General features: G+C 33.3%; 3 protein-coding genes across 9 annotated transcripts; 1 reads left to right on the top strand and 2 right to left on the bottom strand.

Annotated features, from left to right (window-relative positions):
- Positions 1-1,900: 1,900 nt before the first annotated feature.
- On the bottom strand, positions 1,901-6,240 carry LOC103502599 (TORTIFOLIA1-like protein 4). The gene is made up of 5 exons (XM_008466575.3): positions 5,289-6,240; positions 5,031-5,112; positions 4,139-4,725; positions 2,923-3,434; positions 1,901-2,655 (listed from the first exon to the last, which is right to left on the bottom strand). The coding sequence occupies exons 1-4, from the start codon at positions 6,120-6,122 to the stop codon at positions 2,961-2,963; spliced, it is 1,977 nt and encodes a 658-aa protein (XP_008464797.1). The 5' UTR covers positions 6,123-6,240; the 3' UTR covers positions 1,901-2,655; positions 2,923-2,960.
- Positions 6,241-20,135: 13,895 nt separating this feature from the next.
- LOC103502600 (uncharacterized) lies at positions 20,136-36,470 on the bottom strand. Of its 2 annotated transcripts, none has more exons than XM_008466577.3 (15): positions 35,692-36,470; positions 35,513-35,598; positions 34,653-34,801; positions 33,594-33,658; positions 33,268-33,453; positions 33,024-33,075; positions 30,206-30,442; positions 29,971-30,086; positions 26,159-26,363; positions 25,898-25,957; positions 25,555-25,809; positions 24,775-25,033; positions 24,194-24,399; positions 21,632-21,682; positions 20,136-21,006 (listed from the first exon to the last, which is right to left on the bottom strand). In XM_008466577.3, the coding sequence occupies exons 1-15, from the start codon at positions 35,865-35,867 to the stop codon at positions 20,716-20,718; spliced, it is 2,394 nt and encodes a 797-aa protein (XP_008464799.2). In that variant the 5' UTR covers positions 35,868-36,470; the 3' UTR covers positions 20,136-20,715. The 2 variants fall into 2 exon arrangements, with proteins under 2 accessions (XP_008464799.2, XP_008464798.2); XM_008466576.3 differs by having other exon boundaries at positions 34,653-34,807.
- A 5,311-nt stretch (positions 36,471-41,781) lies between these two features.
- On the top strand, positions 41,782-60,189 carry LOC103502649 (histone-lysine N-methyltransferase ATXR7). 6 transcript variants are annotated; one of them, XM_051082039.1, is made up of 19 exons: positions 41,782-41,931; positions 42,682-42,905; positions 48,885-49,494; positions 49,616-49,732; positions 51,095-51,418; positions 51,507-51,848; positions 52,610-52,924; positions 53,330-53,824; positions 53,980-54,394; positions 54,480-54,608; positions 54,757-55,175; positions 55,243-55,365; positions 55,474-55,554; positions 55,889-55,942; positions 56,015-56,166; positions 56,331-56,373; positions 57,294-57,446; positions 58,095-58,984; positions 59,453-60,189. In XM_051082039.1, exons 2-16 carry the CDS (start codon positions 42,733-42,735, stop codon positions 56,350-56,352), a joined length of 3,771 nt encoding a protein of 1,256 aa, XP_050937996.1. In that variant the 5' UTR covers positions 41,782-41,931; positions 42,682-42,732; the 3' UTR covers positions 56,353-56,373; positions 57,294-57,446; positions 58,095-58,984; positions 59,453-60,189. The 6 variants fall into 6 exon arrangements, with proteins under 6 accessions (XP_050937996.1, XP_050937995.1, XP_050937999.1 ...); XM_051082038.1 differs by having other exon boundaries at positions 58,095-60,189; XM_051082041.1 differs by lacking the exon at positions 42,682-42,905 and adding an exon at positions 42,019-42,120 and having other exon boundaries at positions 41,822-41,931; positions 58,095-60,189.
- The last annotated feature ends 4,894 nt before the right edge of the window (positions 60,190-65,083 follow it).

The raw sequence follows: 65,083 nt of genomic DNA on the forward strand, positions 1-65,083 counted from the left end.
GTAGGTTCAAGGTGCCTAGAAGAAAGCTCAAGAGAAGCACTTGTAGAGAGTGTTTAAATAGCCTAGTGAAAAACATGAGATAAGCTCAACAGGAATAAACTCATAGAAGCCTAACAGAGAGCTCAAAACCTTAGGAAGAGAACTCAATAAGAGTTTATAGGTACCAGAGGTAGTGGGACCCGTAAAGTATGTTCAAGAAGCTTAGAGAAACCGAGCTCAAAAGGAACACCCATGAGGGAGAACTTAAGGAGCTCAATAGGAACCAGAAGTAGGGCCACATCAAGCAACTTGATTTGTAATATGTAAATATCATTACATTCTTAATACAAAAAGTTGTAAGTAAACGCATAGTTAAATTTTAAACTGGTTAGACTAGTCGAATTGGCCGGTTCGCCAACTTGAACTAAAAAAAACGCTCTTCAAATTTGTATTTGGACCGAGAGCAATCAGGGCTCCAAAATAAATAAATAAATAAAATATTTATATTAAAGTTGTGTTATATTTTCAAAATTTTCTAAAAATGGTTTATCATAATATAGTAAAAATTCAATATATTGCAATATATTATTAGAATAGAAGAGAAAATTATACTTTATTATATTTGATACACTGAAAATTAAAAGGAATGCACTTTATTAAAATTTGAATGAAAATCAAATAGGTTGTTGACTATATGTGTTTGTAAAATTGAAACTAACACTTCAAATCTTGGTGGTGCATTAATAAGAGTGATAGATAATTAAATGCAATAAGTTTCATAATTGAAGATTTTGCTCATAGAGATTTGTGTAGCAACAATTAGAAACTAATGAATTAACAATCAATCTAATCTAATAAGACTATTCTATTCAGCCTATGCTTCAAGTAATTGTTTAAAAAGTCCAAAAATGTAACTCTCAAATGTCTTTTTCAAGCATCGCTCTTAAAAGCCCCATAACCATTTCTTCCGAAATTTCCTCAGCTTATAATTGCCATGAAAATTAAATTCTTAAATCATAAACATTAAACTTTATTTGTATAAATGTTGAAAGTTTGAGAGTGTGTTATAACTAACATATGTTCTGATGATCGTTTTTATAATTTGTCCTCATATCAATATGCACATAACACAAGTGTGATCGATAGATGAATTTTTTGATGATGCCACCATATTAAGTAACCATTTCGATGCAGTTGGAGAATATTAATGCACTAAACTTATTACTAAATTTTTTTAAAAGAAAATTTCATATGATATAATTATAAAACTATATTCAAATAAAGAAATTTTCAAAAATAGAATAGAAAAAGAAAAAAAAAGCATTGAAATACATCACATAGTAGATGGTAGATATGTATTACGTTTGATCAATGATGGTATCAATTATAGATATTTATCAGTTTTCGTTATAGAAATTTATCAGCTTCCATCATTGATAAACTTTTATCAATTTCCATCACACTATCAACAATCTCAATCGACATGTATTAATTTTAGTGATAGAAAATGTTGACCCGCTTTTCTATATTTTTTAAAAACTCTATTTTAGTTGTAATTATTTAAGTTCAAATTCATTTTTCAATAACTTATGTTATCCTCCAACAACTCTTGAAACATAAAATTTTAAGACATTGAGATGTAATTTTTCAAAGAAACCCACACATTCTAGCCTAAATATTTCATAGTTAGGTTGGATTGAGTTTATTGTTTGATATAAATTATTTGGATTGAAAAGGTTGGACATAGATTAAGTTCTAAATCTATCTCAATCCAACCTAACAAAACCCATAGACACTCCTAACTGATATCATGCAAGTCTTAATTTTAATCCAACAGTCTAATAAATTTCTAATCCAATTGTAATTTTCAAAGGCCAATAATAACATCACCACTTACCAAAGAAAAGAAAAAAAAAAGAGAGAATTGAAACCACCGTACCATACCACACATGAAATCCATTGATATTCTCTTGGTTCATATATTTGACCATTCTCATATATACACAAAAAATTCATGCATCCTTTATTGTATAGCTGATAAATGTGAACTATGGAGTATGGATTCATAGAAGATACTTTCTCTTAACCACCAAAATATACATCAAAACTGAGGCATCCTTCATCACTTGATAATATGAAAAGGGATCTATAATATCAAACTTTCCAGTTTCCAATAAAGCTGCTTGGCTATTAATTGTGTAGGTTGTAGATGGTCTGCCCTACTTTTAGTTCTACATTGTCCAAAAAGTGACTAACTTTTTTCCTCTTTTAGTATTGTAGACTCAAATTCAATACCTTGGGCTGAGTAATTCAACAAGTGACTTTAATTTATTCACTGGCCAATACATACATACAACAAAACCATTAGCTCTTTTTTCTACCTTGAAGGACAGAGAAGAGAAAAAAAGATGGAGTAGACTGGAAGAAGGAATTTACTCTGTGTCAGTTTTCACGTGGCAAGGAAGACAGGCTCTGGCATTATCATTATAATGGAAAAAGACCTTTGTGAAAGCATGCATGTATGACACAAATAACCCCAAAACTGACCTTACTTCAATCTTGAGGTTAAATGCCAAGTCTGAGAAGTCATATTTCCCAATATCCGTCCATAATAACTTGGTCATTCATCGCTTTCGCCATTTTCAGGACCACCATGCTCGCCCGCTCGCTCTCAGCCTTCAAAAACGGGTAATTCTGTTTAGACTTTGCAGTGAAGATCACAAATGAATGGCTATTAATCAAAATAACATAAGAAATTCGAGTTGACTTGAGGTGCTTCAGTTAGAAATGATAAAGATGGGTTTAAATAAACACCATTCGAAGTGCATTAGCTTCTGTAGACAATGGCGTTATGCATAGCAAATGGGCACAAAACAGATTATATATGGATATCAAGAATTGAAGATTAAGCAATCGCAAAGAATCTTCTAGATATTCAATTACCTGTGGTTTATGGCTATTTCTGAAGGAATTCAGAGAATTTAATCAGTACCACTTGCATTGTAAATATGCACATTGTCATTTTCTTGGATCATAGTCTTGAGTAATCTTTTTGGATACAGCCCCAAGTTTTCTCTAAATTCGCCATCAATATCGGCCAACGGATTCATTACTAATCCTCCCCTTCTCTCTGTTCGGAATATTTGGTTGTTCTGCTTCAATGGTTCTGTAACGGAATCTCTATCGAGCGTGTGATGCGGATCATTAGGTGATGAGACTTGTGTTGTAGAACAGAATTTTGAACTAGAATAACGCCCTTCTGCTCTCCTCCAGAACTTGGAACTTAAAAACTCTGCTCCTGGCAGCTTGCAACATGAGTTTTCAGCAAAACTGCTATTTGGTACCCTTCCACTTGACAATCCTAAGTCGTAAGATATTTCATCTAATGCCATCTCTAATCCATGTACTCGTTTCTCCAATGAATTCATCCCACTCTGAGAACTCCCAATAAAGTTCTAGATTCATTTGAAAGAAGGAAATTTCAATCAGAATATTTGTTTATGATAACTTCCAGTAGGTAAAAACTACAGTTCTAATCAATCAAAGAGGTAGAAATTACAAATGGATGTACGATTTCTGAAATACGTGGAAATGGTTGGAATGCATTATTTTCCTTGCAAATGGAGTCACTTCTCTAAAGACCAAAATACAATTGACACAATTCCCGATATTGTTGTGTGAAACGACCATTGATGCATCTTTACATTTAGGGAAATTCAAAGTCAAAGTATTTTCATAAAAGTTAAATCCAGACAATAAACAAAATAATTTCCCCCAACCACCACCAGCACCGCCAAACATGACCTGGACTCGCCAAATGTGACCGACACTCAATTTAGACGAAGACAATTAGTTGAGAACTCCAAGACCAACTTACAATGATTAAATGCCAGGCTCTCAGTCTTATTTGGGAGAATAAGTTTTATAATTCACAATAATTCGATAGAACTAGAAGTTTTTTAAAAAAGAGAAGTGTCTAGTTAGGCATTTGTGGCCACGAAAATGATAATTATGTTTAACTCTTATATGGAAAAGTCCGTTACGCCATTGTGCATGTGGGAACTTCATAGATAAAAGGTTAAGCAACGGGGGCCAAAAAGGGAATTACGTGCAACAGAATATATGGTATGTATTACATAGTCAGAAAAGACATGCATACCTGTAGAAGGTTTAGGAGGCTAGATTGTTGGTTCTCAATCTGACGAAGTTGGTCACGAATCAGAGAGATATCTTCAAATTCCTTGTGGCTCCCAAAAGTTTCTTCACTTGAGCTGCCAACAGTAACATCCGAGTCTCTACTCTCATCCTCCTGAATGTTATCATGCTCCTCAAATGGAACTACGCGAGACCCAGATCTCAAATTGCTGGACTTGTTAACTTTCTCTTCACGCACATTATTATAAAGAACTCTTTTTGCATTGAGACGAGAATTTTCATTCTCTTGGAAATCTATGTTTTCGGAACCACCTCCAGGAGCATTGTTCTCGGAAGCAAATTTTGAAGATGGAGAATTTGATACTGCTATTTCAACTCTCCAATTGGAAGATTTCTGGCGTTCTAGCTTAGAAATGGGTGTGCTTGAATTCTTACCTGTGTTCTTCGGACTGATCTTTCTACTATTAGTCACACGTGATACATCCAAAGGAGAGGACCTGCTGGTAGGGACTGTTTTCTTCAACGGCGTTCTTAAATTTTGTTCAGGTGAGCATGTGGAAGGGGGAGGAAAGCATCCACCATTGCCATTATCTGACCCATGGAGAACCGAAAAAACATTAATGAAAGACGAATTGGGACCATTAACCATTGAATTGGACAGCCACCATATTGACAACTAATTCACTTTTAAGCTTACAAAACTGAATCCAATGATTTTTTTAACCAGAGGGGCTAGTTCTTCCTTTCACGTCATAATTAAAGATCTAAAGTATCCAATAATTCTCAACTTTCTTAAAAAGATGAAAAAGTATGAACAATGACCAATTCAAAATTGAGGTTCAATCGCCATTAATCAGATTCATAATCAAAAGAAAAGCAATGGTAGAAGAAATTACCAGTTGAGATGTCTCCGGAAGCCTCAGGAATCTCTTTCCACAACTCCAAAGTTTGGTTCATTGTCTCCCGAACGACCTTGATCTGTAATATTTTACCCAGTCAACTCAAAATTGTTCAAGCAGCAAAAGTTATAGACAAAATTTAAGCATAACGGACCAATTGATTTTCAATTATAACATTTAAATCTGCGGCCCCAAGTTTTACGTTTCCGTTTGGGTCTCCCATTCTCATCCGTCTAAAAAGAAATGGCATATTACCTTATCAAATCTCCGACTATCCAAAGAAATGATACAGGATGCTTTATAGTCGGCCGCCAAATCCCTTTCAGCGACGGCCACTCTCCCGAGAGTTTCTGCTGCCGCCTTCCTCACTGCCCAATCGTCATTGCTCAAGAATTCAACAATGCACGGCACCAGCCAGTCCATTACGCTTCGACTCGTCGCACCACCAACAGCAATGATACTCCCAATCAGCACAAGCAACGCAGCCTTCGCCTTGAATCCCTCGTTCTTTGCCAATTTCCCCAACTTAGTCAAATTCTTCCGCAGCTGCGACACATCCGGGTCAGGAGCAGCCTCAACCGCAGCTGCAAGACACAGAGCTGAACCAATCTGCGAATTGAGATCCTGCTCAAGTGTAAGTGTCTCAATCAACGGCTTCAAAAAAACCGAGAATGGCGGCTTAGTAATTTGCGACGACATTAAAGCCGTAGCGTCAACGCAAGCAGATCGGATTGTAGAGTCGGAATCACGGAGGCGACGAACAACAGTGGAAATCATCTTCGACACAAAAGGAGACAAAGCATCTCCATGAGACTGAGAAAGAAGACCAATAAGATACACACACTGCTTCCTCACCGGCGACTTCGCCGATGCATCAGTATTATGAATGCAAGAGAGAAACGACGAGAACGATTCATAAGTAAGAGCCTTAGCAATGGATTCCAACTCATTCGCAGCCATAGCAAGAGTATCACGGTCTTCAAGCTTGTTGAGACAGGCAATAACTCGTTGCTTGAGATCGTGATTCGCCGCCACGGCCGGCTGAGGCGGACTGAGAGACGAACGCTTAGACAAAGACGACATTGCCATTAACAGCAAAAATAAGAAGAAGGAGAAGAAGAAGTAAGCCAACTCAGAATCATAAGCAACGGCAGCCGGAAAGCTTAAAGTTCCGGCGAGAGGGAAAATTTAGCGGCAGAAGAAGGGCGGCGTGTGTCGGCAAAGAAGGCGAGCTGTAAGGCTTTTAAATGTTTAGAAGGTAGGGGCAAAAAGGTAAATTTAGTTTAATGATGGTCAAGAAATTTAATTAAATTTTAATTATATAATAATAATAATAATATTGGGATATTATATTATTAATTGAAGTGAAGAAAAGACAAAAGGATTGGGAATTTTTATTCGTACATTTCACTGCTGAGAAAAGAATTTTGTTATTAACCAAACGATACACATTTTTCTTTTACTCACTTTTCTCATCCAGGTCTTATGTATATTAATATCATCTTTTCCAACAATACTTTCTTTGGTATTCATGAAAATGTGGATATCTTATAAGCTGCATTCTTAATCATTTACTTTCTAAAAATTATGATTCTTTCCTTTCAACTCTTTTCTAATTAATGCTTAAAATTTTAGCTATTTCTAAAAACAAAATTTTACTTTTGATATTGCATCCCCTCGTTTTATAAATTTTTTTATCTTTTGGTTTTTTATTTTTTAAAGTTAAAATCATAAACACCACACCTACTTATTTCTTGAATTTCTTTGTTTTGTTATCTAATTTTAATAGTGTTTAAAAGAAACAAATCGAAATTGAGAATTAAAATAGTTTCTTGTTTTCCAAATTTAGTTAAAAATTCAAATGTTTAAATTTTTTTTTATAACTATTTGGTTTTTTGTTTTGTGTTTTTTTGAAATTTGATCCTATAGATACCACTTATATGATATTGGTTTCTCTATGTTTTATTGTTTATATTTATAAGTATTTTAAAAAGCAAAAGAAATTGTAGAAAACTACAAAAAAAAAAAATGAAAATAGCTTTTAGAAAATTCAAATAATGTAAATATGAAAAATATGGGTAAAGTTGAAACGGTGAAAAAAAAAAAATATAGTTTTCAAAAATTACTTTTGAGGATTATTTTTTATCATATTCGAACAACCCACTCTCCATGTTCTTTATCATATTTAATCGAAATTCGAGATGACCTAAATTTAGTTTAGATTGTGTACCCAAGCTTTCGATTTTAGATATTATGATGGAAAAAGGTGCACAGAGAAAAAAGTATTTTTTAATAGAGAATAAGAGATCTAATCTCCTGTTGAGATTAATGGTACAAGTTTTGTCAATTAAATTATATTCGTATTAAGAAAATAATATTATTAATTATAATAGTAGAATAATCTATATACAAATAATGAAGATTAAAAAATCCAACCTAAAACTTGTTTAAGTCAAAGGTCACATGTATTTAAAATTAATGTTAAGTGAAACTATTGAATAATGCTGTCAAAGGCAGGTGTATAGTGATGAAGTGTTATCAAAAAAATCTTCCTTTTTTTTTTTTAATTTCAAAAATCATTTTAAGAGTGCAGTTTGAAAGTGATTATCGAGAAAAAGAATTTAGATATGATTGATTTTGTAAAACTAATTTTTAAACCATCAAATTTATGTTTGGTATACCAAAAAAGTGATTTTTATATAATGTTTGGCTTTGAGAGTTATAAATTATTCAAATTTGTAAATTTTATTTAAGAAATAATTGTGGTAAATGTCTATTTTTATTTATTTTATCATTAAATTCTTATATGCATAGGGTCGTTGATATCTTGAGTCCTTAAAATAGATATGGAAAGAAAATTCAAGACATATATAATTGTTTGTTTTATTGATAATCCAACGAAAAACAATATCAAATATCAATATCTTTTGTTCTAATATTTAGAATTAAAAAAATAAATTTACAAATATTTAATATAACAACCGAGTTAGGTAATAATTTTGAGATTAACTCTCGATCAATCACTCACTCAACAGAAGTCATCAATTAACTAATCCTTCCAAAATCAATTTGAAATTATTGTAAAATTTTCTAAAATCCAATTTTAGTACATGTCAAACAACATCATTTCGAAAAAAAATTGACAAGAGAAAAAAAAAATCACTCTCAAACACCCTAAAACATATTTTATAAAAATTGTATTGAATGAGAATCACACCCCTATACTATAAAACATAAAATATTGAGAAAGTATTTTTAAAAGATAAAAAAAATGGGTGAAAATTTTATAAATATAACAAAATATATGGATCTATCTACGGTTGACAATGATAAACTACTACTTGTATGTATGAGTATTGTGATAGAAATAGATAATAGTTTAGTTGGATTGAAATGTGTAGGAATACAATATAGTTTTATTTGATTTACTATTGAATATGGTATGCATATTTTTGAGATTTTAATTAAATATATTAGAGATGAAGTTTGATAAAGTGGGGGGAATAATAATAATATGTATTTAAAAGAGAGGGAAATTTAAGGAAATGAGTTTTGGGGAAATGTATTAGATTTGGGTGCTTCGTGTTAATCATATATATATATATATCGGTTGTTGCATGTGCATGTGAAGAAAGGATGATAAAACTTAACCAAACATTGTTTACACTTAAAACCCTGCCACTCACGCGACCACTCATTTCTTACACATTTATATATATTATTATATTATTCAATCAACTTTACCCTCCCAACTCCCCACTCCCCACTCCCCACTCCCCCGGCCTCTACATTCTTATTTCTTTTTTATTTTCCATAACTATTCAATTATTTAATTAATTAATTAATTATTAGCCATGTTACCTTCTATTGACATATATTTTCAAACTGTTTTATTTAATAAATAATTAAATAAATAAATATGTGTTTGAAATACATATTCAATTATTTAATTAATTAAAAGAATTAAAGTGTATAACAATCCTTCAAAATCATATTATAAACAAGAGTTTAAATAACAATGAGTTATTTTTTAAAAAAAAAAAAACCTTAAAAATCCATCCAAATAGACTACAAATCATTTTGTAAAAATTGAGAGTATTTGAAAACTACTTGAAATAATTTTGTAATGTGCTTTAAAAAATTATATAAGAAAGAGATCTTTTGGAAAACAATTTTTTTAAGTCAAACCAAAGAGCTATTAAACTTTTGGGATAGTTGCAAATATAGCAATTATATTCAAAATAATTAAGTATATAACAACATTTTAAAAAAATTGCAAATATAGCAAAATATGTGCAAATCTATTAACGATAGGAGTGTATCACTGACAGACCATATAGCAAATATTGGTCTATTATTGATAAACCATAAGAGTCTATCAACGATAGAGATCTAAATCTATCATGGATAGACTTTGCTATATTAGCAATTTTTTAAAAATATTGTTACATACTTGATAATTATTTTAAAAATTGTTATCCATTATAATTACCCTAAACCTCATAGAATAATTAACTGTTTACAATCTTTAATATCCTTTTTTTATTCCAATTTGATCATCAATATTGATATGACAGAACTCATCAATTTATAACAGAGGTTGTCAAATATAGTAAAAAACATAGAATGCATTCCAAACACTCTTTTACACCGGCAAATATATATATATATATATATATATATATATATATATATATATATATATATATTTGTTGGGTATATGGAAACTATTGTAATCACATGAAGAATAATTCTCTCTCAATTTTGTTTAGAAAAGAACGATTTCTCGAAGCCTTTGTGCTAAATTTACACCCTTTAATTCCATTATCAAACTAGAAATACAAAATGGGAATTTAAAATATTTTGAACTCAAACAATTTGAAACCAAAGGTATATAGTTTCTTATCATATATAGTATTTGGAGTCGATGACTTTTTTGAAATTGTTTAATATAAAACAACTGCACACATAACATTTTATCAAAACTCAACATTCATCTATCATCAAGTATGCATAATCCGCTTCTTTCAACCCATTGGTTTACAACATGTTTTCCTTTCTTTGTCTCTAATCACTCTATTGAGTAAGTTTTTAGAATGTGATTTTTTTTTTTCATGGTATCGGGTTTAGCTGGTAATCTAATGTAATATATTATAAACATTATAATTGGACTACAATAGCATGATGAAGTGGCAAATAATAATGAAAAGATAGAAAGATACCTAAATTTAATTTTATTTTCCATGCTCATCCTTAATAATTTCTTTAATATACATTATCAGGGATGAACATGATAGATCGAAAAACTAACCAAACCAAAGTCCATCAGTCGATCGGTGTTGGTTCAGAAAAGTTCCAAATCGAAAAATTTCAAAAATTATTTCTTAGTGTCAAATCTACCAACCGACCAGATTTACTCATAATAGTCAAAGTTGATTTGAACATTTACTAAACCAACCATAATCAGTTTGGTCGAAAATCGACTTTGACCGACCGATGATCACCTCAATTATGATCAATAATATGGAAATAAAATTTCAATTACGACGACTCAACTCTCCTCGTACAAGGAAGTATATGAAGAAAGATGATGATGATTAAAATTAAAGTAGGAGCACACCCAAAATCAATTATGGGTGGAGGATGGATTATGGGTTGTAGGTTAAGCAGCAGCCTCAAAGCTGTATTTGGTTTATGCGATTCTCAAGTGGCTAACCATAAACGTAAACAAATGAATGATTGGGTTACATTATTCTTATTATTATTATTATTATTAATGTCCACAAAATCTCAGCCGTCTGATGCTCAATTCCATCAAACACATAATAATGTTGATTGATTGAGATGGCAATAATCAAATGATTTCATTGTGATATATGATTGGTGCCACATGGAAAGAGAGAATCTTGTGGGCCCTTCTCTTATCCATATCAAACTCGATCCAAACAACAAACCCCATATGTATATTATTTTTCATTTCCATTATTCACTCCCCAACAGAATTCCTTTTTTCTATTTTTTCTTTCAATTTAATTACACAATCCTTTAGCTTTCCAAGTTTTTAGTTAACATTCCACGATTTTTTTTTTTATTTTAATTGATTACACAATGTTTTGTTTTGATGATGTGTTTATGTTTAGATTGGTGGCACTCGTAACAACATCAAAACTAAGATAATTATTAGTTGGCATATACGTACTCAAATGTAAGATTTAAACTTTTTCCTTTATATTTTATATTTATTGGATCTTGAAAATTATTGTTGTAGCATTTTATTTAATTAAGTGTTAAACGGAAAGACAAATAGACAAAGATATAATTGATAGTGAACATCTTTAAATATATATACAAAATGTAGCAAAATTTCATATCTATCACTAATAGATATTAATAAACTTCTATCAGTATCACTGGTAGACAATAATAAATTAAAACTGTTTATCAATGATAGATCTAAAATTAATTTTTTGTCATTAATTACAATAGTATATTCTTCGTTGTAATCAAAATCTATAATTGACAAACTAATAGAACTAATTAATGTTAGTTGTTGTGTATGTAGGACATGAAAGTATAAGCATAAAAGAGAGTGGGTGGATCAAAACAGATCGATAGAAAACACAAGATATAGAATTTGATAGAGCGAACAAACAAATTATATTCCAAAGCGATCGATATTATACTTAGTTGCAATTTATTCTCTTATGTTACCTTTGGTAATAACGTCCTATCAAGTTCAATCAAATATTCACGTTCACCGTCTACCTTAGAGTTAAAAATTCGAGATTAGGGTAATATTTAAATAAAATATTTTGGTGGAATGAAAACTTTAAAAAAATTGTTAGACATAATAATGATTATGATATTACTTTTTGTAATTAAATTAAAATGGAATAGATGAGGAGGGCAAATGGGGTAATAAAGGCATAATTAAAAAAAAGGGGAAAAGAATAAGAAAGAAGAGAAAACAAAAGGGATGTGTGGTTTTGGATATTTTAATGGGAAAAGGTTTTGGCAGTTTATGAAGATGTGAAGTTGCTATCAGATTCCCTTTACCACTTTACAGTTTTATATTATTATGCTCTCACTCAACTCTATTATGTCTTCCTTTCTTCACCCAATCCAAATCCAATCCTATAATATTTACTTTCCCTATCTTATTTTCTTTTCTTTCTAGACATAAAATAAATATAATTAATTAACATTTTCAACATAATTAATATATGTTCAATTACTTCTTAATATGAGTCTCCTTATTACCAAATATTACTGCTTCAACTATTAAATTTGTTATCCAATTGTATTGCCACAAAATCTACCCATTCCCCTTCTACTTAATTAATCTATCATATTTGATAAACTATTTACAAGATATAACGAATTTACGAACTTTCATATTCTATCAATATTATTGATAATAGAAGTTTATTAGTTTATTAGAATATAAAATTCGTAAATATTTTAATTTATTTTATTACATCTCAATATATATATATATATACATATACAACAATAAAGGTTTTTAAATGAGAGATTCGTGTATAAATTTATATTCCCAAAATTTGTATAAACTAAGAACAATAATTGGTTGATGATAAGATTTGATAAATAAATAAGGGTAATTAAAAAGAATTATGGGTCAGAAATTTGTCAGGTTTTCTTTTTACCACTTAAAACAGAGTGGAGAATAAAGGAATGTGGGATAATTAAGTAAATTAATTAAGTCATCTCTTGGGTATTAGTGAAACAACCCATGTGACTTTGAGTTTAGGGTTTACATAAATTCACATGACAATAATTACAATTTAATTAATTATGGCTATACTATTTCATATAAATCACTTATCATTATATTATATATTATCTAATTAAACAATTAATAAATTAGATTTTAATTAGCCCTTTACATTATTCAATACTCTATTCTATTCTATATATTCCTATATGTTCATAATTTTACTTCTTCTTAAACTTGCAATCCAGTTACTTACAACTTACCTCATTATGCATGCTTTATTGTATATATGTGTGCCATTGTCGAATTATTGGTTGACCACAGTTTGGTGCTAAGTTTGAGACCAATGAGTCCATTGTTCGATTTCTTTTGTGTTTTCTTTTTCTCAACCAAAAAATATATACATATATATTCTTCTTCTTCTTCTTCTTCTTCTTCCCTTTTTTGTATACTTAATAAAAAGTTTATTAATTCACAAGTCGAGCAAGAAGCTAATAAAAAGTAAATTAAAATTTATAACTAAAAAGGTTAGATAAAGAATGCTCTATAATTTAATTAGTAAACAATAACTCAAAATTCAAGAACTAAAATACTAAAATCCAAAGCAAAAACATTATATATATTGGATGCTTTTCAAAAATTATAATTTATGTTGCTGAGCTTTTCAAAAATTATAATTTATGTTGCTGACTCTAAATCATTGGATACATTATTGAGAGAAATGATAGTTTAAACAATCTTTTATAACGAATAAACTATTGTATTGTTCCAAGTTTAATACATACATACGTATACATATAAAAGAAAAGAATTAGAAGAAAAAACTATCGTAAAATTTTCAGTGTCAATCCAAAATGCTTGGGAAGAATGCATGAAGTTAAACAAATGCTTTTTGTACGTTAAAACTTTCAGTTTGGTAGTAATTTATATAATTCTTACCCTTTCAAATTGGGCAGCAATTTAATATTGAAACTTTAATTATTTATTTTTTCGACAATTCCTAATCGTTAAAATTTAATTCAGAATATGATTACTAAAATTGAGAGAGTGAATCGTTATCAATTTAGAAATACATAAATAAATGAAATTTGAAACTTAATTTAAGTGAAATTTCAAAAATAAAAAGTTGTTTTCTTATTGAAAAGGAAAAAGATTGTAAAAATTAGGAGTAATAGATTGGTGATAGGTAGAAGTTGGTCAAATAATTGAATGGGGTGGCTCCATTATTATATGTTGGTTGTGGTTTGAGGAAGAAATAAAGCAAAGAGTGAGAGAGAGAGAGAGAGTTTGGGGGTTAGGGATAAGTCACATGGGAGAAGAGCCGAAATTGGAGACCATATTTAAATTAAAACCCTAAAACTCTAACACAAACACACACACACACACACAATCGAAAATCTCTCCAATTGCCTTTCAATTGTCCCTTTCTTCCCCCCATGTGTTTCTTCTCCTCTCCCCACGACACCTTCACATGTTTACTCTTCTCTCCACCCCCCCATACACCAAATAATATAATTCCAAATTCCTCTCTCTATACCTACAAAAACCATCCCATTCCCCCATTCATTTTTCCATTTCTCTCTCTCTCTCTCTCTCTCTCTCTTCTTATCCCAAACATTATTGTTCCATACCTTTCGCCAACCCTACTCCCTCATCTCTTTGTTCTCTTCTATATATATATAGATACACAAACACATATACGTAGTCCAATGGTACCCCCTCCCTCTCTCTTTTCTCTTCTCCTGAATCTTTGTTCCTTGGTTAAGGGGTCGTCGTCCTCCTCCTTTAGTTTTTAATACAGATTTGACAAGTAAATGATTGTACAATGATCTTGAATAAAAAAATCATTAGTGGTACCCTTAAAGTCATTCGGTTATCACCTGTGGATAATAATATTTATAATTAGATATTGAAAAAAGATTAATTTCAATCATTTTGATTAGAAATATCTATATACAAATTAATGCATGGTTACAATTAAAATATAATAATGGTTTGAATTGAAATGTTTAAGATATATTAAGATAAAAATTAAAATAAAATGAACTAAGAATTTGAAAAATCGAAATCGATAATATTTTTTAAAATTAATAATTAAATATACGGCGACATTTTTAATAACAAGGGTAGATACAGTAAGTTAATGTTTTAAAATTGTACATCATCTAAGTGTATGCATGAATTTTGAGTCCAACTTTTACTGAAATAATAATGATGATAATGTCAGGGGAGCAACAATAAAGAAGTATGGAATTTAGTAAAACACATAAAAGGAAAATGCATAGGGATTGGGGAGAATGAATAAAATAAATAATGTCCACTTGAGCCATGTGCTACCTTCAATGGAAACAATAAATGTATATATATATATATATATATATATATATATAACATCTATCTATAGCATACATAGAGTTTAGAGTTTAGTGTTGAGAGAAGGGTTGTAGCTAGCTAAGCCATTAACTTACTTATAAAGATATATATGTGATGATTGATGTGAAACATACCATATGCTTTTAGGCCCATCCATAGAATGATAATTAGAATATATGTTTGATGGAAAGAGATCCATTATTAATAATACAAGTGTATGTATGTATATATATATATATATATATATATATATATGCAAAAATTAAACATGGTTCATTGAATATTGTCACACACACACACACAAAACCCCATATCCCACACAACATTTCTTTTTGTCATTATTGATAGCCACCAAAACATGCATAAAACATAGTTCATACAAAGACACATAAGTACCATATTGACTTATACATTTTGTAGCAACATTCAATTTCTTAGTAATGGGTTTTGGTATGTCCGAGAGAATTAATCCGCTTTTATGTCTAAAAAGTATCTCTTTTTCTTAAAAGTATTATTTTTTAGAACGACGTAAAGAGTGCTAAAATGAATTTAATGCTGAAAGCCCTTAAATTACATCCTTTTTAGGAAATTACTCGTAGTTATTCTTTATCTAAGTAATTAGTTAAGGAATAATTTTAAGAGTGTAAAACCGAACATTTTTTTTAGGGTAAATCTATATGCTTGTAAAAAAAATACAACTTTTTTTCTTTAATTAAAAACATTTGAGTAGAAAAAATTGCTTATATTGTAAGAACTTGATGAAAAGCCCTAAATGATGTAATACTTTTTGGCTCTAATATTATTTCATTGAAAGTATCATAGGTGTGGATAGAAGCACTTTTTTTAATGTAACATATAGTTATGTAACTTAACTTTTAGAATTGATCATAAACCAATAACATCAAAATTAATCTAAAAGTTTACTGAAACTAAACAATTGTTAGATAACAGTCGCTTAACATTCACGTATCATTCATGATAATAAATTCAACACCATAAACCATCATAAAGATCATATTGGATTTAGGTACAAATTATGTACATCAACAAATTTTACGCGTATTTAATTAATTAATTAATATTTTTTACTCGTTTATAATTTCCTCGATCATCGAATTAGAGGTTAAATCCACGGTATTTGAGGTTGTTGTTCAAATGTTTTTTTTTTCCTATGAAAGACAATTACTATAGACAACTCTCTTGTACATTAAAAGAATTATATAGACAACTATATATAATAAAAAATTAGAATTAATACAAAAAGTAATAATAAATAATTGTTATTAAAGTTAAAGATGGAGAGATTGTGATGTAATGTACACATAAATTCTAACATTATTGGTGTAGAACAATTATGGGACTCATACATAGCCATTTTCACATGGAAGTTGCAGCACAATCATATGGCCTCCATTTTTTCTCCCTTCATTTATTTGTCTTTATCTATACCTCATTGTAGCCTTAGGCTAATTCAGATTCTATTTCTATGTTCAATAAATTATTAATTAATGATCAAATAGTTTTCATCTCTAAGGAAAATAAATAAAGAAATAAACAGCTTTCATTCTGATCTGTCACAAATATAAGTAAAGAAAATTAAAATTCCTTGAACAATATGTATGGAGGTTGCAATTATTATATATTGTAATTTGTAGAGAGATTAGATTACATAATAATTATTGCATTTAAGAGACATAATATAATTCAGCTGAAGAACACACACATGTCTTGTTGTGAAACATCATACTCTGTCCCAAACTTTTGAGAGAGATCACAGAGATGCTTTCCAACAACTTTTGATGAAGAGAAGAAAAATCTCCAATGATTTAGCAAGCTGTTTCATTAATCATAATTATACTTTCTTTTATTCTAATTTTATTCCTTTTAAGAATTTGAAAATTCAAATTCGACTTTTTTAGGGTTTTTTTTTTTCTTTTCTTCAGTCAAGCTATGATTGAGAATAACCAATTAGATTGGGTGACCCTCTCACATGCAATTGATTCTTACCCAAGAAATAATGATAATAATAACAACATTTTGAAAGAGCGAGAGGAAAAAAAAACTTAAGTCACGACTTATTATTATAGAGTTGTTTGGAAGACTTGTTATTATGGTCGGCGTCGGAGTCGGAGTGTATGTCAAACCGAAGATGGAACGAAAATGAGATCGTAGAACATCAAAAAGTGGATAAAAAGATTGAATTGAAAATTATAAGAATGAAATGAGTAATCCAAATACCAATTTTGATTGCATTATGGATATCCAAACACTTAGCACGTTCTATTTTCAAAATATAAGTCATTAATTGTTGATTTGTGCTCAAATGTGTGATGAAATTAAGTAATCAGATAGAGAATTAATTTGTTTTTCTTTTACAAAATGTCTTCAGTGAATGGTAATTGGGCAATGTAATTTGTTTCTTCTTACAAAAGTTATAGCAACTCTATTGACAAATAAATAGGCACTTCCAAAATGGACGTTGCCGTCCACCGTTGGCAACGTAACCGCTGTGACTGACCACCAGCAACCGTCACCGACCACCGAATTTTGTATTAGTTGGATAGCACTGCCACCTACCGTCGGACAACAAATCACTGCAGAGCTTCACCATCAGTTCCGACGACCATCCACAAATCTTTAAGTTGTCGATCTGTAATATTGAAATGTACATATCAAAGCACTTTGCGTGTAGTGTAGACCAAACCGAACAGACTTCCGTATTGAAACTCTTCACCATATTTACCCAATGTCATATGTAAGTGATTTAGTTCTCAACAGTTATATTTTCAAAAAATTACATCTCTTGGAAGCATATTTTCATTTTCTAATATATTAAAATGAACCAAAATATTTATAAAATATAACATAATTTTGAGATTTTATTAATAATAGACTTCTATAAGTAACTATTAACACATTGATGCAATTGATATAAGTCTATCAATGTTTATTATTGTCGAAAGAATATGAAATTTTGTTACATTTTAGGGATATTTTTATCAATTTTATCTTTTAGAATGGTTTTTCTTTTTAAAACACTTTTTCTTCACAAGCACTTCATAAGTTAATCGTGCCTATTGCAGGTGCAGCAACTACCATAAGGAGGACATCTTGTATCGCAGGGACTCACTATAATTGAATAAGACCCATGAATGATTGTAATAACTACTTTTGAAGTATGATTGTAGTCGTAATTAATTACATTCTCAAACTTCTAATAATAAAAACTGAGTTCTCAAACTTATACCATGATTCAAACTACTCCCTAAGCTTACAATAATTCTAGAAATTGAAAGCCCAAATGATAAAAACTAAAATATCATCTTATACAATTGTTACAATTTCTAGAATTATATAAGTTTGATAGTTCAATTTAATTATTGAAATAAGATTGAAAGATTGAATTAATCTTACCAATTACTCAACTATCGAGACTGTAAAGACTCAACCATTAATAACGTTTTAAAAAAACTAGTATGGAAAGCTACTTCACTCTACTGGATGAGTCGGATCCCATTTGATAAGATAGATAACGAGGTTACTATGAATAATTCATATAAAAGACGTGAAATCATTCATATAAAAGACGTTGTGAAATGACTTAGGAAATTAATAGTTCAAATATTTAGGGATCATTTGGGACGACAATTATGCAAGACTATAATAATCACCTCTAACTAATATAAATACTATTTTAAAATTTTAAAATTCTCAATTAGCTACTTTAAATACTATTTCAAAACTTCTGACTTACTATCATGCTTACTATTTACTACCGTTTTTATTATTTGACATTCATCATTTTTCTTATTCTTTATTACGGTGTTTTCTATTTCCTTCTCAAAGTAAAAGAATCTTACACCAAAAACACAAACTATTATAACTCAACAATAATAGCCTAATTATAATAAGTTACTTATTACCCAACACACCATTAGATTTCAAATCCAATCCCCAAACAAAACTTGGATAAATCGATGTCCTATCCTTTAGCATAATGTAATAGGAGCCTCGTGCTCAAGTGTCACTCACTCAACCCAATCACCACCACTTCGAGTATTCGGTAGATGATAACCACATATAGCATATCTTTGATGCAACCTAAACGATCAAATATGGGCTATTTGGCTATAATAGAGAGTAAGGACAAGTTTGGCGAAAGGAACGATAAATGAAGAGAACAAAGCCTGTTGTCTAGAGTTACAATACCATCAAGATTATGATGAGTGTTATAAGTGTCAAAAAGTGAGTAATCGAAGATAGAATGAAAATTGAAAATGAGATTGTAAAACTAGTCTGAATCCAAACAAAATAAATTTTGTATTACAAAACCAGACCCAAAATACTCAATCTAAGCATGAATTTTTAGATTACATTATATTGCAAACCATACCATCATGGAGGTCATCCCTAAAAAGTCTACTAAGATACATCCTGCTCACGTATCTATAGATTGTACTAAGTAGAAGCATGATCATAGCATTACATAATTGGATGCCTACAAATGCTTCAAACATCCTTAATTTTCACTACATGAGCTAAATGTTAAACCATCATATGTGATGATAGTCATATGACATCTCCTGACCAATTAGTTTAACCATGAATTCACCTAGAACATAGAACTTACAATACTATTGATATTAACACCAAACACAAAGCTCGAACCAACCATCCCCTTAACATGGGTGTATAAAATAAGAAATTTTGCACTCAAAATTCAAGCAGTAAATTACTAAAAACTAAACTGACTGCCTACCATTCAAGAGATAACGTTCAAACTATAAGTTCATAATTAAAAGTTCATCAACTCCAAGCTAGAATCACAGTCCTATTGCAACCTAAAATAAATACCCATCACCTACTTTTATAATATTTATAAAAAAAAAGTACATGTATTGAATTGAAGTTTACATCGTCAAAATACTTGCAAACTTCAATTCCAAGGTGGAAAAGGAGTAATAAATAGACTAGTCGAATAGTTAAGCCAGAAGTACCGAAAATTGTTAGGCGAGTCTCCTCCACATTCCATTATCAATCAAGATCAATCTGGAAGCTGCATCAAAGACAATAACGGCCAAATTGATAGATTAAAGACATACATACGTACCAAGTCAACTAAACGCAAGGCTAGATGCAAGCAGCATCTAACCGCATCAGCCTGCATTCCATGTCTAGATAGGAATGGGGAACAAAAGCATACAATGACAATAGCAGTATTAGCTCCTCACTTCCCCACTAGTCTATATACCAAAGCAGAGCAATAACTTGATTTTTGATTATGAACAAGGATTTTTATCCTACTCTCATTTGGCCTAACAAGGACGATATAACTCCTCGTTGCTGAATAATTATTTTGCAGTACTTCAGATGATGCTTCCAGCTCCATGAATCTCCCTATCCCATGTGTAAAATGATAGAACCCAATAAGCCAAAAAACTTTCATTTCCATTGTTGATCCTGGTGCTGCTTTGGAGATAAGGGTGAGGAAGCCGTGGATAGTATATATTAAATGACCCTGGAAAAGACAAGATCAGGGGGACATATCGTAGGTAGCCCTATTCTTTGTGACAATCATCTAAATAACTCTGGGAAAGACCACATTATGAATCTAGCAAAAAAGTCAGATTCCAAGAACTCAATGTGAGCTGCCCGTCCAATAATTGTGTTCAAATTCTTGCCATAAGCAGAGGTGTCAAAGTTCACATCACAACGCATGAACACTCTCTGTTCAGAGGAAGGGGCACGTATTTGGTCCAGACAATCGTTCAGCATATCAAGGAATAACTTTCCTTTTCTTGAGTTGTCTATTGAAGCTGCCTGACACAATTCAATCCGGGCAGAGTGATACGGAACATAGCCATCCTGAGATATATGCAATGAATCAATACACAACCAAAAGAGCCAAATACAGAACCGTACTAGTTCGAATTCAACCCATTAACAGGAAAATCTAGAACAATAATAAATTTGGAACGATGTTTTAAAGGGAAACCTCTTTTGATCACGCAGAGGGGAAGAGATTACATATAGACAAATAAAACAAAATTTAAATCTTTCATTTGTTCACAGTACTATCCAACTTTTATCCATTTTAGTCGGGAGCTCCTTTTGGAAAGAAGCAAGTGGCTCTACTCACATACACGGATGAAAATCAGTTTTAAAAAATAAATTAAATCAATAATAGAGCAAACTGATTTGCATTTAAAATACAATTAACCACTATTATATCAATTCCCCTTCCAGTTTTTAAATAACCGAGAATCTAAAGTGTCAGCCAGTATTTTAACGCGCCAGTTTAATTTTTAAATAACACATTCATGTTCAGAAGACACGAATATAGACATCTACAAATTGATATGCCCATGTCATCCTACTTGGCACAGAACTCTTAGCAACAAATAACCAGCTTGCATACAGTAGAGGGAAATTAACTCATAGCACATCAACATAAAAAATATGTAACAAGGATTTCTGCACTAGAAGATACCTGTGGAGATGAGAACAGGATTATGTGCTTGAAATTGTTCAACGTCTTTTGCTGAAAAAAAAAAGAGAAAACAGAGAAGTTATCGTAAACAGTATCAACAGATGCCTGGAACTTCTAACCAGGAAAGACCATAATTGCAGAAGCAATTTTATTTAACAAATATCACCATCTATGTATGTTATTCATTGGCAGGCCAGTTCATTATAACGTTTTCTTATGTTATATTTCTTAAATCACCAATTCAACCAAAAGCTTAAGTTGGTAGGTGAAGGAAAATTTAATATGATATTTGGCACTCTCCCTCACTTGTGGGCTTGAAATATCAAGAAAGACTCAACAAGTGAAAATCAATATTAAATGGGGGAGGAAATAACAATGTAGGGGCTTAAACACGTGACCTTCCTAGACCACTTGCTCTGATACCAACTTAAATCACTCATTCAACCCAAAAGCTCAAGCTAATAGGGGAAGGAAAATTTAATATAATATCTAACAATATCTAACCAGAAGTTCAAAGTTCAACACTGTTCCACTTACAACTTAAAAGATTAGAAACTCTGATCAATGCTAAATATCCATCCTCCTCAGCAAAAGTTCAAAACACAGAAGTCGAAGTTTCAAAGGTTGTACATATAGGAAGAATAAAAAATGAAAAAAGGAAGTTTTCCAAAAAAATACATTTTGTTTTTCAAAAACATAAAACAAAATCAATTACAAAACATATATGATTTTTGTTTTTAATAAACAAAAATTTAAAAATAGAATTTAGAAAACAGAAAAAACAAAAACATAAAAGTTGAAATACTTGCCAAAAGGCACCTAAACAATCTCACGATCTGAGACTGAAGTTGGAAATCACATGTAACCTTTAAAAACTAAACTATGAGTTTCATGACTTAAGACTAGAGTTGGAAATCCCATGTAATCTAACTACCGCTTTAGTAAATACTTGTTTTTTTTTTATAGAGAAGCAACAAATTTCATTGAGAAAGAGTGAAGAAATACAAAGGCATACAAAAATACAAGCCCACAAAAACAAGTCCCCTACAAAAAGTTGGCCCAACGTAAGGAAACAGGCATATTTGTTCAATCAGCCCACCACGAAGGTGTCTTTCCTCCCTGATTATGAGGTCACTTGAAACACATGGATATTCTCCTAGGGTAATTTCAAAATTCAAATAGGAAGGGATTGGGGTAATCCCTCGGGAAACAGAGGTTGTATATGTTTCATTAATGCACCTCATGTTTACCCACAAATTTCTGGTTTCTTATTCCTTCCCAACAAATATCAGCAAACAGTCCTTTGAAAATTTGTGATTCTTATGTGGCTTCCAATAAATCTACTGCAGTATTCTCTCAGTAGTGGCTGACCCTTACAGAGATTTTGAGGTACCAACAAACTTTCTCTGATCCTTCGTTTGTATGCTTTCTACAGCAAAGTGGTGGTAGAGGAGCTCTCGTCTGTTTGCACAACTATTAGGACTTTCTTTGATACCTAACTACATTGTGTATGGTTGCCAAGTAAGACCACTTCTACAATAGACAGAGATGTGAGCATTATCTGAAAACGAAATCAAGATAAGGCATCTGTAGCCTTATGTTGGAGTCTACACAGGTACCAAAATATCATAAAAGAATTTGCAAGCTACAGCTGGTGGTCCCAGTCCCTGCTAACCAACTTAAGCGTCTTTTTGTTCATTTGGAAAAGGACTTTCTGATATGGTTTCCACTGTTGCACTGCAAATGCTACTGCCATCAACTCCTATCCACAAATTGTTTTCTGCCAGGCTTGGCCGGAAAGAACTTTGCTCTTACCTGGCTGATTTGGGGTAAAGACACAAGGACCCCAAGTATCCTTGCCTCTCGTGAATCAACAGAAAGTTGTGATGTGGAAAAGCTTTGAGGGATGACCTAGTCAAAAAGGATTGTTTGAATGAAACAAAGATGTCAAGAATGAGGACATTGAGGAGGGTGATATCCTTTTCCACTCTGTAAAATCTATAGGAAAAGCTACTGTGTTCCCACAAACCCCTCTTCCTTTGCATTTATTTTCCCATCTTCCCATCTAACCCTTCTCAAGTTATGTATCAGAATATCACAGTTCTTTCTCCTGTTCTCAATTCCTTTTCTGCTGTTTCTTTGAAAACAATATTCAGAAGCTGATTTCATATTCTTGAAGTCGTGAAGTCCTTTCTAGAAGCACTAAACTCCCCAATTGAACACCTCAATCCAATCCCAATCGAACTTCCTACCACTATCCTATCCTACATCCCCATTGAAGGATACCATTGAAGGTGAAAACTAGTTGAGGAAGTATAGTCTAGCAAGTTACACTTTGCATTGTCGACCCCGATGAGAGTAGAGAGGAATGAACCCAAAGTGAAATAGAAGAACCTCTGAAGAAAGAAGTATTCGTATGAAACATAATAAGTCTAGTCACAAACAAACACTAATTACAGGATATAAGGAAAAATAAACTACAGATATACATGAATAAAGGAGCCCAACCTCAACCTTCCAAAAGAGAAAATAGGAGAGAAATCTATGAAAAAAAATCAGTACCTTACACAGCCTGTAGAAGAATGTATTTTGTAGATCCGGATCATCAGTAAAAGTCAGCTGATGAATACACTGAGTGCCCTTGAGCTTCTTCAAAAGCCACAGGCCAGAGTTAAATAACGAGTTTGAGCTGTAAAGGTAACCCAAATGTGGACCAGATATTGAAACATAGGTATAAAGATGACGATGATATGGCTCCATGATGCTTTCTGCAAATTGCAAACAACAAAATCCACATATTACTAACTTAAACTATCACTAATTAAAAAACAATAATAATAATAATAATAATAATAATAATAATAATAATAATAATAATAATAATAATGTAGTATAAACTCGAATCTTTTTTCTAAAAAAAACGGTATCTTCGTTAAGATAATCATACCAGACGAAAGCTCAAAGTACAATATTGAAACAAAGAGCAAAAGAACCTAAGGATCAGCAGGTACACTCGACATCTTGACTAGGTTGACACCCCTTAGAACTCTCATCGTATCCAACTAACAAAATGTATCTAGTACAATACATACAACGACAAACAGTATAAACTTGAATCATAAAGAGAGAATGTGACCACCTACCTGATAATGCAGTTCTTATAATAACATTTCCAATGGAGTGTCCAACAAAGCTAATTTTAATATCCTGTAAATTCCCATATCTTGATGCTTTATCCATTTTCTTTTTAACGAAAGAAATCACCTCTTGTGCCAGCCTTAGTCCCATTTCTCTGAAGTCTCCAGAAGTTTTCTCTTCATTTACTTCAGACATAAGAAATTCAATTTTGGGATCTATTAAAAGCCATTGATTCCGAACAAGCCTTAAATCAAGATGGTGACCCTACAAAGTTGTCAATCAAATGCTTAAGGACAACATACAAAACTATGCTCATAGTATATAATGAAAGCGGAAGGAAGGTGCAATAAAATTCAGGGGTAGAGGTTTCCTTAGATCAAGCTTAGCTTACAAAAATTATTTCATTATTGGATCAGGAACAAAAGAAAACTGTACGCTATTCATATAAGTAACAATTGGAAGAAGGTTTTGTAATTAGCCTTCCCCGGGAGTGGGATCTCTCTTCACCTGCCCCTAGGTCGGTGCTTACGGCTGTTATTTCATCATTGTTTCTTATCAAAAATAAATTGATAAATAAATAAAATACAGTTGAATTCATTTTGACAGTTCACACAAACTATGCAAATTTTCAAACAGCAAGTATCAGGAATTAAAAATTGTAAAAATTTCATCAAACTATCAAGGGTTTGGGATCCTGGATAAGAGGAAGAGCCTGAGAGGCTAAGGAAAAGGTGTGTTCAATGAAAATCATAAATTTAATCATAAATCCGAAGAATAATACTTGCCTGAAATCCATGCACGAAGACAACTATCTTCAAAATGCGACCACTCCTTTCTGTTACAGAGCCAGGCAGCTTGTCTACGGCTTCAGAACTTGGCCCACTGTCCTTCCCAATAGCATCTATCATGTCAAAACGCCTCAAGTATGAATTTTCACTAATTGAACGTCGAGGAGCATTCATGACACGCTCAATGATTACAATAGGGATTCGGGAAGGATCTCTAAATATATGCAGATCTTGGATACATCTATTATTTATCTGCACCAGAGCACGCTAGCTCATTCACATAAATTCCACATTTTGAGAACATAAAAGAATAAAGCATAGAATGAACAGTGGCACCCACCCTCATTTGTAAAATACTTCGACGATGAAGCTCAGCTCTCATAGCTGCAGTTTGGGCAGGCTGAAATGAGAAAAAAGAAAAGCCAAAATAATTAATGAAAAGTCTGCCTTTGTTTCACAAGAAACAAATAGTATTGAAGGAAATAAAAGAAGTCAAGAATGGGAGGTCAAAGAAAAGTTCAAATGAAATGAAAACTTTTTGCCTGGTAAACTATTAACTTCTAGTGCGAATATGAAAGAGTTCGGTAAAATGACCACTCACATCATCTGCCAACTTCCACAGACTAGAAACTCTTTTATGAACAGTGCTTCTACGGATGGCAAGGTTCGAAGGTTCCTCACTTCCACTATTAATGTAGTGATGAGGCATCTCGACTTTAGAGTAAACCATCCATATTGACCACTCAGCTCGCCTGTCCTTTGCCCATCCATCCCGTAGATATTCTAGAATCTTTGTTTTGTTAGCCCTGTGATACATCAGTGCCCGTGATTTTGTGTAGAAAAACACACATATCAAACCACAAGTCAAAGAGAAAAGAAAGAAAACTATGTGACGTGGTTTCAGTATATTGTATGTTTGCCAAACTACAGCTTCCCTATAGAAATACAAGTGTCAGTGTCATAATACAGCGGCCGGATTGTCTCAAGCAACTAGGATTTCAAATAATGATCCAAGAGTAACTCTAAAATACAAATACAAACCCAAATACAGGTCTACTTCAGATATTCAAAGGGTTGAGAGGGAGGACTCTCTGCTGCGACCCATTTGAAGTGGATAAGTCACCATAATGTCTTTATTTTATATGAAAACTTCCACTGCTATAATAATAATAGGCCAGAAATAAATGCTTGGAAATCACAAGAATTTCCAACTTGTGCATGTGTGCGAGTAAGAACCTCTCTCTCCCTCATGTTAGGCCAGGTGAAAAGGCACTTGATGGGGGAGGATCAATCAGAGCCAAGTTTGCTTCATGACTAATAGAGACCTCCTCTATTGTTGATAATTAGTGATGTAATTCAAAGTTGGATAGTTTTTTCCAAAAGAATTCTCTGCCTATAGTGGCTAGGAGAATTGGTATTTATTGATGAATTTGATGGGTAGTTACAAGCTGTTATATGGGAGTTTGTTACAAGTAGTTTGGGCAGTTGGGAGGTTAGGATAACTAATCAGTTACAGCTGATTAGTTTAGGCAAATAACAGTCTTATTAGCTATTTTATTACATCAATTAGAGAGAGTTTACAAGGGCAAGGGAGAATTTGAGAGCTCCCTACCACTCAACACCTTATTCAATAATGTATGCAAGTTTTTTTTCTTTTATATCTGTGAGTGTCCAAGCCAACTTAAGCGTACCACGACTAAGCTCACAGGACAACCCGTCTGATTCTACTACATTTTGGTGTCAAGGAAACTAGTGGGAAATTAATTCTTAGGTAGTCCGCCACCATAGATTGAACCCATGACCTCTTAGTTAGTTATTGAGACCGTGTCTTCTTTTTTAACACTAGGTCAGTCCATGATGGTTTTGCTAGTGTATGCAAGTTCTTTGGGCAATCCATAAATTCAAATCTTATTAGAATAATGCCTCTTAGAACTAGCTTAGGGATTTAAAGGCTACAAACTGAACTTTTAGTCACTGGCTAACAAATGACAGCAGTAAAACTAAAAGATTAAAATTTAGACCCACGGTTAAAGAAAAACTAACAGCCACTAGGCAATAACTTGACCCAGCAGTAAAAGACCGACAGAACAATCCACAATAAGACCAGCCTAAAGCCACCAGTTAAACCAGCAAGAAATAGTCAAAGGACCTATCATGTGTCAAGCAAACAAGCCATTACAAATAAGGACAAAGTTTTTCCTTCTGCAAAAGGAAACAGCAAACATTTTCACTTCACTGAAATAATGATAAGAGGCTAACGCTCATAGCTACAATAACCCAAAATGGGAAACGGGAGGATTATATATTACTGGAATAATGAAATAGAACAACACAACTAGACAAAAGTGAATTATAAGGAAAACATAAAAGCATTCCGGTTAAGACAAATATCCTGAATAGACTATCAAATAAAGCCTTTAGAAGGAGAACAACATCAGGAGGCCTTTAGACAAGCTAAAGCAAATTGATAGTTCCAAGGAAGAGACTTGTCATGAAAAACCATGACGTAGATGGTAAGGCTTTCACTGCATTAACCCACAAAACTTTGAATTTTGAGACCACAGTTCGACCAATCAATAAATGGAAGATATTTTCCTTAAATGAGTTAAGGAAAATCCACTGGATGTAGAGTAGTTAGACTAGTTTCCACCAAGATTGGCTTGAATACATACTGTCAAAGAATAAATGTTGCAAGGTTTCACAATCCTTCATGCAAAGAGAGCAAACAGAAGGTGATGGATAAAATGAAGGAAGCTTTCTTTGAAAAAACTCTGAATAAACTCAGTGATCTGTTACTCATTACCCAAATAAGAATGTTGATTCTTTTAGGAGCTTTCTTCATGAAATGGCTGTGGCCTGTGGGGGATTTGAAAAGAAGAAAACGCTCTATGGAGGCATATAATCGTGGCTATTTATGGCTTGAAACTTGGAAGCAAATAGGTGGTCTACTAAATTGCCAAATAGGGGAAGGTCTTTTAGACTTTGGGCTGGTATTTTGAAGCATGGGAGATTTTCATTCATTTCTCAGCTTTTATGTTGGGAGATGGGAAAAACATCAGATTTTGGAAGGATAGCGGGTGCAAGGCTTAACCCCCTTTGCAGAAATTTCCATATGTTTTTTCCTTATCTTTGAATAAGGATGTTTTTGTTGCTGATTGTTGGTGCACTGTCAGCTCCTGGAATTTGGGACTCAAAATGAATGTGTCAGACAGTGAATTTGACAATGTGGCTGCTATTTTGGAAATTCTTCACTCTTGGGCTCCGAATGGTGAGTGCGATAGTCTTAACTGAAAGCTCAATGCTTTCAGAATTTTCACTTAACTTAACCAAAAGATTTCCCACTATCGTCTTCCCCCTGGTGCGCCCATTTGGAAGGTTGAAGTCCCCAAAAAAGTTAAATTCTTCTTATGGTCCCTTGCTTATAGAAGCCATCTATGTCCTGCCTTGGCCTTAAAAGTGAGGAGACTTCGGACCACTTATTTTTGCCCTACAACATCGCAATGAAAGGCTGGTCTCTCTTGTTCATAATTTTCAACCTGGACCTTTTTCTTCCTAGTAAGATTGGTAGTTGGATGCTTGATGGGCTCAATAGCTCTTCATCCGAAGAGGAAGATCCTGTGGAGATGTGCTACTTTATCTCTTTTTGGAGCATTTGGAATGAGAGAAATAGTATACTTTTTTATGATAAATATGATTCTTTTGATTCTTTTTTAATTGTGGTTCAACACACAGCTTCTTGGTGGAGTACCAATTACATCTAACACTTTTGTAATTATTGTCTTTCTAGGATTTTAACCAATTGGAAGGCCCTTATTTGCTAGTTTTTCTTGGAGAGGGTCCCCCCATCCCTTGCCTCAGGCAGTTCTTCTTTTGTCCTCTTGAATATATTTGTTTCTTATACAAAAAAAAAAAAAAGATTCTTCCATAAGCTCAGGTTTGTGCCTTGAACTGAGCTCACTAGCCACTCAAAAGGATGAGGGCCATATGTCAAAATGCCAAGTCATTTGGCAACAAGACCTTGGATACCCAATTTTTTAAACCCTGTCCCAAGGTAATTGATCTCCTCTTCCAATGATCTCCCATTTGACCTAGTGCAACTCTTTTCCTCTTCCATCTTCCATCCCTTCCAAAAGGAAATTGTGCGTAAGCTTCTCGATGATCTTGCAACCTGACTCAAAGCTCTAAAAATGGAGAGACAATAAATAAGGATACCGCTCAGGACTAAACAGATCAAGGTAAGTCTACCGGCTTTAAAGAATGAAGAATAGGAAGAAATGTCTCTTGTTGTTCAATTGTGCATTGTAACAATAAATAACTTCAGTACCCAATTGATCTGAGATAAATATTGACTTCACATCCAAATTTCAAATGAAGGTCAGGAGTAGTAGTAACAATATGAAGAAAAGGTCGTACCTGTGGAACTTCAAAAAGGTGCTCCATAAATACAAGAGTTGATCACCCAGTGAGTGAAAACGGTGTGACATATGACTACCTGCTCTTTGGTGCAATTGATCACCACCGTTAGTCCTCTGGAAACATAAACAAATGGAAAAGAAAAAGAAATTAAAAAAAAAAAAACAAAATTTAATTTATGAGGAGAGAGAGAGAAACAAATTCAATCATATGCTGCTTGAAACAAAGCATGGACCTCGAGGCCGTTTTGTGGATTGCCTTGTCCTGCCGCTTCACCCTTTACATTATCCCTTTTCGAAGGAATCAAAACATCAACATACTTGGTATCATCCATTCCAGATATAAAATCAGTAAAATCAACGGTTTGGTCAATAGCTTTGCTAAGATTTTGAAACTCCTCAAGTAGAATATCACGAGCAGTCAATAATGCTTTAATAAGTGTGACATCTTTCTCATCCCGTGATGCTCCTACCTGGATCAATACCAAAGCAAACAGTCAGCATCTGAAAACCACAGACAAAAACATCGTTTTAAATATGAAGAGAACATAAGCATGTAATTATAGTATATGTATCTATAAGTAAACAGTCCTTTATTGTCGTTTTACTTAAAAGTCATGTAGGTTCATATACTATATAAATCGGTGTATGAAATTGAGTTCTTCTCCTATATTTTGTCTCACATTAAGATGGTATCAATTCCTAAGGTAATTAGGATTCTGTGAACAATTTGGGGACAGGAAAACTATCTTAAGGTGCTAATTTTTTGTTACCGTCCAAGCGAAAAGGAAGCCAGCCCACCAAGTACCACAAGTGCACAACCGCAGAATTCAACCAGCTTAGCAGCCATGTGTAGCCCCAAATGTGGAGGGAAGTCACCACCTCCTATCCCACACACTGCCATAACAAGAATCTTCTCCACACACTGTAGTTTGCTGTTTCTTGATATTTATTATTTTCAATCCATCGATGTGCTTATTTTGGTCAGAATGGGCTCAAGTTTGAAGTTGTTCCAGAAAAAATTTAGGTTCATTCCAAAATCTAATCCTATCTTATTTTCCAAAGCTTGTTTGGTCATTTGATTCTGAGTTCTTAATACACTGGACAAATTGATAAGAGATTTTTCGGAAAGGTGACAAGGAGAAAGGTGTTGGTGATCCTGTTAACGAGAAAACCACTTCTCTTCCAGCAACGATCGGAGGTTTGGGATAGAAGATGTTGCAACTAAAAACCGTGCTTTCTCAGCTAAATAGGGTTGGAGATGTGTTATGGAGAGAGGTTATTGCTTCTATGTACAGATGGAATGAGAAATTTTGCTGGCTTTTTACAAATGGTTCTCGTTTGCTTAAAGACCCTTGGCTCCAAATCATGAAAAAAATTCTTCTCTTTGAGGAACGGTTCAAAAATAGAAACAGTCGAGGAGATAGAACATGCTTTTGGAAGAACTAATGGTCGATGGATTACATGGAGTTCCCTGGACTGTTTAGAATTGCATTTGACGAAGACTCCATGGTTAGTCAATGTCAGTAAGATTCTCAGCTTGATTGGGATCTGAAATTTAGAATCACTAATTTTGAGGTTGAAGAGTCGGCTGCTCTCAGAAGCAAACTACACAACTCTAGACCTAATAGCGGGAAGATTTGAAAGTGTGGTAGCTTGAAAATGATGGCTCTTTTTAGTCAAATTTTTCCACCCTAAGCTTATTGTGAAGCCGGAAGCTTTGAAATTCTTGCTAGACCTAATAGTGGGGAAGATTTGAAAGAGTGGCTGCTTCAAAATGATGGCTCTTTTTAGTCAAATCTTTCCACCCTAAGCTTATTGTGAACCTGGAAACTTTGGAATTCTTGTGGGTTACTCTTTTGAGAGGTTGAATACTTGTTGCAGAGTCCAAAGAATTCTTTGAAACTCCACCATTTCTCCCAATTGGTGTGTTCTTTGAAAAAGGAGTGAGGAATAGTTGATGTGTATCTTCTATTGTAGTTGGGACTGGTTGTTTAGTTTGTTCAATATTTAGTGGAGTTGACCTAACAAAGCTTCGGAAGCCCTCCCTTAACTCATTGAAGGCCCTCAACTCCAAAGCTCAGTTGAAAATACTTTGGTTCAATGAGGGTTTTGCCCTCCAACGGATACTTTGGTTAGAGGGGAAAAATATCCAGAATCTGCTTCGGGTGTCTTTTGGGATTTGGTTTTGCTTTTTTCTTCTACTCAGTCTTCCTCTTTTTTCTTCTTCTTTTTCTTTTTTTTTTTCATTTTTTTTTCCTTTTGTAGTTGTAGCCTAATTCGGATCTACAGCAATTGGACCTCTTTATTGTAATCTGAGTGTGCAGGGATATCTCATCTCCTCGTCTCGTACTTCTCTCTTATAATAATGGAAGTTGGGTTTCTTATAAAATAGTAAACAAATAAAGTCTTTTTTAATCTCATACCAGTAATCCATTAACTCGTAGTCTTTTCCCCCACGTATTTCCACTGTTTTGTCATTGATAACCCCCTTTAATAAGATGAAACTTTTCATTGAATAGATGAAGAAACTAAAAGAGACTAATGTAAGATACAAACTCAACAAGGGAATGGAAATTCCCATCTAAAAATTTCTCAATGGAGAAAGTAATAGAATTTATTGTGTGAGAAAAGTCATATGTTAGTCTGATTTGAATCGTACAACTGTTTTGTATAACAAGGAAAGATAATATGGTGATTGCAAGTCTAAAATTAAGATTGCCGTAAAATGAATTTAAGATTTATAACAGTAACAACTACGATCTTTCTTGCAAATGCAAGGAAATTCTAAAGCTTACACTGTGAAAGTGATAGAACGCATAATGTGAAGCAAATAATGGTAGTTAATGACCAAATAACTACAAGTACATCATTCATCTTCTAGAAGAACTAATGAAGAACGTGTGTTGTGATCATGAAAAATAAAAGGACCAAACAGAATTAAAATTTACAAAAGTGAAAGACAGGAAGAAGAATCAATGCTACACTTAACAAAATCACATTGACCTTCAGTCAAGGGTAAGGATAACAAGCGTTGGAAAATCAATTGTATACCTGATTTTGTGGATCAAAATGTCTCGCAGCAAGATTTTCCTTGTGTAGTTCACTATAATAAATTATTAAACTAGGTTAGTTGACTTGTTCAATAGTTGAACCCATCTAATATTAAGACTCTCTACCCACCCAAAAATATACAACAATAGAACTGCACATGCACCAATACAAGACCTAAAGAGATAACAAGAATGAGGCACCATTTTTACATATGGTTGAAAATTGTCAAGATCATATTACAAACCTGGATCTTTTTCCTGGAGTGTAAGAACGTAGTAAGCAAATGTGAATGCTTACATCAACGAGCACTGCGTGGAATGCATCAAAATGTACTGGACAGTACGAATGTAATCCTAGTAGAGCTTTAGAAGGAATTCGAAATTCATGTACTGCAGCAGGAGAAGCATCCAAAGAAGCCTGCAATTCTGGTCTGTATGGTGCACAACAATCATTACAGGTATCCGAATTTTAATTATAGAACTCTTGTAATGCAAGATAACAAAAAATGGCTTTGTGATTTGACCTCAACTAGTTGAGCAAGCGCCAAATCATGCATTTATGTCAACTCACCCAGCCTCCAATATTGGAGCATACATGAGCTCAAACTTCAAAATAACGGCAGAAGTGGATGGAGCCTGCAAAACATTTGGTTCATGTCAAATATGTTCTCTTCTAACCACAAAAGAAAAGTGATGTAGATCTAAAATGATACAGCATCGAATTTATTAAATGGCTGTTACTATTCCTCATAACAATATAGTTTAAATCTAATACCCAAGAACACTTTAGTTTGGCTATTGTATCTGTATTCGTGTCCAATAATTGGCTGTATTTGTGTCTACTCTACAACCAGCGTTGGACACTTGGACAGTCTAACACTTGTTATACACCTATTGAACACTTGTTAATACAATAAATGTGTTCGACACTAGTTGTACAAAGTCAAAGCAAGTCCCACGTTTGTTAGATTTACATAGTGTTACCAAAGCAACAGACATACAAAAGTTTAAAAAAAATTGAAATGAAGTACATCAAAATAATTTTTTCAGCACATAAATGCATAAATTCATTGACTTTAGTTTCATTATTGTACAAAGATTGTATAAATTTTAATGAACATGTCTTTGTTGTGTCCCTGTCCTAGACTTCAAAAAGATGACATATTGTCAAATCCATGTCATGATGTACCCTTATCCTGTATTTGTATTCGTATTTCTTAGATAACAGCAATTTCCAACAGATGAATTCTAGCTAAATCTTAAACACAGTGTATACTATTCAACTTATTTTTCTCTGGGAAAATTTTCTGTTGCCATTGTCATTGTCGTTGTGTATAGTTCACAAGATAAGTTGATTCTTTCAAGAAAATTTTACCCTAGAAATTTAGTCTAAGAACCAAAGCCAATAGGAAACCAAAATTGATGACAAGACCCTTAGTTGCCAAGGGAAAGGCAAGATCTGCTTCCTAAACACAGAATTTTATTCGTCTTTGATTAAATATATCAAGTTTTTACAACAAAAAAAAACTTCAAATATAGTAATTTCACGGAAAGAAGATAGAATAATAGATTTCATATTAAAAGGTTAGCATACACTAATGAGGGAAGGGGTGTAGAGAGAAATTCTTACCTCGTACTTCACAAGGGGGAAATTGAATGAGATCATTATTGACAGAAGTATATCCTGCCTTGCATACTTGATCTTGAAAGGCTGTGTAGAGAAACTGTTGTCTGTATCGTCAATCTTCCATACTCCATAACTATTACCGGATCCCAGATCTGGAGCTGCATCACAAGCAAATTAGATAACATATTGAACACCAATAAGAAATTGTTAGAAAAGCATAATCATAAAATGTCGTTACTACATAGTCAAAGGTCTCAAACCAGTCCTCAGTGAGCTAGGTTAATTTAACTTGTCCACTTACTTCATGATCACTCAGTTTTTACTGCTATAAAGCACAACAGTCTCCCATGCATCATTGATGTTAAAAAAATGCAAAGATCCCCCAAAGATCAAAATGAAAAGTTGTCTTTTAAACTTCAAGGATTTTGCATTCCTTGCCCACCAATTCTGTCTGTCCAACTAGACAGTGCAAATAAATCACGATCCCAATTATTTAACTGGACAGTTTTTTTTTTCTGAGGAAAAAAAAATTATTTATAACATAATACCATAATAGAAGGAAACTTAAAGTGTTCCAGGGTTCCCTCTCAAAAGAGAATCGTAAACTTTAAGTGTTCCAGGGTTCACTCTCAAAAGAGAATCGTAAACTTTTGCATAAATAAGAACTGTAAGAGTGTCAAATCTCATTCTAAAGAAGGTGAACGAGATTCAGTCACTTAGCCTAGTGTACAACTGAAATGAGATAGGTTAAATCACATATTTGATGTCTATAATTTTAGCTTTTAATAGAAATGTTAGGTAGGCAAGCATGTCCATTAGCAGAAAGCTAATAAACCAATCACTTAGGAAGTTAGCGAAAATACCTTCATACTGAACAACTCTAGCTGGTGTTCCAACGGATGTATACTCGCTGTCTTCCCATCTCATGGTAAGTTTAATTTGATACCATCTAAATGAAGAAACGGTCAGTAATAAGTAGCTGCTACTTAAATGTAGCCAGCGATAAGTATAAGAAGTCATTGCAGAATAAAAATGCACCAACCCCTGCTGGAAAAGGTCGAGATTGTGAAACCTATGAATGTAAATGGCAATTTCCTGTACAGTGTCCAACATAGCCACCGGCTTGACTTTGGCCAGACGTGGCTTTGCATCAGGTGGCTTCTTCACCGACCGCACTTGATAATTTAGACCAATGAACCACCCTAGATTATGGAACATGCGTGGCTCACCAATGCAACGTTCGTATCCCTCTTCATCAAGTGCTATACGTGATCAAATCCAACCCTCCCACATTGTCCTAGCTTCCTGTCACTCCGCCTATAACAATAAATCCCCTGTTCACTTCACAGTCCTCTCTTCAGAATTGAAAACCTTTGGTAAAATGAGGAATAAGTTGTAGTTATAAGCTACGTAGCAGCCACCGATTTTCCAAATTCTAGTTCAGTCAGAGCTATGGGATCATCAACAACCAGATAAAGATGTAGACAGGAATCGAGACCTTAGTTTATTAGGCGAGAAAAGGTTCAGATCCTCGGATCTATCGCCAGATCGCACAGCAATCAAGGACTGAGTGAATGAGGATACGTGCCGAGGATGCTCGAAAGCCTCCGCGGTCTTCCGTCGGTGGGCGGCGGTTAGGAAGGAGGAGGAGGCGGCGGAAGAGCGGAGGGAAAAGTGGAGAGGAGGAGGAGGAAGAGATCCGAAGTAGGAGGGTCTAGGGAGGAGGAATGTCGGTCAAAGTGGGGAGAAATGGTTGGAAGTGAAAACGACGCCGCGTGGATGGAAATTGGATTGGCCTGCAGCTGGGCCGCATTGAGCCTGAGCCTGAGGAGGCTCTCATTATTGTTTTGTTTTGAGTGAGAATTTTGTCATCGTTGGTGGGCCATTTGTCTCGCACCAACTGCGCTTCGTCCGTGACTCCAGCCGCAAATCTTGAACACGGCAGATTAGTTTTTAAATTTTAGAAATTTCCAACCTTTAACCGAGCTTTAACGTTTTTTTTATATGTAATTCAGATGAACTTTTATTACTATTCATAAGTGCTTATCAATAGATAAAATTTAAAAAATTTTATATTTTATAAATAGTTTGTCAAATTTATTAATTTTAATAATTCTTTTATATAAAACAAATACAAATATAAATAAGTGTTTTAAATTTTTATTAATATAATAAAATATTATTGTTTATCGATAACTAATGATATAGGTTAAAATTTTGCTATGTTTTTAACTATTCTACCTCATTTTATTATATTTAAAATTATTACAATGAATATTATGTAAAAATTACAACTCATGACTTTCGACTATAAATTTTAAAATTTAATCGTCTCTTTCCATTTGAGACACGTTCAACAGAAAAAATATATATATATATATATATAGCATAAGGCTATGTTTAAAATCTAAATCATGCATGGGGTCACATTATTTGAAAAGTTCAAACCTCAAAACCTACCATATAGGTACACTATTGGCATAATATATTAAGTCAATCACTTTATCATTTCTTTTTTTGCATTGTCCCCAACTATGTAATCACTTGTCTCACATATCAACTTGTAGGCAAGTTTCAATGTGATAGAGACGACAATCGGTGTCTTTTTCATCGTTTAAAAAAGTTTCCATACATTTTTAAGATTTGATTCAAATGGTTTGTTTTGCCTCCAAAAACATGAGGAGGTGAAAACTTTTATTAACCATTAGCGAAAGCATGAATCATCAATTAAATTTTTAATCTATCTTATCTCTTTTCGGTTATCTCGCTCATTCACTTTTGTTTCTCTCTTATCAAACTTGCATGTTATGCAAATGTATTTATTCACTATGTAGTGACATTGTTTTCCAATTAAACTATTGTCTCTTCATATATTTTAAGTATTGTTTTAAGATTTTTCAAGTAAGTCTTATAGTAGTTTACAGAGAAGTTGTTGTTATAAGCACTTTCAAAAATAAAATATCTAATAAAGTTAGTCGTTTTTGTTTCTTTTGAATTGCTTTAATATAAATTTATCCTCAAGCAACATGTCTTCTTATGTTACTTTCTATCCAAAATTTCCCAAAATAGGTTGTGTTGCTCTTGTAGAGTTGCTTCACATGCTTTTTTTTCTTTTTGCTAATTTTTCCTACATTTGTGTGCCGTAACATTTTTCTTCGATGTCTTGTGTCGCAGTATAACACGAAATTTCATCATTTAGTCATCCGCTCTAATGGTCACTCTCTCTTTTGGACATTCATCGACGTATTGCATGTGACTAAAAACAATCTTCCTAAAAGTTTGGTCACTTCCTTATTAGCTTTGAAGTCCAAACTTATGAAATCAAATTGAGAGTAAGCTTGTCAACTTGCATTATGATATGTTGAAATTTGTTAATGAACTATCTTCTACAACAGGACTTCAATTTTTGTGTACTTGTTAAAAGAAATTAAACAAATCAGTTACAACTACTTTTTGTTAGAACATGCTAATAAAAGTCTTGTAGCCTCGATGATAAAATATACCGAATAAATTCAACGAGATGTAGTATGAAAAATATGTTCATTTGTCTTGAATCTATTTTCCATAAAAAAATGTTGAATAAAATGATTTTTACCTTTAAAATGTGGATGTACGCTATGAACCACTATAAATATCATCTTGTTCACTTTTCTCATCTCTTCATCTTCCATTAAGAAATCCCCTTTCAAACCTTTTTTTTTCTTCTGTTCTCTTTCGATGAACCATGCAAATTAGAGAAACAAATACAATAAAAAAAAGTTGACAGTTTGCAAAGGAGTTGAAAATGTGAGAGAAAATTAAAAGGCAAAAACGTAACTTTGCATTTCTTTTACATTTGTCTCAATATTGTTTTTTACAAAAAAAAAAAAAAAAAAAAAAAAACTTTTTTTTACAAGATGATATTTGCAATATTACACCAAGGACATGTAATTGATCCAGTGTGTCATACTAAAGTGTTATAATAGAAGGTCCAATCTCTTTGACTCGTAACATTCGGTAAATGGACAATGATAAGTTTGTATTGGACCAAATGTTACAAAGATGTTACCCTAAATTATCTCCTTAGATAAAAGCAGTAATAGTAAATGATTTATAACATATTATTTAAAATAAATTGCACACGTGATCTCAACAATTGTCTCGTAGTTGTTCAATATTTTTTTATTGGCCACGACATCGTTGAAATTTCTATAATGTTAGACAAATGTTTCAAAATCCAACTAAATGTATGTTTACTTGTTTTGACATCTCAACAAAATTTCTTCAGAGTAACAACGATAGGTTCCAAAGGTTATACGTTTTTTGCATTAGATGTTTTCTTAATCTTTGCTTTTATCTTATGTCATTACTCGCACATGCACTTCGTTGTTTTTGTAATTTGACTAACTAACACAATTATAACTTCTTTTATTTATTTATTATTACTATTATTTGCTTTACAAAAGCACCTAGAAAGTGTTATCTTACTTAGCTTAAACCATGTTTGGTATAGTGCTTGAATTCTATAAGTAGAGTTGTGCTAAAAACCAAACAAAAATAAAGAGAAGGGGAAGAACAACCTGATAGATCAACTTGGCTAGGGAACATATGAGCAAACTAAAAATGCATGCAATTTTATAATTGACATGTGTACAAGACATTTTCATTATATTTATCACTACTTGTTGAATAAACTAATCATACGAGATATTTGATAAGCGTTTAAGGCATTGATTTAAGTTACGATGTATAGTTAATACGACGTTGGAGAGTTAGAAGATCTGTGTTTCAATTATAAAATTATAAATTTGAGTTGTCCTTCATAACATACAAGATATAAAAGAAACAAACATGAAATTTTTTTGATAGATGAGCAAATTTGTAGTTTTTACCACCGAAGCTTTTTTGCTTAACATCAATGGTGTTGAACCAATTGCATTAATCATCATTAATTTAGGTATCTAATTACTTTAATTATTTTTCGGTAGCATACATTACTCATAAGAAGACAAATGTTCAAAGGTTACAAATGTGAAGTAATGTAGATAGATATATTTAAAAGTTGAAAAACAAATAAACAAAAGAAAAAAAAATTAAATATTACTTATTTATTTATTTATAGCTATATTTTGCATGTATATACATATACATGACTATTCACAACCATTTTTCCAATTAAATGTCTATATATAGTTTTTAATAAACATTAATATGAATTCAAATAGGATGGTTGTTTTTTTATTTCAAAAGTAGAAAAAATAGAAATTTTAAAAAATAACAAAATATAGTAAAATTCATCCCTATTTTCATTTAGTTCATTTATTGAATTTATTGTGGAAAATTGTTATGGATAGAAAAAACTTTAAAACAATTTACGAGATATAGAAAATAGTAATAAAATAAAATGTATTAAAGAAAATTTGATATATTTTGCTATATTTTATAAATAGTTTCAATTTTTGCTATATTTGAAATATCATTTTATTACTAGAATGTTGTATATTAAAAAATTATTGTAGAGGTAACAATTGTTGAATATATTTACAAGATATAACAAAATTTTAGATTTTATCGATATACAAAAGTATATCTATTTATAAAATATGAAATTTTACAATATTTTATAAAAAATTTGATTTCTTTTATTATATTTAAAAACAACTCAATTACATCTATTAAAAGTAAATATTTATATCTCACGATTTTAGTTAAGTTATAATTTACCTTGGATAAAAGATTTTCATCTCAAATTTCCATTTAGAAAATAAAAAATTATCGTTTCTTTATTTTACGATAGAGAATAGATGTCATGGATAGAAAAAAAGTATAAAATTACTTACGAAATATAAAAGAAAATCTGCGAGAGTTTTATAAATTTTGCTATATTTTGTAATTAATTTTAATATCTAATTGCTTTTTAAACTGATACATATTTTAGTATTTCTTTATTATTTTAGTTTTTGTTTCTCATCTAAATTCCACTTTCGTATTTCATCGTGAGCTAAGTCTCTTTTATAGAAAGGATTTCTTCTCCTTCTTAAAGCGTTGGTTTTTTCCATAATCTCCATTCTCAAATTGATACACAATTATTTTATTTACATGAATTGCATGGAAGGAAACTATCAAGCAAGAAAAAGACAGAAAAATATTAACAAAATATATACAAAATTAATGAGATAATAAATTTTGTTTTCTACCAGTTTTGCCCTTTACGTCAACAACCAAATCGAAAACGAACGAGACGTTCCTAAGCCTGTAATCAATTACAAACCACTCAAAGGTTCTTAAACGGATTAGGTGCCCAATACCTAGCAGGTAAGATTTGTCAAAGAGAATCACCTTAGTAAAGGTGTTCTCAAAATTTATCATGAAGTCGGGTTTTTTTAATTTACTAGTTCTTCAGATTTGGTTAAATAACATTCCGTTTTTTGTTTTTGTTACTTTCAAATCAAACACAGTTCCCTTTTACGTCAATTTTACAGTGATTTTCATTTTTGTTTATTAAATATGATGGTTGAATTCGTAGCTAATTTGTTTTTAAAAGACTTTTTGAAAGCTACATTTAAAAGATTGACTTGACTTTTTATATGTTTTTTTGCTATCCATCTTTTATTTATAGAAATTAGATAACAAAATAAGAAAATTTGTTATAAAAGTAGTGTCAATAACCTTAATTTTAAAAAACAAAAAGCAAACAACCTCATTCTTCTGTTTCTTTTAAAAGATCGGGGCTTACATTTTTTTCAACGACTAATTGTAGATGATCATTTAGTTTTGGTAAATTGTAATAGTGAACCAAAAAAACAAAAACATTGAAGCAAAATACAGAAATTGAGACCAAAGAATTGCAAACGTAACACTATACAAAAACAATTTGTATTAAGCAAAATTTGAATCCAATTATAAGAATATAGATTTTGCAATTTTTAGAAAGGTTTGGTATACACTTTGTCATCAAAGTATTAACCTTAAAAACGCTACAAATGACAACTATTCTAAAAAAATGATTAATAATTTTGTTTTGGACAAAGTTGAATATTGCCTAAGATGAACTTGGGCCGGCCTTTGGGCCACATGCAACGAGACTAACTTAGCTCGATTCAATTCACCGACCGTTTCCAAACTGGTTCGGTTACGTCGATCCGTAACCGAACCGGATGGCAAATAAAATCGCGGCAAGAAAGCGAAAGAATACGAGCGCAGGTCAGGATCCATTGGTAGAGAGGGAGAGAGACGAGAGCAGACGAGGAAGAATCGACTTCTAGCCCCTGCCCTAGACTCCATGCTCGTCGTCTACCCACAGGTACTCCTTTATCTCAACCTCAATTCCATCCTTCTTTCAAGATTAGCTTATCACTGCTGCTTTTGACGAGTTCTAAGATAAACACAGATCTCCGTCTGACGCGGATTGTATTGTTGTTCTCGTTGTTCTTAGCATCTTCTTCACTCTGGATATCCTGTTTCCAGCTTACCACATGCAGACAGATTGCTTGTATACCAATCGCATTATCTTTCTTTCTTATACTTCTTCTTCTATCACCATCTTTTTCGATATTTTTCCTCGTCTGTTCGTCTTTCTGTTTAAGACTGCCAATTCTCTCCGTTGGGGTGTTTGTTTTTCCTCTCTTTATTTGAATGTTTATCTAAGTTTCTTACATTGTTCAAGTGTAGATTGAAATTTTTTTTATTGTCTTGTAGAAGTCTATCTTATTGAAATGGGGAAGCGTACCACCGGTGCAACAAGTGTTTAGCTATGTTCTTTGAGTTCTAAAAATAAATTATGGGGGTGAGGATGGGGTTCGAGGGTGTGTTGGCATTGTTATTCCTATCATATCTCGTGCTTTCTACTTCTTGTCCTAGGAGGGAAAACAGCTGCCTTTTACTTTAAGCCTTCTTGCGGGAAAATAGCCCTCGCATTCAGCTCACTTTCCATCCTGGCTTCTTTCATTTTATGAACTTCATCCATGTGCTTTATATCATAGTTTTGTTTCCCTATTCTTTATGGTTTATTTTTATATAATGCAGCATTATTTTTATTTTATTTCATCTGCAGAGTTTTCAGGTTTAGTCAAATTCGGGTTTCTACCCGTTATATTATCGGGATATGGTTTCCGGAACAGTACTTTTCCATGAGTATGATAATTCCTTATTTTCACGAAAAAGGTGTAAAGTGACGGAGATTCAACATCAAGACCCAGATATATTAAGCTGTGAGTGTAAATATGATTGTTTCCCTTTATCTTCACAGCTTAGCACGGATGGTCGATCCTTCTGCAGGTAGTCTATAAGTTAGATCCCTCACCTCTTTCTCCTCAACATTTATGTTTATATATAGTTCAAGGTAAATGCAAGCACGATGAATATTTGTGGAGTCATGAACATACCTGTAAGTGCGAGGTTCGGTCCCTATCCTGGATTTTCATATAGATTGTAGCTTTCTTTGGGTAAACAGCTTTTACCGGATTGGCTTGGATGATCTTCAGGAAACAATCTATTTGGATTGCAAATCTAATTCCAAGCTGCTCTATTTCTGATTCAATCTTCTGTCCTCATTGTTATTGTGGGGTTGGGACAAGGAGTCAAAGTAATTTCAACGTAGGAAATATAAAGAGGGGCAAGTAAAAGTGATCTGAATCATGAATAAACATGGAAAAGGAAATAATAATCCAATGTTCTTCCCCCGATCTTCCTTAGTATGCTGCATCCTCTTGATGTAAGCTATGTTTCTCACTAACAAAAGCAGAAGAAAATTTAAATAACGATGGATGGACAATCGTAACATTTCTATCAACCAAGTTTCAGAGCAGGTCTTGATAATTCTAAAGATACTTTCAGTTGAGCTATCTAATAGCTATCTAGCTTGTGAAAGTTTTATTCAATGAAAGGAATCTTTCCCTAAGGCAATGTGCAACTCCTCAACATGTATAGAAGGCTGTGCTTCCTCTCCCTCTCAAGAAGAAATTACCAAAATGAGAGCTCCCTCTTCATCTTTTTTGTTGAAATAACAACTTTAATTGAGAAAAAGAAATGAAAGAATATATGGGCATACGAAAAAACAAACCCACAACAAAGTAGAGCTCATTTTACAAGAAGGGTTTCCGGTCTCCAATTATGGAAAACACTGCCTATAGAATAATTACAAAAAGCCTTCATGATATCTTCAAAATCGAAACCCATAGAGAACATTAAAACGATTGATGGTCCCTATCCACTCGCCTAAACAATCTCCTATTTTGAATGTTGTTATGAAGAACTAGAACATTTGTTTTTTAACAGTATACAGAGTGTTGTTATGTAGTTTATAGTGAAGATCTACAACATTAGTCCTTTGGATGTTGTTTCTCTCAATTAGGAAATTTGAAGTGGGGGTTTTAGAGAGAGAGATGGGATCTCGATCATCGTCCTCCCCCATCCACTGCTCCCCACCGTCTCCATGCTGTAAGCCTCACGATATTTCCTCTCCCGATCAACGATGACAACACCAAGACAGCTCTTGACAAAAATCGAGAAGAAATTCTTTACTTGTGAGTTTGATAGAAACAACAAAGGGATGGTGATCCACATATCTGAAACTCATCAGATTAAGTCCTACACGCTCTTAAGAGAGGAAATTATAGTTGTATGGTTGATAGACTCTTTGGAGGAGGTCCTGCAAGTCCCGAAGCCCCAAACATTTTTTCGAAAGACGTTTTGCAACGGTGGGTTCATATGGATTCAAACAACGACAAACAAGAGAGGGAGCTTTCTTGAGATATCGAAAGTGCCGAAATCGGGGAAAAAAGGAAACCTTGTGAAAGATCTATTAGTGAAATTCAATCTGGACATCATTATTCTTTAGGAGTCTAAGGTTAGCGATGATGACAGTAAGTTGGTGAAGATTGTTTGGAGTAGCTGTCGTATTGGGCGGGCTGCTTTAGAGGCCTATGGTTCTTCGGGTGGTATTCTCCTCATGTGGAAAGAGGATTTGATTTGGGTGATTGACTCTATCCAAGGTTAATTCACTATTTCTATTCTTTGCTGAACCAATGCTGGTTTTTTTGGCTGGATCACATGTGTTTATGGCTCTTCGCCTTGTAGGCGTAGAGACCAATTTGGTGGGAGCTTCTGGTTTATATGGCCTTTGTAGTTAGTGCTGCTGCATTGGGGGAGATTTCAATGTGGTGAGATAGGTTAATGAGAAGAGCTCAGGCGATTGTTCTACTAGAAGTATGAGTACGTTTAACTGCTTGATTGAGGAGATGGACTTAGTTGATATTACCCTCTGAAATGGTCTATCCTCGTGGTCTAGGTCAGGGCTTAGGCCGACTGCGTCGAAACTGGACAAATTTCTTCTTTCCAAGTCTTGGGTTGATTCTTTTAAAGAAGTTAGGGTGGATAGACTTTCGCATACCACCTCTGATCACTTCCCGATTCTTCTGAAGTTGGGGGCGTAGTCCTTGAGGTCACCTTCAATGAGGCTAATACTGTGGAAAGCTAAGAATGCAGAGGTGCCTTGCTTGATATTATTGTCAAGGAGCAAAGAATTTGGGTCCAGAAGTGTAAATTTCAGTGGCTTTGTGAGGGGAGGAGAACTCAAGCTTATTTCAGAGATTGGTTTCAGCCTGTAAAAGTAAGAGTTTAATCTCGTCCCTTGTGAGCAATGCGGGTCAGGTCCTAGTTATGAAAACTGAGATTGTGGATGAAATCCTTAGATTCTTTTCCAATCTGTATGGCACAAAGGCCTTCTCTTATCCTTTCATTTGTGATTGGTCTCAATTGGAGAGGTCTTAGCTCACAGGACTATAGCTCTCTAGAGACCCATTTTAGTGAAAAAGAGATCAAAGAAGCTGTTTTTGATTTGGGGTGTCTCAAGTCCCTTGACTGCGATGGTATAACTTGAGAGTTTTATATAAATCGTGGAACATTTTGAAGTCTGATTTAGTAAGGGTGTTCCAAGATTGTTTTAAAAACAAAATCATTCAACAAAAGGTGCAACAAAACTTATGTTAGTCTCATTCCCAAAGAAAGAGGTTGTCCACGTTAGTGGCTTTAGACCTGTTAGACTCATAACCTCCTTGTATAAGGTCATTTCTAAGGTGCTTGCGATGATACTTAAAAAGATCCTTCCTCTATAATTAGCAATACTTAAATGGCTTTCGTGGAGGGGAGGCAAATTCTAGATGCAATTTTGATAGCTTTAGAGGCTATCGATGATTAATCTTTAAAAGGTAGAAAAGGTGTTCTTCTAAATCTTGACCTATGACAAGGTGGATTGGTCCTTTCTTGATATGGCTATGAAGCTTAAAGGCTTTGATAAAAGATGGAGGAGATGGATTTGGTGCTGCTTATCGATGACTAATTTCTGTTCATTGTCAACGGCAAGCCAAGGGGAAAAATATTTCCAAAAGGGGCATTCGTCTAGAGATCCGCTTGCTCCTTATCTCTTTACAATTGTGGGAGACGCCCTTAGCCGTCTTATTCATTACTGTAAGAGGACCATTAAAGGTCTCCATTTTGAAAATTTTCCTGTTGATTTAACTCACCTATAGTACGCAGATGATGCTCTTCTCTTTTCTTCGTGGGTGGATGGAAATTTGGAGGCTTTGGTGGAGGGTGAGTAATCTCTTTCTCTTGGGAGCTGGCTTGTCCCGTAACAGTGCCAAAACTTCATTAATAGGTATTAACCTTGATAGTGCGGATTTGGATTCTTATGCTAATAGCTTGGGTTGCATGGTCGATACTCTCCCCTATGATTACTTGGGTTTCTCTATTGGAGGGGCCCGTAATAGGAAAGAGGCTTGGAACTCCCTTGAGGAGCGGTTCAGGTTAAATTGATAGATGGAGGAACGTGTCCCTCTCTAAAGGTGTCAAGTTAACCCTTGCGCAATTGGTGTTGAATAGCCTTCCTTGCTATCTGTTCTCCCTTTTGCAAGCCTCGGTTGGTGTCATCAATAGAATGGAGAAGATGGTCAGGGGTTTTGTCTGGACTGGGGGGTCAACCAAGTCGGCTGCCCACCTTGTCAAGTGGGATACTACTTCTCGCTCAATCTGTTATTGGGATTGGTTCCTTTTGGCAAAAGAACAATGCTCTTCTCACCAAATGGCTGTGGAGATTTTGTAAGGAAGACAATATTTTATTGAGACGTTTAATTGTGGCCATCTACGACTTGGAGGAGAATGGTTGGTCTACTAAAGCTCCGAATATGGGAAGGTCTTAGGCTAAGGGCTGGCAGTTTGAAACATAAGGAGTTGTTCTTTAATTTCTTTGCTTTTTTGTTGGGAGATGGAACAAAAATCAGATTTTGGAAGGATAGTTGGTGTGAGGTTCAACCCCTTTTGAAAAAATTTCCTTATTTGTTTTCCATTTCGCTGAATATGGATGCTTTTGTGGCTGACTGCTGGTGTAATGTTAGTCACTCTTGAAATCTGGGTCTTCGAAGAAATGTGACAGATAATAAATTTGACAATGTGGCTCCATTTTGGAAACTCTTCGTTCGTGGGTCCCAATGGATGATTGTGATAGTCTTAACTGGAATCTTAATGTTGCTGGTAATTTCACTATGAAGTCTACCTTTCCTAAATTAACCAAAAGATCCCCCATCATCGCCTTACCCTTGGTTTGTTACATCTGGAAGAATAAAATCTTGAAAAAGGTGAAGCATCTTATGGTCGCTCGCCTATAGAAGTCTTAACACTTATGAGAAGCTTAAAAAAAAACCTAGTACATTGTGCTCAATCCTTTGATGCTTTGCCTTTCTTTCAATGACAAGGAGACCTTGGACCAATTATTTTTGCATTGTGTCTTTACTATGAAGCTTGGAATATGTTGTTTAGACTCTTTAATATGGAGTTTCGTCTTCAGCTCAATAGGTTTTAGTTTGAAGGGTAACATTTTGTGGAGATGTGCTATCCGCTCCCTTTTGTGGTTTATTTGGAAAGAGGGGAATAGTATAATTTTTTAAGACAACTATAAATATTTTGATTCTTCTCGGACTGTGTTTCAACACACAACTTCTTGGTGGCGTACGAACTACACCAAACACTTTTTTAATTACAACTTTTCTATGATTTTCATCTATTGGAAGACCCTTATTTTTCAGTTTTTCTCAGGGAGGGCCCTCTTGTCTCTTGCCCTTAGGCTATTCTCTTTTGTTCTTTGAATATATTTGTTTCTTATAAAAAGAATGTTGTTCCTCTCAATCATCCTGGTGACTTTTATTCTTAACTTTCTGTCAAATTTTTTTGGGAAAAACACTTATAATGTTGGTCTTCCATTGGCCACTAGTTTTTTTTATTTTATTTTCCAATGCAATTAAAGTTCTTTGGTAATAAATTTGGTTTATAAGTAATCAAAGGGTTTTTCATGACAGGTCACTTCTTTGGTCGGTTTGTTAGGATTTAGCTTGTCTTCTTGCATCTACTTGGTGTTCTGTTTCCAAGGCTTTTTCAAATTACTCTATTTATGACATTAGTTTGAATTGCAATGCTTTTATCTTCTCGGTTTAATTTGCTTCGTCTTATTTTTGTTATGTTATTTTCAGCTATCGTTTCTTGTATTTTTGAGCCACAAGACTCTTTTCATTATATCAATGAAAGGTCTCGGTTCTTTTATGGAAAAGAAATGCAAAATAGCATTTAAGCCCTATATTCCCTTAACAAAGTATTTGAACTCCTGTAGTTCCTAACTATGAGAGACTATCCTTCTCTATTTGTAGAGGTGGCTTTGTGAATCAGAAACCAACAAAGTACAGAAAGAAATTCTGTCAGACTGCTAACTGCACAAACAAACTAATCTCCAACTAATACTAGTTAACTCATTTCAACAAAATATCAATGATTAAAAAAAATTCGTGCACCATTCTGTCTGTTCAATCAATATACCTAAAATATTTTGAATCATATACATGTTTCTCTGGAAAGGTTGGATGTGAGGGTGGGTCCAATAATGTAGTAATGAGATAGATGGTTGCATAAATTATTTGGAGATCACTGTTAGAAAGCAATGGTATCATGATCTCACAGACAATTATTGGAAAAAGTAACATAGAGAATCAAATTTTGTACTCTTCAATGAGGCATGCATCTAGCAGAGTGTCTGGTATGGTCCTCATTTTCTCTAGTTCCTAGAGTAAGATGCCTGGGCTTTGACAGAACTGCATTTTAGGATTGCTATCTCAACTATTAGTATTTGTGATTACAATATGCTTATTCTTTTCTTGTAGAAACTTTCTTCTTATTTCTTCCACATTTCCAACATTTTTTCAAATAAAAACTCAGGTGCAGGGATGGTGCTTCTATATCTTCACGTTGCATCGATATTGATGAAAAAAATGGTTCATATTCATCAGTAGATATGAGCTTCCAGTTGAACGGCACTAGCCCTGATGTTCCAGAATGTTGCAGTTCTGAGGGCTCCTCATTTCAAGATAAGGGTTTATCTGGGTATTCTTTGCCTACTTGTGTAAGTGGTTGGATGTATGTTAATGAACAAGGTCAAATGTGTGGCCCCTATATCCAAGAACAGCTTCATGAAGGTTTATCTACCGGTTTCTTGCCAGATGAGCTTCTTGTATATCCTGTTTTCAATGGAGCATTGACCAATCCTGTACCACTCAAATATTTTAAGCAGTTTCCTGATCATATTGCAACCGGTTTTGCATATTTGAATGTGGACATCTCCAACGTGGGTATTAATGGGACTCATTCTGATACTTGTAAAATTGATTTGGCTATGCATAGGCAAGAGGGCTCGGTGGAGTATGGGAATCCACGGACTCTTTGTCATGATTCACAATCTGGCCCTCTAAGTCTCAGATATGAAAATGGTGGCTGTAAACAGGCTTCAAATTCTGAACTATTTTGCTTAACTACTTCCAATCTTCCATCGGTAGGCAATCGTTTCCTGTTGACCACTCCAGAAAGTTATACAATACCTTTGCTTTGTGAAGTATTTAAAATTATTGTACCTCTTCTCTAAACTTTTTATTTTTTATTTTCAATTTTTCCAGTCAGTTGAAGGATCCTGCTGGTTGATTATGGATCATACAGGGAGGAAACATGGTCCTTATTCTCTTCTACAATTATATTCTTGGCATCAGCATGGATACCTGAAGGACTCAGTAATGGTAAGCTGGTGATTAAAAATGATGCCCATTGTGCTTAGCGATTTTGCATAAATCTCTTAAAACTTTGTTGTAGATTTGATGCCATCATCCATCCACTTTGAAAGAGATCTCTTCTCATATGTTTGCTACAATGCAAATCTTTTTAGAACCCTGCCTAGAATCTATAGTCTAATTATGTTAAATTCTTGAGGGGGAAAACATACAATGCCAGCGATCCAAGCACATCTCCAATTTCCTTCTGGGTGTTCGTAGCCTGTATATCCCATAACTTGGGTAAGTGATGACAATGTTAGACTTGACTTTGATACCCAATTTCGATAATAAGTGAGAAAAAGAAAGGTAACCCCCAACAGCTTTTACACCGTTTAATGTAACTTTTTAAAAAGACACTTTCAATGGGAACAATGGCCATTGCAAAAAAGGCTCCCAACTACAGTTAATTACATTGAAAACATAAGTAGAAAAAAAAAGACTTGTAAGAGTGCCAGATAGGGTCTCTAATTTTTTAATAGTTTTTACTAATTTAATTTTTCCCTTTGGGTGAAATACAACTTATTCAACCTGTCTAGGAGTTCTCCTTTTAAAAGTCAGTAGTTCCTTTCATTTTAAAATCTAAATACGCCCAAGGGACAATCTTTTTTACTCTATCTATAATGCACTTTGGCAGGATTGAGCTGTAGTATAATCTTTTCTTGAATTTCTCTGAAGTTATGGCTACATAGAAACTTTATAATGTTCTATTTTTTACAGGCAAAACACTTACGAAACTTTCGTTTGTTGATAATAACTTGGGTTTCTATTTTTCTTAAGTTTAGGATTTTACTAATGTCGGAATAACAAGTGGATGGTGTTCATCTGTTTCTGTAGCTTATAAGACTGTCCTAGGTGCTTGATTTCTGTATGAAGTCAGAACCCCACACTTGAGCAAAGTAACTTGCTCAGGAGAGTTTCCAAAACAGTTTTTGCTTCTGTCCGCTAAATTGTTTTCTTATAACTGTGTGGGTTGTGAAATCAGTATTTCTCAGCCTTTTCTCTTAGAGGGAAAACTAACTTATTGTTCTAAAAAGGATCATATGTGAAAATAAACTATTATAAGCAAATAAGAGCTTACTTTTAAACGTAGTTAAACATGTTTTCCTGGATTTCTGTGGTAAGCAAGATTGTTTTATGTTATTTTTGTTCTTAAATAATTTCCCAATTTTTGTCTTTGTTTGAATGCGCACTTGAATGTAACCAGTTGCTCAGTTATTTGATCGATCTTCTCGTCTGCCTTTGTTTGAAATGTACTACTGGATGTCATTAATTGTTCATTATTTGGTTAATCTTTTTCTTACTGTAGTTCATTAATATTCTATGATGTAGATATACCATATTGAAAGCAAATTCAAACCCTTCACATTATTTTCTGCGGTGAATGCATGGAAAGCTGCGATACCTCCACCTCTATTCTCATCTGATCTCAAAACCAATGAGAGTTATTCTTTACTGAAATTTATATCTGAAACTTCTGAAGGAGTTTCATCTCAACTACACGCTGGAATAATGAAAGCAGCACGCAAAGTGGTGCTTGATGAGATTGTTGGCAACATCATTGGAGATTTTATCACCGTGAAGAAATCTGAAAGACAAATTAAGGTTGAACAAACCAACCAGACTATGAAGGTTTGCTCTCTGGACAGTAGAATGGTAAGGAATAGTAATTAAAAGGAAAAAAGACTAGTATATTTTCATATTTCTATTTTTCTTTGTAGGTAATAATATTTTATTTTGGCAGTCAGAAGTTACTAGAGGAGGGGATTTTCCTGCTGATTCTATGCCAGAAACACGAGGCTTTTTTAGTGTTCCCGAGAAAGTTTCTACTGATGTTGTTCCTGTTCAGTCTGTTAAATTCGTTGGCAGCATCGATAATTTTAGGGAGACACATGCAGTTATTTGCCGAATGCTTTTTGACTACTCCTTACAAGTAGTTTGGAATGCTGTTTCTTATGATACAGTGGCAGAATATTCATCTAGGTGGCGGAGGAGAAGATTTTGGTCTTATCGTCCTCACTATAGTTTAGCTTCTAGTGGATATAGAGATCGTGTCAAAAAGATTGAAAAAACACCTGCTGAAGCTGTAAGTCTCCACACGGAGCATATTGTTCTGCTATTCTGGTTGTATTTTTATGATTATAGTTTACACCAGCGAGTGCCCGGTATCAAGTTTAGTACTAAATTCTAATGGATATGAGTTGAATTGTTATGACAAATACCTATACAATTTTGTATTTAGTAATTGACGTAACATGTAAATAACATATTTTTTAATTAAATTTCTTCTAAATAACTATTTAATTTTAAAGTTCTATCACTTCTGAAGAACATCATTAATTGTGGAAGCTGTCTTTTTGTTCTTTCCTTTACTTTGAGGTGGTTGAATCATGCCACCTTGATCCGATCAATTCGGATTGGCTAGTGTTTCTTAAATCTGTTCAGAGGATCTTTCTTTCTTGACATGGTTTTGAGTTTTGAATTTGATAATGAAATGATTCTTATCCATAAGAGATTATGCAAAAGTCATATAAAAATAATTAGGGAATTTTTTGGCTGATAAAGGACTCTCATGGCCCTTCTTGCTTGCTGGTTTTGGTACACTAATATTTATTTTAAGTCCTGTGGTATTCTATTAAAGTTTGGTGTAATTAGCCTTGATTCAAGCTTTAAGGAGTTTGTACAACATTGAGGTTCGTATCCTGAATAGTTTCTTTTCCTTTTTCGCTGAAATTAATCCTGGGATGAGTGGCCATGTTATATTTTTAGAGAGTATGTTTTGTGAAGAAAATAAATTTGCTTCTACAAATGAATTTATATTATTATAATTTATTATTTATTTTGCAGGCTTTACCACGGAAAGAATCTTCTCTTCATGGTGTCAGTTCCGTATCAGTTTCCAAGTTTAAGGGAGCACAGACGGAAAACTATGCACGCTCAGCTGTTATATCTCTGTCAGTTCCTGTTGGACACAAATCTTCTAGGCCAACAAGCCATTCTGGTTGTGAGAGGCCAAAGGGAGATTTGAAATGGATGGTGGAATACCTCGAAAAAGAGCTTCATTCCTCTGCAAAGGTATCTATGGCCGAGTATATTCGGGATATCCTTGAGGAAGAAGTGATAAGTTCATGTAACACCTCAACAGATGTCAAATTAGATAAGGTATGCCTGATTCTTTAATCCTAACATACAACAAGGTACCTTTTAGTTTGGCTTTTTTTTTTTTTAGGTATTCTGTATTCTTGAACTTTTCCTCAATGAAAGGTTTGGTTTTCTCGTTAAAAAATAACTAATGCATAATTTTGGATTTTGTTTGATCTCGGTTTCCACTTTGGAGTTTTTTAATCTGAAGTTTTTTTTTTGTAATCTCTCTTTGCAATATATTCATGCCCATTGGAGTAGGGATTCTTGTACTCCTAAGGCCTTGTTGATACTTTTATTTACCTTTCCTTGATTTTGTAGCTCTATGTCATTGAATTAAAGAGAGTTCCTATCAGTGGTGCGGAAAGTTACTTTTATCTTTTAATCTTTTCCATCCAGTATATCTAAACTTTCTTATCATTCCAGGTTGCTCTTGATGTATCTATTCAATGTTCTAGTATTAACAATTACTCGAACTCCTTTGGTGAACTGCAATGTGATTCAGACGATACACGTGGGGGTAGAAATTTGGGTCAACTTAAACTAGCTCCGTTGCCAGAGGTTAATCTGTCTAATGATACAGCGTTGAATTCTGTTGCGAATTCATTATATGGAGTTTTCAAAGAAATCTGTACAAATGAAGGTTGTGCTTTTAATGAAGATTGCAATGAATTGCTAGCTCCTGGTCTTGAGGAAAATCCTACCTTTCTCATTCCATCTCCTGCTTGTAAATTTCGTCCTTCCAGCTCAAATAAGTGCTATCCTAAGATTGAAGGATACATTATGCTTGCAATATGCAGGCAGAAATTACACGATGCAGTTCTTAAGGAATGGACTTCGTCATACAAAGACGATCTTCTTCATCAGTTTATTTCTTCGTGGATTGCATCAAAGAAACATTGTAATCCTAATGGAATTGTGGTATGACGTGATTTCATTTTTGTCCTTAATCCAATATTTCTCATGATACAGTTGCCTCTTCTTTTGCATGCCTAGTTAGTTTCTTTGGGTCTGCTCACATCCTTGGAATTTCCCTTATTTGCACACTTTTGATCTGTGTATTATTTTTACATCAGGAAGGAGCATGTGATGGTGGTGAGGCCTCTAAAGTACCGGACAAATTAAGGGAAGGATCAGAACGCTTCTTGGAGTCTTCTCTTGTAACTGGTAATTATACTTATTACCGCAAGAAGTCATCGAAGAAAAAGTTAGGATCTTCAGATTGTGCTACTGAGGGTAGTCCTGTTGTACGAAATCAACCATCTGAAAAGTCAAAGAAAGAAAATGTTTCTGTTGCTGTGTGTGAGGCTACTGACTCTGAAATTGCTTCTATGACACTTAAATGTATTGCAAAAAATAAAAGGAAAAGGGACTTGTCTATTAAGGCCACCTGCAAGCAGACTTGTGGAGAAGTTACATTATCCAGTAGTCATTCTTCTGGGAAAACCATATGTGGTACTAAAAAGTTAAAATTTTCACCTCTTGTTAAAGGTATACCATTTTGTGTTAAGATTTTTAACTTGCAAATGTTTTGGATATTTTCACCTGCACGATTGCTCACTGGTCCTCTATTTAGATGATAATGCCAAGAAGGATTCTGTGAAACATGGGAAAGGGAGAATGATAGGTTCACCATTGATGATAAAAAATGTTGACCATGTTATGAACAAATGTGATCGTGGAGTTGGTGCCCAGGAAAAGCTTTGTAAGGGCCCCTCTTAATACATTGTTTCTATTGTTATTATTTATTTAATTTTCAAATTTGTTCTTTAGGATCTACTTTATTATTATTATCATCTTTGATTTTTTTCTTTCTCTCTCAAGTTTTTTTACCGGCACAAGTATGTGTGCAGCTGTGAATGTATCAAAGATAAAGAGGAAGCAGAAGGTTGATGAGGCATCCTTGCCTTGTAATAAGGTCTTGACAGTTGCAGATGATTTTAGTAAGCAAGCAGCAAGTAAGAAGGTTGTAGCTCAAAAGAAAAAGTCTGATAAATCTAGGAAGTTAAACATCTCCATTATGTCGGATGGTTGTGCTCGTTCATCAATTAATGGATGGGACTGGCGTAGATGGACACTGAAAGCAAGTCCTGCTGAGAGAGCTCGTAATAGGGGTTTTCAATATTTTTATTCTGATCCAATAGGTCCCGATGTCAGTACATCTCATTTGTCAAATGGCAAAGGCCTTTCAGCACGAACAAATAGAGTGAAGTTGAGGAATCTTCTTGCTGCTGCTGACGGTGCCGACCTTTTAAAAGCATCTCAATTAAAGGTAGTAAAGAATTAGTTGGTCATGGAGTGATCCCTTTGACTATTATAACATATGCATGTAATTTCAGGCAAGGAAAAAACGTCTCCGCTTTCAACGTAGTAAGATTCATGACTGGGGTCTAGTTGCCCTGGAGCCGATCGAAGCAGAGGATTTTGTAATTGAATACGTTGGTGAACTAATTCGCCCGCGGGTAAAGATCTCTTCTCTGTAATCTTATGCCGAGTATTTATTGATTTATTGATTTGGAATTGCCTTTGTGCTTTGTCAGTATGATTAAGTGAATGAATTTATTTGGCAGATTTCTGATATAAGGGAACGCCAGTATGAGAAGATGGGAATTGGAAGCAGTTATCTTTTTAGACTTGACGATGGTTATGTGGTCAGTATAATACTTACCTCTCTCACACCTTTCTCCTAATTTACTTATGCAGTGAACTTTATGATTACCAACAAATAAAAGAATATAAATCCTTCACCCTGTAGCTATGCCTTACTAGCACTGTCCTACTTTTGGAGTTAGCGTAGGTGGGTTGTTGACAACCTGACTTGTACCGTATTTGTAGGTTTTATGACTGGCATCGAGTTTTAAATTATAGATGTTTGGTGGTTCTCTTTCAATGTGACATTCTCTTTGTTATATGTAATCTGTCCCCCTCTCTTACACTTTCTTACAAATGTTGTTGAACAATTTTTCTTAAATAAACTTCTGTTAGGTTGATGCTACGAAGCGTGGGGGTGTTGCACGATTTATAAACCATTCTTGTGAGGTAAGTTTGGAACTAATATGATTTTTTTATTGAAAAGGCTATTTTTCTACCTCACATGGATATTATTTGCAGCCTAATTGCTACACCAAAGTTATAACTGTTGAAGGTCAGAAGAAAATTTTCATCTATGCAAAACGACACATATCTGCTGGTGAAGAAATTACATACAATTACAAATTTCCTTTGGAGGAGAAGAAAATTCCTTGTAATTGCCGTTCAAGGAGGTTATCTAACTAACTTATAGCTTATAAACTATATGTATATAGTTCTTTTAATTCATGTACTTCTGTCGTAAAACTGTTGCTTCCAGATAAGATTCCAGATTCCTAGTATCAGCTATGTAGGAGTTGTCTGACCTTGAGTTTATATTTTCCCCTATCTTTTTCAGGTGTCGGGGATCACTAAACTAGGAAAGTTCGTGCACTTTCCAGGTATACATCATGCTTGAGAAAAACTGTTGAGCAACTTGTCTATTCTTTTCTCATGATCTCTCCATCTCATGTTGATGATATAAGTGATACATGCTCTTATTTAGGATCTCTCCATTAAAGAGATGCTTCATGTTTGGGTTATAATTTTGATGCTTTCGTACTTCTACCATGAAATGAAATATTAGAGAGTGGCTGTGGCACCTCCAAGATCCTAGTTCTTATATTTTGCTGTTAATTATCATCAATCAAGATGACATGAGGAGTGCCTGTTGAGTTTCCCTGGTACCAAATAGGAAAAAGGACTCAACCGGATGGTGGTTATGGTACTTGAACAAGGATGTTGAATTCTTGTTGTTGGTCTTCTTTCCCTAGGAATTTTGTTCCTGGGGTTTTTGAATGACATCGTCACAAAATGGCACATTTCTGGCAATGTTTTCAGATGCAAAACAAACTTTCAATTGCTTGATGGTGAGAGAATGAGAAATGACGCGACATCAGCTTTAGGAAAGAAACAAGAAAAACAAGTAATATCGAGAAGAAATTACAATAGAAACAAGTACTTCGATCTGGTAGAAACAAAGGATATTTCATTTCATAAGGAGATAAGATATATGTCAAAAGTTCAAAACCTTCAGTTCTTGATCTTGAATATAGCAATTGCTTTGGTGGCTGCAATGTCTGTACATTTGTAGGAGGTTCATCTCCTGTTTAAGTTATTGTTACTATTGTTTTTATTTGGATAAGAAACAAATTTAGGTCATATTTGTTTGAAATGTCTTATCTGCCGCTCCATCACCTGATCATTTTGTTTGTAGTATCGTCCACACAATTCTTTTAATCTTGTGTGATATTTTTCAACTTGTGTATTTGGTTCAACTCTTCAGTCACGAATCAGGAATAAATTTCTTCTTCTTTTGTAGTGGACATGAAGTCTTTTCGAAATTGTGCGGTCGAAGTGTGGACCTAAATTGTCTTCATTTGCCAAGTGATGAAGGGTTTTGCATACTGCAGCTGAATGCTTTTCAGGGTACAACTCTATCATGCCTCAAATCGCCCTGCTAAAGTTGGTCGAGGTAATTCTTTTCTTTCATGTATGAACAATGCCTTGTATTCCAGCGTAGGCTTTAAATACGAAGGATACAGACATGGTATCTTAGTTTAGCTTTATGATGAGGAGAACTAGTATGTTTTAGTTAATATTTAATTTAATTATGAATTTAGATTAATTAATATTCAATTAGTATGCTAGAGACAATTAGTTAATTGCTTTATTTTCTTGGAAGGCTATAAATAACTACTTTAGGGTTGTAATAGGAAGCTTTTGATTATCCTTTGAATATAATATTTGTTTGTAGAGAGAGTTCACTAAACTTTAGGGATGATTTCCCTTCTCTGACTATGGAACATCCTGATCTAGAACATCCTAGAACATCCTGATTTAGTTATGATCGGTTTGATATTGTTTTGTTCTAGTTATTAGCTTAGATCGGATTGCATTTATTTCTTCTTAATCAATTGTGATTGGTTTGATACTGTTTTGGTATTGTTATGTTCTTGTACTTTAAGCATTAGACTCATTTAACTTTTCCAATAAAATAGTATTGCTTCCCTCTTAAAAAGTATTTGAACAACCTGATTGCTGACAACCACTAATATAATGAATGACCACAGAAAAATGAATGAGTGGAGAGAGCATTAATGTAATTTCCTTTTTGTTTCAGGTAATTGATTATATTGTTGGTAGAGGACGGCCGATTGTTACGCGGGAGATACTTGGCATTCCAGTGATGAATTTCTGACCTTGTTCATTCTTATAGATATCTCTATATTGCAGATGAGTCTCTCCTCTTAGATACTGTAAAGTCAATTTTTGTTTTGCTTAGACAAGTCTTGGATATTGATTCTTTGTACAGACATGTTTAATTGTTATTCAATAAAAAGATAAAATGAGTATGCTGACCAACCTTGGGAGTGGTACCATCGCAAAAGTCGGGCATTTGGTATTTAACGAAACAATAATTGCAGATATTCATCCTACCCCACCCCTCCCGAAAAAAAGGAGAATAAATTCCGAGCAACTGATTTTACGATGACCACGGTTCCATGATTGCAATATACATCTTTTTTTAATATTTAGAACATGCATATTGCCAATGTGCATCATTTTTCGTTTTGGATTATGTTTCTTTTTGTGTTTTTTTGTGGCTGTCTTCATTATTGTTCTTCTATCGGGACTAGTTTGAAGCTCGTTGGGTTTTCCTAGAAAAATTGTTCCAAGGAAAAGCACAGAAATGCTTGTCAATCTTCATGGCAAAACAATTCAAATCAATGCTCTTATCGTAAAACTTTCAGATACTTGGGGACGAATGTGATCAAGTTCTGCTTCCAAAAAATCATTATATTATCATTAGCAATCTTACGAGTAGAAACACTTTAACGAGTTGGAATTTTATTTGATTTTATTTACCATGTCCAATATTAATTTGATAAGCATTAAGTTGCAGCTATTTTTAGTGGATTCTTCTTTTTAAGGTTTCTTACCATCGCAGGAGTTGATATTCAATTTGGAACTTTTGCTGCCGAGAGAGTTGGGGTTGACATTGCCTCTCTGGTATGGCCTCTCTTCCCTTCAAACCCCATCCCATTCATTTGTTTGGTGTCGGTTGGGTTCTTTTCCTAACATGTCATTTTTCGGGCGTTAGTATCAATTTATCCGACTTTAACTTAATTACAACCCAACTATACCCTAATTAAAATTTGTGATTAATATTTGGGAACATTAATCAACAAATCCTTGATTTATGGGAACATTATCATGGCGATGTGGACTCATCTAAAATTTATATCTATCTTTAAAAATGGAAAAATTAGGCATAAATATAAGAGCAATATTTTTTTCCAAAAAATCATGACGAATTATGAGAGCAATACATTTTCTTGTACTTTTTCCATAATTTTGAAATATTATACTTTCGGATATTTAACGATTTATCACGACATAGTTACCAATGTATTTGAGAGGCCGGTGGTGATGATGAGTCTGATGTGACTTGCCAATTTTTTTTTTTTTTTACTGAAGACGCAAAATTGTTCATTGTAATGGCAATCATGTAGAGCAAAGAAGTAAAGGACTGACGGCCATGCAGTAATGGCTTATGGACTTGTGCAATTCTGTTCATATTATTAATTACATCTTTGACCTTATTAAAACTTTAAGCATTGTAAAAGCCTGGAAGCTTCAGTTCTTGGCCTTAATAATGCCTTCACTCTTTTCCAAGTCATTACCATGGAAACTACAAACTTCCGTAGCCCTCCCAAGATAATGCGCCGTCGGTTGATTATTGACAATGTTTTTCATTGGTGAATGAATTTCATTTTCTAAGTTTGAAGTTCACTTCTGTAGTTGTTGGATTGAAAGTATTACACATTTTAGGGGGTATTGTGTTAGATGTTGTAGAATTGGAAGTTAGATGTTGTAGTTTATTTTCTCGTTGAAAAAAAAAAAGAAAGAAAAAAAGTGCACTCGTTGGTGACGATGATTCTCACTCAAAGAAAGAAAGGGTGTGGCGAAGAAGCCCAAATGGCTACTAAGGCCGTTTGTCTCTTGACATTTCTCCTTTGATTCGTCCGAGAATTTTTGTTTTCCCCTGCTCGAGTTTTGCCACTTGGTACAAACTTCGCAAATTGGTTGTGGCTGTGGTTCCTTTTTTTTGTACCTTTTGGTCGTTTTCATTTGTATACCTACTATGTACGTTCTTTGTTAACCTTTATACTTTATATGTTTGGTCTATGTTATTGAGAATGTCTTTTTCTTTATATTGTTGAGAGTTTTGGATACGAATTGTTTACTTGATTAAAGGGAGGAAAAAAAAAAAAAAAAAACAACCAGCAAAAGGAAAAATTGGAAGAAATGGGGGAAAAAGTTCTCGAGTATTTTTCTTTCTCAGCATTTTGCTTTTGAAAGGTAACTCACAGCCATCTGGTGTGTTTTGATTGTCTTTTCAAGTGTTTATTTGACTTTTGTTTAGATTGACGTTTTTAAGTGTTTAAACAAGCAAGTCCATCAAAATGAACTGGTAATGCACTTCTGTGTTTCTGGATTTTTCATTGAATTGTGCTATGTTTGTCGTGGGGAAATTTTTTGAAACACGGGTGCTATTACTTGCATTTCCTTTTATGGTCAAGGTGTTTTCAAAACATGCATTTTTAGATATTGAGGAAGCCACTTACCATCTTGAAGAGGTAAAAATTTATGTACACTTCGGAATTGTTGTTTAAGCCTATTATGAAGTCAATTGAATGTCAATCCTATTTACAACTTCACCTATCGCTGGATGATACTTTAATACATGCGATGTTATCTTGCAGTGGATATTAGGGTCTTGAGAATGATAGGAACAATTCTACTTCATAAAGAAGCAATTTTCCATGGATGCTAAGAAACGTTGCCACTGAGTGCTATTTGACAACGAAGAATTCAAAGAGTTAAATAACCCTAGATCTCGAGAAATCTACAAAGAACAATGTTTTATTACTACCAACCACAATTTCTTGTCTAGCCAACTATTCATATAACCAATATACGATTCATGACCACTTTTATAACTGTCATCTACTTCATATTTCATCCGTCTTGACTTTGTTTAGATTCAGAAGTTAGTATCTTCCCATGAATTGGTGAGTTGGGCAATATACTTTTGCATAGAATGATAAAGAACAGATGAATGATTGTAAACGTTCTAATGAAAATGTTTATTCTAGCCCTAAGCTAACAAACCCCTTACGTCAACCTTGTAGGTGGTAGCTCCACTATACTATACTAGTTGTGAGGTGGTTAATGATTTAATATCAAGTAAAGGTGGATGATTTTTGAACTAGATAATCATAAAAAAAGAGACTCCTTAAGCAAAAAGATCACTGACTAATACTAATTTAATACTATAGAATGGAAAAGAATTGCCTTTTTTTTCTCCATATTCTCTTCTTGGTTTTGTTGCTACCCTGAATTCGTGTAATCAATTTGATCATAAGCATATCCCTTCAACACAACACATACTTCAATCAATATTCCCACAACTAAAATGTCAAACCAAAAAGGTTTGATCTTGAGCCTCTAAGTTGGAAAGGTGATCATGCTAGGTGTACTAGATTATCCTTACATGTGAGACTTTCCAGGCTTTGAGAATATTATGTTACATCCCACCCCAACGAGCAAGATCGTAGACAACAGTTGTCGACCTGCAACCTTCAAGCTGCATACTCAAGAACTCATCACATGAGTAGGTTTTCATTTATCTGCAAAAGCTGGGAGGTCTATAACCTTTCTTGTTTTAAGATTGAATTACTAGTTTGGTATTTAGCAAATAGTTTATAATAAGTTATTTTAGGCACCTCTCTTCCTACTTTTTTTCCCCTCTTTTTTCAGAGATATCATTGCACTGCAAATATACCTATGGAGAATTTGATTTATCTAGAAAAGATATATATAGATACTCGAGGATTCCTTGCCCCAATTTCTATAAAATTAAGGTAGAGATTTTGGCAAGGATGTGACTTTCTTTTTTGATGACTCAGTCACAGGACTTCCAAAGATAAGAATGCTTAACTTGAAGCAGTTCTATATTATTGGATGATCGTTTAGAAATGTTTCTAGGCAATATATGAGTGAAGAGAAAGTATGCTTGAAAGACCTATACTAGGATATCCTTTACTCTTAGAAGATAGTAGAAAATGCAAGACAATGTCAATTGTCAAGATCATTCGATGTTTAATTTAAACTTTGAATCCGATCCAAATTGGGAGCTTGAGACGTATTGCGTACTCTCTTTCTTTTTTTCGTTTTGCTTTTTTTAGATTAGATAGGCATATAATTTGAGAAAACATTTATGGAAATGGTAGTTGTATCGAAAGAACCATGGGAGATGCTGAGTTCTCTAGTCCTTCTGTTTGATGGTAGTCTTTCATGAAGCTTTTGGAGAAACAAGAAAGGGACCCCAAAGCTAGTTTTGTACAAACAAATTGAAAAAGCTGTCTCTAATCAATGAATTGCCTTTTTTCCTCATTATGTCATATTTGAATTTATTAGGCAAAGAGTTTGAATTGATGTCCACTTAAGATTGTCATTGTTATCATTAAGAGGATTTAAAGCCTAGTGTTATTAATTGTCAATGAAATGTGGATAAAGTGTAATATACCAAATTAAATAATGCTTACTTTTTTCTAAAAAAGAAAGAAATGCTTAATTAGGCCGTATAAGATCGATAATTTTTGTTAGATAATTAAGATGTAATGTAACTCTGTCATGTTAAGCAATCGTGTTTGAAGGTGAAAATTTGTCAAATACAAAAAAAATTAAAACTTTACGAAATTGGGAAAAAATTAACTTTAGTCTTTTGAATAAGATGATTGGTATTAACGCATAACTTAACGAGATAAGAAATCATTTTTACTCCCATATATTGAAGTAAAATAATTGAGAAATATCTTAGAATAAAATGAGATTTATGGGTGTGATCTTATGGATTCAATTTTAAATTCATCTCGTCACGTTTCTAAATTATTACCAACGGCATGTTTTTCGCTATTTTGAATATTGCATCTTTATAAATAATTTCAAAATTAATTAATTTAAAAGGGACTAAACTATCCAATTTTTAAATTTGTGATTTTCTCTCGCAATTTCTTAACATAGATTTTCATCCCTTTTTACCACAACATTTAAATTGTGAATCACATTCTAAAAATACAAACAAGTTTTTAAAATTTGATTAGGTTAAATCACAAATTTTGTCATTATAGTTGGAGAAAGTGAGAATTTAGTCTTATAATTTAGGATTGAAATTTAATTATTCGTTTTTATTTGATTAAGCTTTCACAAATAGAAATATAACCCGAAAAAATTTATTAAGATTCTGCCAAATTACCTAAAGTACTTTATATTTATATAAAAAGTGAATTTAGTAAAATCGACTAATGTCTTTTATTGTTGATAGTTTGTCAAATTTTTATATTTTTAAAATAAACTAAATGTATATGAAAACACAATACTTAAATTAATAAAAAAATTAATCCCAACTCCCAAATGCATTTCAAGTAAATTTAAGACGTTTACAATTATAAATCCAACGAAAAGAAAAATTCATCTGTAAGATTATTATTACCAAACAAACATAAGTATATAAAAATATCAAATGCCAATAATTTTGGGGACCAACACTTTAAAAAATATACAACCCTTAAATGTTATCTTATGCAGCCTTTATTATAATTTGAAGGGTTGGTACAAATTGAGATAGATAGGGAGTACAAAAATTCAACAAGTTGTAAATGTTTTAACATTTGCTAAAGAAAGTTTATAGACAAGAGATCTGCCTGGAACTTAGAAAACCATCCATACCAAATTATTTAGATATTCTATATTTGATGTTACAATACTCTTTTTGGAGTGAGAATTTGAATCTCTAACCGTTTGATTTATGGATCTTACTAAATTGAATTGTCTTGAAATTAACAAATTTACTTTAATTTATATGTTGTTCTTGAGAAATACAATATGATGCTTTATGAATTTATCATTTCTATATGCTTCTAATTCGTTGCATCCTTATGATATATGGTTACCGTTAGGGGCATATTATACGTCTTTTTAGTTTACATCATGCTCGATTTGTTGAGTAAAATTACTCACTTGTCAACGTCTGAGCTTCCATTTTGGTTTTTAGATGAAGTTTTAACTTTTATCCATCTTTGATGAATTTAGTGTTTTGACGTTCATAAACTTCAGTTTTGCTATCCACTTGGAACCTTTGTTTTTAAAAAATCAAGCCAATGTTCGAAAACTAAACAAATCAATTTTAAAATAAACGCTATAAATGAAAAACATGAAGAAATTACAAATATTAACTAATTTAAAAAATATATAAAAATAGAAAACAATTGCATTCTAATTTCTCATTTTTCCTTCTCATTGTCATAATACACATAAAATACAAATGGAAGAATTTTGAACTTGAACTTATATTTTTTAGTTTGAAGAAGTTTAGAAATTGCATTATTTTCCCTTTCAACGCAAATTAAAACACAAATATAATATAGGAGACGAGAAGAAATATATGTTATCATACATTTATCTCTAAAGTCTATAAGAGTCGTATTTATTTTAGTGTTTACAACAAAATTTTAGAGACAATGAGTGAAAACCTATTATCTTTATTTATGATAGAAGATCATGTCAATTACTATTGAACTAAACTCATTTTGACCATAAAAGTTATATTAATGTTCTTAATCACTTTACTCTCAACACAAGTGTTCGCCTAAAAAATTGGTTAATCTTAAATTAATATATTTTCGAAATGTGATGACTTGAATATTATTATTGAGTATAGCATATTGAATAATTGTTTTCATATAATTTAATATTTAGAGATTACACTAATATATAGAATAGTATAAATAACTTATCGTGGTTCGGATATAGGGATTGGTAATGATATTTAAGTTAATTAAAAGTATCACAATCCAAAATTAAATATTTTATTAATTAGTTTAGTTGATGGGTGAATCTATTAAGGGGTTCGAGCACGTGACTCTCGTTATGGTGACGTTTTACATATAATTAAGTATACTGATTTTTATTAATATAAAAATTTTTGGTACACATTGATTAGGAAGACTTGATTCGTGGCAAATTTTTGGATAGAAAACAACT

Source organism: Cucumis melo, chromosome 3 (assembly GCF_025177605.1).
Source record: "Cucumis melo cultivar AY chromosome 3, USDA_Cmelo_AY_1.0, whole genome shotgun sequence".
NCBI lineage: Eukaryota > Viridiplantae > Streptophyta > Magnoliopsida > Cucurbitales > Cucurbitaceae > Cucumis > Cucumis melo.

What these genes read in the sequence shown, in the direction of transcription:
- LOC103502600 (XM_008466576.3), bottom strand. Translation starts at nt 35,867, where the DNA reads ATGTTCCATAATCTAGGGTGGTTCATTGGTCTAAATTATCAAGTGCGG. An exon ending in TCCCCCTTGTGAAGTACGAG is followed by an intron (nt 33,659 to 34,652) that starts GTAAGAATTTCT and finishes AATGTTTTGCAG; the next exon opens with GCTCCATCCACTTCTGCCGT. An exon ending in TGTGGAAGTTGGCAGATGAT is followed by an intron (nt 25,958 to 26,158) that starts GTGAGTGGTCAT and finishes TTCTCATTTCAG; the next exon opens with CCTGCCCAAACTGCAGCTAT.
- LOC103502599 (XM_008466575.3), bottom strand. Translation starts at nt 6,122, where the DNA reads ATGGCAATGTCGTCTTTGTCTAAGCGTTCGTCTCTCAGTCCGCCTCAG. An exon ending in ATAGTCGGAGATTTGATAAG is followed by an intron (nt 5,113 to 5,288) that starts GTAATATGCCAT and finishes AAAATATTACAG; the next exon opens with ATCAAGGTCGTTCGGGAGAC. An exon ending in GCCTCCTAAACCTTCTACAG is followed by an intron (nt 3,435 to 4,138) that starts GTATGCATGTCT and finishes AAATGAATCTAG; the next exon opens with AACTTTATTGGGAGTTCTCA.
- LOC103502649 (XM_051082038.1), top strand. Translation starts at nt 42,733, where the DNA reads ATGGTTTCCGGAACAGTACTTTTCCATGAGTATGATAATTCCTTATTT. An exon ending in GCTCTCTGGACAGTAGAATG is followed by an intron (nt 51,419 to 51,506) that starts GTAAGGAATAGT and finishes TTATTTTGGCAG; the next exon opens with TCAGAAGTTACTAGAGGAGG. An exon ending in TGTAATTGCCGTTCAAGGAG is followed by an intron (nt 56,167 to 56,330) that starts GTTATCTAACTA and finishes TATCTTTTTCAG; the next exon opens with GTGTCGGGGATCACTAAACT.